The sequence below is a fragment of the Ursus maritimus genome, unplaced genomic scaffold, assembly GCF_017311325.1.
Source record: "Ursus maritimus isolate PB19 unplaced genomic scaffold, ASM1731132v1 scaffold_26, whole genome shotgun sequence".
Taxonomy (NCBI): Eukaryota; Metazoa; Chordata; class Mammalia; order Carnivora; family Ursidae; genus Ursus; species Ursus maritimus.
In genome coordinates, this window is record NW_024425119.1 from 12,420,451 (window position 1) to 12,491,762 (window position 71,312).

The following is a 71,312-nucleotide window of genomic DNA, read 5'->3' on the forward strand; positions in this document are numbered from 1 at the left end:
GGCGCCCAGGCAGGGGGGCTCCCAGCCCCTCGGCGCAGGCCACCCTGCCTCCCCGCAGTGCCAGAGGTGGGGGCCACCGGCGAGAGCCCAGCTGGGGGCAGAACTCCCACCGCCTGCCTCCGCCCCCAGCGGCCCGTACCCCAGGCTCGGCGAGTGCCGGGAAAACAAGATCGCCACCGAGGCGTAAAAGCAGCCGCCAGCCACCTTGGTGATCATCTGATCCTGCCCCTCCGTTCCCCGGGCGAGGAGCGGGCGCGCCAGGCAACGCAGCGCCGGGACCTGAACCCGAGGCTCCGCCGCCCCCGCCCCTCCCCGGCTTCCCGGCCGTTTGGCGAGTTTGTTTGTCTTGTTTTTAATTTCTCCGAGGCCAGCCGGAGCAGGTTTGCTGGCAGCGGCACACCTCCGGCAGTCACGCGACCAGCCAATCTCCGGGCGGCGCTGTCGGAGTGGGCGCGCGCGGGCAGGCGGGGAGGCGCCGCAGCCGCCCGGGCCACCTTAAGGCCGCGCTCGCCAGCCTCGGCGGGGCGGCTCCCGGCGCCGCAACCAATGGATCTCCTCCTCTGTTTAAATAGACTTGCGGTGTCAATCATTTTCTTCGTCGTCAGCCTCCCTTCCACCGCCATATTGGGCAACTAAAAAAAGGGGGCTCGTCTTTTCGGGGTGTTTTTCTCCCCCTCCCCTCTCCCCACTGCCTCGCCGCTCCGCGACTCCGACGCCGGCAAGGTTTGGAGAGCCGCTCGGTTGGCGGGACCCGCGGGCTCGCAGCAGCCCGGACTTGGACTGGCTTTGCCACCCCCTCCTCTCTCCTCTCCCCTCCCCTCCCCGCCCTCCCGCTCGCCGGTACACTTGATCGGCGGCGGCTCTCGGCTGCCTGGCCGGGGCTTCCCCTCACCCCTCCCCCAGAGCCAGCGCGCCCCTGACGCTCGGGCAGTTACTTGTCCGGGTTTGTTTCTCTTGGCTGCGAGCGCGGTCGCAGGGCTTATAAGAGGGGTTCGGGCTGGGTCGGGGCGTTTTGTTTTGTTCAGTTTTGTTTTCGGAGCGCGCGCGCGAGGCGGTCGTGAAGACCGGGGAGGAAGATGTCAAACGTGCGAGTGTCCAACGGGAGCCCGAGCCTAGAGCGGATGGACGCCAGACAGGCGGAGTACCCCAAGCCCTCCGCCTGCAGAAACCTCTTCGGCCCGGTCAACCACGAAGAGTTGACCCGGGACTTGGAGAAGCACTGCAGAGACATGGAAGAGGCAAGCCAGCGCAAGTGGAATTTTGATTTCCAGAATCACAAGCCCCTGGAGGGCAAATACGAGTGGCAGGAGGTGGAGAAGGGCAGCTTGCCCGAGTTCTACTACAGACCCCCGCGGCCACCCAAAGGCGTCTGCAAGGTGCCGGCGCAGGAGAGCCAGGACGTCAGCGGGAACCGCCAGGCGGTGCCTTTAATTGGGTCTCAGGCAAACTCAGAGGACACACATTTGGTAGACCAAAAGACTGATACGCCGGACAACCAGACCGGGTTAGCGGAGCAGTGCACCGGGATAAGGAAGCGACCTGCCACGGACGGTAAGGACCCCTCCCCAAGCAGAAAATGTCTGTTGGTCCGGGGCACCGCTTTGGCCCGCTGGAGGGTCTTAACCTCCGCGCTCTTTTCACTGCATTCCGATTTAGCTCTGGGGGAGCCAACTGCCCTAACCTTAGGTTTTAAATGCTGTCCGGCCGCCTGCTTGTCTGTTGATGATTTTTAAGTCAGGAGCCCGAGGTGGTATTATCTGATAATTTCTCCAACCGAAAACATCGCAGTACCTCCCCGCTGGCCAGCGGTCAGGTCTTTGACTTGGGATGTTTATCAGCGGCCTCCCTCTTTGCAATGGAGAGAGAGCTTTGGGGCGTAGAATACACTTTCTGTTATGTGAAAACAACCTCATTTTGTGCCCTAAAGGCCACCGGGAATGACGGATTCAGGACTGTGGGTGGAGGTGTGGGTTTTTCATTCCCTGACTATTGTGCCAACTTCTGTCAGCCATTGTTTTTTTAATAAAGGTTGTGTGTGTTCTTTTTAAAATTCCCTCTTGCCCTTAGATTCCTCTCCTCAAAACAAAAGAGCCAACAGAACAGAAGAAAATGTCTCAGACGGTTCCCCGAACGCGAACGCGGGTTCAGTGGAGCAGACGCCCAAGAAGCCGGGCCTCAGAAGACGTCAAACGTAAACTGCTCGGTGGGTTGATTACTAGGAGCAAGTAACTGACACCCCGAATTGGGCTTTCAAACCCCGAGATACCCGATCTTAGTGGTTGCTGGCAGACTAGAGCTTGTGGGTTTTTGTTTTGTTTATATTTTCTGAGGTCAAAAAGTAGGAATGGGAAGGCTGGGAATCACTGGTGGGGATACTGTAACTTTTTCACAGTTTCTACGTCCTGCGATCATTTTTTCCTTGAAACACGGAATAACCAGAGCAAGTGTCCTAGCCAAGTACTTGTGACCGAGGCCCTGATGAGTAGGAAGGTCGGTTCCCAGTGAATCCCACCAAAACTTGTTGGGAACAATAGGTTCTTTCCCCCATCTGAACAAGAACTGGGATATGCCTCAGTCCCAGTTCATGAGAATTCATTTCCCAGAGGTTCAAGTCAAGTCAGTAACAGATTTTGAGCCATACATGGGAAAATGGCAAGTAAGTGATTAAATTTAAAATTTGAGGGAAAAGTTAGGTACAGATAGGTCATGTTTGGTTAATCCAGTTGTTAACAATGTGAATAGAGAGGTATGTTACATTCTTCTATCATTTTCACAAACTGCCACTTTCCCTATTTGCTTACAAATTTGGGGAACAGGAAAGGAACCCTGTGTATTTAAAAAAAAAACAAAATGGAAAGCTATAAAATGGAAAAATACTAAGGTTCCTACGGAATTTCTGGTAACACTGAAATTGCAAAGCAGAAGTTAAATTAACTTTGCTGGAGTAAGCAATCCTGGAACACGTCAGCATGTGTATGCTAATTGTCTAATTGTGCTATAACAGGATGATTGGGATATTTGTAGGGAAAACGGATAACAGATATAAGGGCTCGGGAGGGTAGCTCTACCCCATGCAAGAGAAGTGGAGATTTTTTTCCATTTACTAAAATCTGATCAATATGAATAGCTAATTTGAATAATTCAGCCCTCAACTTTCCGTGGATTGGCTATCCATAATGATCAAAGTGCATACGTTAATAGTTTGAAAACTTCTTATGGACAAGGACCATGACCTTTTTTCCCCCCCCCAAACACACTCATAGCTTCGCATATAAAGAGATCTTAGTAGATGTTGATATAAATATTTAAAATCCTCATTTATAAAAAAGTAAGAATAAAGAACATAAGAGAATAAGGTGAGATTCCAGTTTGTTGTGTTTTTAGATCATGGTGTCCTATATATGATTTCTTCACACATATCTGACATTTTTCAAAGCTTATACAAAAGACCACTGTAGAACGTCTATAGTACAGCTATATATGAAGTGGGAAAATTGGATGAAAAAATTTTTCTGAAGCAACCTGCAGCTTGGGACTTGTGGTTTCTGACCTGTAGCCTAGCTCATCAGAGGAACCACAGTGAATCACACCTACTGGATTTTGTTCTGACCCCATTCTGACATATAGAGAGGCATTTGTTAGTAAATATTGCCAGTTCAGAGACTACTAGAAATAGTAGTAAGGACCTATTCAGAAGCACTCACGTGTATATTTTGCATATGACTAAGAAACGAGAATGTTTTGAAATAAATATTGATAGAATTTTCTCTGGAGAGCGTTTATAAATAATATTTCCAGTTACTTCTCAAATTTAGAAGATTTTAAGTATTACAGTTTCTTCATTTTCCTGTCTTTTCTTACTGTCTTGGACCCCGATTCTCTAGACCAGGGTTTCTCAACCTCTGCACTATTGACATTTTGGGCTGAATAATTCTTTGTTGTGGGGGCTGTTCTGTGCATTAGTAGAATGTTTGGCAACATCCCTGGCCTTTCCCAGCAGATGCAAGTAGCATTCCCCCCCCACACACCGGGTGACAACCAAAAATGTCTCCAAACATTGCCAAATGTCCCCTGGGGGGCAAAACTGCCCACTGGTGAGACCCACTGCTCTAAACAAAACTCCACGACACAGAGGAGAGTAAAAATCCAGCGAAGGAAACAGTGGATGGAGAGGACTAGAGTCATCAACGTTTAGTACACACTTTCTGTTCCATCGCTCAGGTATTTCACAATTAAGACAGTGACAAAATGATTCCTGTGCTTTATTGGTAATGTTATTCTAGTGCTTTTCTCCTAATACTTTGTTCTTTTTATTCTTTTGCAGAATTAAGAGCACGTTTCCTTGTTTATCAGATACATCACTGCTTGATGAAGCAAGGAAGATATAAATTAAAATTTTTAAATACATATCGCTGACTCCATGGAATGGACATCCTGTATAAGCACTGAAAAGCAAAAACACAATAACACTAAAATTTTAGGCACTCTTAAATGATCTGCCTCTAAAAGCATTGGATGTAGCATTGTGCAATTAGGTTTTTCCTTATTTGCTTCATTGTACTACCTGTGTATATAGTTTTTACCTTTTATGTAGCACATAAACTTTGGGGGAAGGGAGGGTAGGGTGGGGCTGAGGAATTGGCATGGGGGGGTATGAAGAGCTTGCTTCCTTTTAGAGCAAGGAGAAAAATATTGGGACTTGCATGGAGAGAAGCAGTTTTGGGGAAGGGTTTGAATTGTTTTCTTTAAAGATGTAATGTCTCTTTCAGTGAAAACTGATACTTCATTTTTTAAAAATCATCCGAATTTGAACACTGGTTGCAAATAATGGCTAATTATTTTTACATGAAGCTTTTTCTCATTTGGGAGCTCCGATGATTCCGTTATATACTGGCAAATGGCTTCTTTTTTTTTTTTTTTTTTTTTGTTAAACAGCAAAAAACTATCCTCAGTCCTCACCCCCACCCCCAGTTCCTCTTAAAATTGGAATTTACCAGTTAATTATTCAGCAGTTAGGTAATCATTCCAGGTAATTCTGGGCAAAAATCTGGGGTGTATGGGGGGAGTTCTGAATGCTCAGAATCAACCATCTAATTTTTATCACGTTTGTTGAGAAATTTTCTTTGGATTTGGGGCTGTATAGACACAGTCAAAATAATTCTAAATCCTTGGATATTTTTTAAAGATCTGTAATGTCACATAAAAAATAATGAAATAATTTTTAATTTAAAGCTTCTCATTCTATTTGTTAATTTGTCCAAAGGAAATGGTATTTTTAAAGGAAATTGTGTAGAGCAAAAAGCACACGTGGAATTACTGAAATGGATACTACATCTTTAAACAGTATTTTTACATTGCCTGTGTATGTGTATGAAACAAAACCATTTGAAGTGTACCTGTGTACATAACTCTGTAAAGACACTGAAAAACTATACTAACTTATTTATGTTAAAAAGAGGTTTTTCGTTTTTTTTTTTTTTAATCTAGATCATATACAAGCCAAAGTGGCATGTTTGTGCATTTGTAAATGCTGTATTGGGTAGAATAGGTTTTTTCCCTTCTTCTGTTAAATAATATGGGTATGCTAAAAATGTTGCATACTGAGCCAAGTATAATTTTTTGTAATGTCGAAAAAGATGATGTATATTAAGTAATCAATAAAACTTCCCATAGCTACTCATTTGGTGAAATGTAATGTGCTTTATTAAGCTTGAGGTATTTGACCTGGCCTTCCAGTCTTACTTACACAAATATAACATGAAGTGGCAAATATCTTGATAATTTAGGCCCACGTCTGAGATGATGTTTATGAGGCTCTGAATGTAGTAGTCACTATTTCCCACTTAGTTTGTGTGAGTGAGCAAAGCTTTAGACATGTAAAGTGGGAAAGCCACATTTTCATATAAATAAGATGGTGGAATCTCCATTAGTTCAGATATTTAGGTCGTATAGGATATGTGTCAGAACCAAAAATTTTTACGTAAGTGTAGGCTGGCTGATCACACATTTGCAGGATTGAAAATGAAAGTAACATGGTGACTTCTCTAAATTCTGTATTTACACATGGAAGTGGTGTGAGAAATGAGAGCAATTGTTCAGAGTATCTAATCTATACTTCTTGTCCAAAATATTAGGGTATGTGTAGGTCCTCTAGAAATTGGCATGCGTTCCACACTAACTTAGATAGAACAGGTATTCTTCAAATTAAACTGATCATGACAAATTCCTCAATTTTGAAATTTCCTGGTTACAATCTACACAACCTAAAACTGGCTAATCTAAATACCAAATCTGAGGGTTTGGGGCCTCATATCCACATGGCAGAGAGAGATATTTTTTATTTAGATAAGAAAAATTAAAACAAGGCATTTTAAAGTCAAATTTACTAAGAAATGATTCCTGTTATTTCACATTCTCTTAAAAATGTAGGTAAGGTGTAAAAGTAAATTATTTTTTCTAGGCATCTGCAGATGGTTAGATTGCAAAAATCTGAATTTGGGTTAAACTGTTTCCCTCAAATACTTGCTTTTACATTACTGCACCCCAAAAGGGGCTCTAAACAAGATAGTTTCAGCTTATTTTGACCTGAAGTTGCTTTAAAAAAAAAAAAAGGCAAAAAAAAAAAAAAAAAAGGTGGACTCTTTTCGGCTGCGGGGAAGGGAAAATAAGGTCCTTTGGTGGCTGGGCTACATCTTCCAAGTAGGTATTATTTTAATTAAAGGCTAAAGGTGTTTTTGTGATTCTATTCAAAACACGCAGATGAGGTGTTTTTCAGGAAAACACTGAGAAAGCAAGAAAAACAATTCAAAACGGGGAGGAAGGAATGGAGAGTCAGGAAATAATGAAATAAAATTAGTTTCTCTGAGCCAAAAAGAGTACTTTAAAAAGTGTCTCTGACAGAGGAAAAACTCCTCTTAATTGCTGCCTGTACCCCGTTTTCCTCTCCTCGAGAGGCATCTTTAATGTGAATTTTTAGAGACTGCGTTTTAGGCGTGCTGGGCCAGAAAGAAGTGGATGCTCGCCGCGCCAGGCACGTTCACAGGAACGCAGCCCCCAAGTCACCGGATCGATCCTTTACACGTTCTGTGTCAGCTCTCCAAGTGCGTCCCCGAGATTCGGAGCGTCCTCTTCCCAGCCCCGGACGGCGGGGCTCGCCGCGGGCGTCCCTATGAGGGGATGCGGCCGCGGGCGCCAGCCACCCGCTACCCAGGCCAGTGCGCCGTCGTCTCCCCGAAGCGCCCCGAGGCCCCGCACCCTACCGCCCCGGCAGTTGCGGGGTCCGGCTGGCTGGCGCCCCAGGACGAAAAGCTCATCGAGTCTAGCTGCTCCTGTGCCACTTGCAGCGCCCGCGTCGCCCGGGTCACTGTGCGCAGTTCCCGCGCCCGGGGCGCCCGCAGGCCGTGGAGGGCGGCTGCGCCCCGGCCCGCGCAGTGGCGCGGGACGGTTTCTCACAAACTTTCCTCCCTCATCATCTCTCCTCTGGGCTGAGAAAGAAGCGGAAGCCCCCACTCCTTTCCACAGTCAACCTCTGCACCAGCACCTTGCCAATTCTAGAGCGGTGGGGGGATCTGAACGAAGGGGAGAACCTTTCAGAGTCCGTGGACCCTTCAGGGCAGCAGCCCGCTCCCACCCCCACGCTGGGCTCCAATGATCCGCAGCCCCGCGCATTTCGAAAGGCTTCTCGGCTCGCCGGCGGCCAAGGAGGACCGCAGCGACGCGCAGGAGGGGCCGAGCGCCACAGCCGATTGCGGGGTCGCTTCCAACCTTACAGCCACTTTGCAAAGTACCCCCCACCCCATTGCATCCCCCGCTGTCCAGCGCGGGGGACTGGGGCAGGGAAGAAATAGTAAAATGTGGGGCCAGGGGCATGACCGGGGGACGGAGGGGGCCGTGGAAATCCACAGGACTGGAGCGGGACTCGCGGCCTTTCAGGTTCAGTGCGCCCACCGCCCCGGCCGCGCCTAGCGACCTTTCCCGGCGGCCGCGGAACGCTGCCTTCGCCATTTCATCTTCATCATTGTGAGCGTAGACACTTGCTCTTCATAAGCTTTTTTGGATTGAAAAGGTGTTTTAAAAGCACGTGTGGGATCTCCAATCTGTTTTTCAGAGTGTGAATGTCTTTTTTTAAATTTGCCATCTCTTTCACCTGAGCCACACCCTACGCCCGCTCTTCTCCCTCCTCGCCAGCATTAAGGTAAAAATCGTGCAAACGAACTGGGGGGGGGACAGGGAAGGAGGGCCCACGGTCCTACTAGATCCCCTCCACCCACGGAGGGGGGAACCTCCCGGATCTCGGCTCGCGTGGGGGTGGGGCGGGGTGGGGTCAGCCTCAGACCCTGCAGAAGCGAAAGTGGAGTATTTGCACGGACACTCAAATCCCCGTGCAGCCGTTCGCGTCCCAAGCCTGTCTCGCGTGGGGACACACAGTAGGCAGTTATCAGAAAACACAAAATACAAAAAGAAATCGATGCGTGTTGGGCGCGAAACGTCGACGCGCCTCAAAGGAACGCGAAGAAAAGGCAGGGAGAGGGGCGCGCAGCCGGGACGCGGGGCCGGGGGATTGCATCATTGCAGCTCCCCCTCCAGAAAATGGGCTCCGAACCGCGGCGACCATCATGGCGCTCGGGTCGGGCCGCGCTTCCCGCGCGCCTTCCCCGAGCGCTCGGGCCGCGGGCACTGAGCCCCAAACGAGCGTTTTGCAAACATTTCCCCCCCTCACTCGGGCGCCTGTCCCCCCACCCCCTCCTTCCTTTTGTGTGCCTGTGTATGTGAGTGCGTACGTCCGTCTGAGTGTGTGTAGGACTAGAGAACTTTAAGATGATTTTTTTTTCCTCTTTTTTTCCCTCCCGTGCTGGTGGTTGTAAACTTGATTGGCATTGGCTGCGCCCACTGACCCCGGCGCCGAGTCCACTGAAGATTTAAGGTGGATCCGAAAGGCTGCAGCTTCAGGCGGAGTCTCGCGCTTCAGCTGGTTTGGGAGGAAAGGGAGGAAAGGGGAAAAAAAAAAAAAAAAGAGCCCTAAACCGTGCGCCCGGCGCGTTTTCACGAATCCCCTGCGGTACCAGCCCCCGCGCCCGCCCCGCCCGCCACGCTCTTCCTCCGCCCACCTCCCGCTCCTTCCCCATTGGCCGGCCGGTGCAGTTTGAATTTTTTTTTTTTTGGATGCTTGTTTTCTTGTAAAAAATACACTACCCCACCTCGTACAACGAAACCCACTTTGGTGACCCGAGGTGGGGTGTTTTAGCTGATTTTGGGGAGGCGGGTGGGCGGAGCATCTGTGCCAACATTTTGCCCCGAAGTACGGTTGATATTGGTGCAGGCGGGTGAGGGAGCGTGGGGCCGCGGTAAACAAACTGAGTAGCTTCGGCGGGGCAGAGATGTAGTATAAAACGTTAATGGATGTCCAGGGCGCGCCGTTCCGCCGGCTGCTGGCCAGAGGTGCTAGGGAGGCGCTGACAGGAGCCCGGGAGAGGATGCACCTTCCCCTGCCTTGGAAAGGTAGACATGGGGAGGGATGGGGCTGGGGGCGAAGGTGGCCCGGAAAAGAACACCTCCTCACGACCCAGGGCGGGGAGGGGGGTGGGGGAGAAGAAAGAAGCAGGGGAGATGTAAATACAGCGCAGGTCTATTATTTCAAGCGCCACTTAGCTACCATGCATAATTCAACCAGTTGCTGTCATTTTTATTGCATTTTTTAGAAGAAGTTTTCTCTCTTTGATGTCCAGAGCGCTTTTGAGTAAGGAAAATGTTAAAATAAAATTGAGAAAAAAAAATTGAGAAAGGGAATATGACTTTTAAAGTGCCTTTGGTTTCTGGGTCTGGAAATTCTTTTGATAAAGTCCTTTAAGATTTAGGACAATGTTATTTGTATTATAGGTCTAATAGAAAGGCTATCCCTTACTAATTATAACCCAATTATGTTTTACTTTGCTGTGAAAATTTCAAAAGTTTATAATAATTCAAAGTATTATTAAAAACACTCCATCTTCAGATTAGCGAAGCCAGCATATATACATACATTTTGGGGGTCTGTTACTCTTCTTGCAGTGTAGCTGATGATTTTAACCAGACGTCCAGCCCAGCCTTCAGCCCAGCGTTCAGTCTTAACAGTTCTTAACTTCCCCGGCCATTTTTTAGTTCTTAACTCACCCCTCCAATCCTTCCTAACCCAACTAAGCCTTTACTTACTCAACCTAACTAAGCTCCTTGGACCACCTATAAACCAATCTGCCTGTGCCCTTAGGAAGGAATTTGTTTGAGTTAAGAACGCCCCGGGATGGACGGGCTAGCCTCAGGAAGCAGTGAGCTCATCATTCCTGAAGTGTGAATCAGGTACCAGTCTGGATGACCCCTTGATGGGGACATTGTAGACAAGCGACATATATCAAGTGAGTGTGAGGACTAGATACCTCCAAAGTCTGTTCCAGACCCTTGAGATACTGTATTTCCAATCTTGAACTTTATGGATATCCAGTAAATTAAGCTATTTTCCTTAGTCTTTACCATCTTCTAGAGTTGTACTGTCCAATATGGTAGCCAGAAGTGGTATGTGGCTGTTGAGCATTTGAATGTGGCTAGTCCAAATTGAGATGTGCTGTAATTGTGAAATACACACCAGGTTTTCAAGAATTAGTATGAAAAAGAATGTTAAATACCTCATTAATAAGTTTTATGTTGATTACATATTGAAGTGATCACATTTTTGATATATTGGATTAAATAAAAATATTCAATTTCATCTGTTTCTTTTTACTTTTTTTAGCGTGGTTAAATGGACAATTTTAAGTTGCATATGTGACTCCCATTGTATTTCTATTAGACATTGCTATTCTAGACCAACACCTATGATAATCTGAAGCACTATCTTTGAGAGTGGAGACTGGTAATACTGAGAAGTACGTGACTTCCCTCTGCCATCCGAATTTCCCAACTGAAAGTGAGGCCCAAACAGCCTCTGGAAACTTTAAAAAGATTTCTGCCAACACCTAACACCTACTGTTTCATCTTTAACACCTAGTATTGGGTTTGAGCCCAGACTATGGAAATATGGTACAGATATGTCTGATGAAATCAGACTTGATAACAGCTTTCCACATTATGTAAATAGAGAGATTGAGGAGTCCAATATGTTAGGAATGACTCGGGAAAACGATTTAGACACAAAGTGTCCACAGGTAACTTTTTACGACCACTCTGTAGTGGACAGGAAGGCAGGGGGCAGATGGAGAAGTGTTCTCTCTCTGTGGATGTATCTCTAATGGAAAACTTGAACGAATAAAAAGGTGCACCATATTCTTGGATAGAAATAATGTGATAAAGATGGCAATTAAATTTATACTTTTACACTAAATTCTGATAAGTTCTGATTATCCTATTCCATTCCATTGTTCTATCAGTTTATGAACTCAGGACTATATTGTTTTAATTACTGCAAATTTAGAATTATGTCTTAATTTCTGGTAGCACTAATCTTCCATACCCAACCAGTCCCTTCACTCTTCTTCTTCTTCTTTTTTTTTTTTTCCGGAACTTTCCTGGCTGCTTTGGCTTGGCTTTTTTCCCATTTGGATTTAAAATGAATTTGTCTAGTTGGAAATATATTTCCTATAGGCATTAAAAAAATGGAGTGGGATCCTTATCTCATACTTTATGCCAGTATCAATTCCTGGAGGATTAAAGAGTGAAGTGTAAAAAAAAAAATGGAATTATAGCCATACCAGAAGAAACTTCAGAGGATTTTTAAAAAACGTAATCTGAGAGTTGGGAAGGTCTTTTTAGGGATGAAACAAAGCAGAATCTATCAAATATAATATTGTTAAATTCAATGACATAAAAACAATAATATTCTGCATGGCAAAAGCTATCAGCAAAGTCAGAGACAGTGACATAGGGGTGATAGTTGTACAACAATGTGAATATACTTTATGCCACTGATCTGTAATTTAAAAAATGGTCAGGGCACCTGGGTGGCTCAGTTGTTAAGCGTCTGCCTTTGGCTCAGGGCGTGATCCCAGGGTTCTGGGATCGAGCCCCGCATCGGGCTCCAGGCTCCACTGGGAGCCTGCTTCTTCCTCTCCCACTACCCCTGCTTGTGTTCCCTCTCTCTCTGGCTGTCTCTCTGTCTGTCAAATAAATAGATAAAATCTTTAAAAAAGATAAAAAAATTAAAAATGGTTAAAGTGGTAAACTATATGTGTTAAACCCTAATAATAAATACAGACCTACATGCATACATACTTATATATGTTCATACATACATACATACACATACACTACTGGAAAAATTTTAAAGTTGTCCATATTTGGTCTAAAAGAATCTCACACACAGTGTCGTGGGTCCCATCCTTTGTGAAACCCTGGTTGCATTTCAGGCTCAAATCAGACTGTTTGTGTTTGCATCCCAGTCATCTAATTCATTGCCTGTAAGAGCTTTTGCAAGTTACTTCACCTTTTAAAGTTTCTGTTTCTTTGGCTGTATAATGAAGATGCATTTAGCTCCCTCATAGGGTTATTAACCTATTCAGTGGGATATTGTATTGCAGTACTTAGCGCAGTACCTGTTATATAACAAATACTAATCATTATATTTAAAACAATATAACATCCAGTTCATTTTTTGGATTCTCGAATAACCAGATATTAACCTTGTAAATATGTTTCTCGGTTTTAATTACTGCTATTATTATCCTTAAGAACAATATTTACTGGGTATTTAATAAACACAATTAATATATTGCAAAAAATGGTTAAAATGGTAAATTTTATGTTATGTATATTTAACACAATTTTTAAAAAATATTTATTTGAGAGACAGAGAGAGCACAAGCAGAGGGAGTGGCAAAGGGAAAGGGAGAAGCAGGCTCCATGCTGAACTGGGGAGCCTGACACAGAACTCCATCCCAGGACCCTGAGATCATGACCTGAGCCGAAGGCAGACACTTCACTGACTGAGCCACCCAGGCACCCCTATTTAACACAATTTAAAAAAAAAAAACTTAAATAAGGCATTGGTTGAGTTTAGGGCCATTTCTAATTATCTCAGAAAGGACCTGGTATAGATTTGCTTGTGGTACTGAATCAATAACACACACAAACAAATAGAACAGCGAATTGGGAAAAACATCCACAGCCCATATATTGAAGGGCTAATTACCCTAATAAATACAGAATTTCTACAAATCGATGGGAAAAAAAAGCAAACCAACAGAAAAATAAGCAAAGGATATGAATGCACTTTTCAGAAAAGGAAATATGAAAGGCTCTTAAAATTTGAAACCATGCTCAACTGTAGTTTAAAACAACAGTAGTTTAAAAATATGAATTCTATTCAGAACACATAAGTCAAGACAAATACAGTCACAATTAGCGTCACTCAGCTACAAAGGTGGCCATTATCCTTTCTTGATAGTTTAACCTTTGATTCCCTCCTTTCTATCCAAGGCTCAGTGATCCCCCCCCCCCCATCACCGGTGACCAGAGAAGCAAAGAGTTTGCATGTGTGGAAGTCACGACCACCTTTCAAATTCAGGGTCAAATTCCTCTCATCCAAACTGGCTAGTCTTTAGCTTAGTGTCACCTTTTTGCCCATAGAAATTCCCCGAATCAGCCTCTTAAAGTGAGTCCAGCCACCTTTCTTGACACATCTCATCCATTCCCACTTTTAATTCCTGTATACCAGCTGATAATCTGAGCCTCTCCCAAATCACCACCCTATCCTGGCTTTTCCTTTAAGTTCTCTATTCTCTTAAAAGCTTGACGCAGAATTTATTATATGATAAGCACAACATATCAAATCAGTAGAGAGAGACTGTATTATGGAATAAATGGCATTAGGTTATAGGATTATAGCCAGCCATGTGGGAAAAATGGGAAATGTCTCCTACAAACACATATATGCACACATTGCATTCTACATTATGGACTATGGGTCTACTTTTAGATTTAACAATTCCTCTTCTACAAATTTACTTTTGGGAACTAATCAGATGTATGACTAAAGATATATTTATCAAAATGATCTTTGTGAAGTTATATATTTGATTATAAAAAGAAACAAAAAAGTAAACAACCAAACATCTTCTTAGACATGGGGATATGGGATTGATTATTTGAACCAACTATAATATATCCAAGAATGACACGGATTGCAGCCATTAAAACACCCCGGGTTGCTTTATCTACATTCATAGGAAAAGTTGTCAATAATATTAAAGCAGGCACAGAGCAATGTTTATGGTATGACCCCATTTTTGTAAAAAAAATTTTTTATTATTAATTTATTTTTTAAAAAGTTTTTTTTTTTTTTTATTTGACACAGAGAGAACGAGCACAAGCAGGGGGAGCGGGAGAGGGAGAAGTAGGCTCCCTGCTGAACAGGGAGCCTGATCCTAGGGGCTTGATCCCATGGCCCTGGGATCTGACCGGAGCCCAAGGCAGACACTAAACTGACGGAGCCACCCAGGCGCCCCCCCTCCTTTAAACAATTTTTAACAAGAAACAACCACAAAGATATTTCAAATTTGAAAAATTATTATCCTTAGAGTTCTCGAGTGCAGAATAAGTTTCTCTTCGTTTCTCACCTTCTCTTTTCTCAGACGTCAGCAGAGAACAACCATTTCTATAATTCGTTTCCCCTCTATTTTCCTGTCTATTTAGTTTCAGATATCATTAAATCCATATATGAATTACGAGAAGTGTGTGTTTGGGTATACGGTTTTGCTTCCAGAGCACATAAATGAGGTATAAATATCATTCCCATTAACTCAGGAATATCTTAACAAGCCATGAAAATTGAGCCTATTCCATCTTTTTGGCACAAGGGGTCCTGTGGGTAACATTATTCCAAACCTCACATTCCTTGATCTTGGCATTTGGCACACCCAGAGATTCTGCCCAGAATTCAACAGATTAACTCCCTGTCTTAGTTTTATTATTTAGGATATAGTGCTGGGGAGATTGTTTTAAATTTCTAGTTAGCAGACCAGTCTTGAGCTGTCACTCTCCATGGGACTGACTGGGGGCAAATCTTAGAATCTAAGAATACCAGGGGTGGGAGACCCCTGCATCCAGTGTCCATTTTATAGGCAAAAATATTCTAATCCTTGACTTCCTGGAAAGTGGGGAAGTTAAACAAGATGATTTATAGGTTCCTTCTGGCTTACAATTCCGTGATTTCTGTTTCCTACTCAGAATCACGTAGTCCATCCCTGTGGATCAGGTTATTTTCCAGGGAAGCTAGATTCCTGATTTTTTGGCTGAAAACTGCGTATTCACAGGCATCAAAGGGAGACGATCATACAATAATGCAGACTGAACAGCGAACATCTATTATCTTACTAGAAAAAAGCACGTGATAACTTAGCGGCTGTTTAGAGGTGCCAAACACGGCTTCGTTGTTGCACACGTACTCGTCAAGCCCCTGCTAAGGGCCAGGCTCTGTGTCTTCAGTGAGACAAACACGAGTATTGCCCTCTTCAGGCTGTTGGAGGAGATGGACAGGGAATCCCAGCTGTAATTATTAAAATGGATTTTACTTGCATGTTCGGAAGGATAAGAGTTATGAAGGGATCTCAAAGCTTCTGTTTTATGCTCTAGCAGTTTGGGCCCCATACAAAGGTGTCTAGCTGAGGGAGCAAAGCAGAGGCTGAAATCCAAACTCTTTCCCCAAGCCGGCCTGTGTTTGCCAAAGAGCCAAAGAGAAACAAGCCTTTAAAAATCCAGCTCTCCCCTTGGGGCCTTCCGTAGTTTGCTGAAAGTCCCCTGTGTTGTAGCACTGCCCTGTAGGGTGCTGTAAGAGTTTGAAACGGGGTGCCTAACCTAGTGGCGGCGAGGAAATCTCTCCGAAGGAAATGACCTGCAACTGAGATCTGGAGACTGAGCAGGACTTAATCAGTCTAAGGGAGGAGGGGAAGGAGAGTGACCCAGGCGGAGCCGGTCCAAGGCCCCAAGTCAGGGAAGGACTTTGAGGAAGTGAAAGAAGGGGCTTGTGGCTGGGATGCCGTGAACAAGGACAGCGGGAATGAGTACCCTGCTGGACCCATGGGGAGGTCCAGTCGTGACGGGCTTTTTAAGCCACGTTAGGAGTTCTGGACTTGACTTTAAGAGCAATGGGAAAGCTATTTCTTCTGAAGCCATTACTTTAGCGAGTGACTTGTACACGTTCAATTAGACTTGCTTATTTCCTCCTTTTATCTAATTCTAGTCAAAGCCCTTAGGCTTGGCCAGGATCATTCCCATAGGATGTGGGGAAGAATGTTCAGGCTGGCACCTTTATGTTTCTTTGTGATGCTGTTTAACATACACAACAGAAAACACGTTTTAAAACGCTGCTTTCAGGCGTGCCTGGGTGGCTCAGTTGGTTGGGCGTCTGCCTTTGGCTCCGGTCATGATCCCAGGGTGTTGGGATTGAGCCCTGCATCAGGCTCCCTGCTCAGTGGGGAGCCTGCTTCTCCCTCTCTCTCGGCTTGCCTCTCTCTCTGCTTGTGCTCTGTCTCTCTCTGTCAAATAAATAAATAAAAATCTTAAAAAAAAAACAAACCCAAACCCCAACCCCCCCTGGTTTCAGTAAATGAAGGAGATCTGCAGTTTTTGGACCATCAGGGCAGATACTGGCCACAACTGATAAATTGCAGGTTCGATGGGGGAGCCCTCCCTGCCCCCCCCCCCCCCCCCCCCCCCCCCCCCCCCACGCCCCCCCGCCCCCGCAAGTCCCATCCCTGGTGTCCTGTGTTGCGATGGAAGCTGAAGACCTTAATCTCCCTACTTGGGCTCCACCCACTACCAGTTGCTTTCTCTTTTCATTGCCATGATGAGCCGGTTGCCTGTCGTTTTAGGTGACAGCCCCTCTTGTGTCCTTTGCAGGGAGAGTGGGTGTGAATCTTCCAAGCAGGCAAATGGCTTAGGGGTGAATACTGAATCATTTTTCTTCAAATAGCTCAACTTTTTTTGTCTTCCATTTTTACTGGGCTACTGGCTGGAATGTTTACAAATACTTTGGCCAAAAGGATTCACTATTTATTTGGTTTTGGAAGGAGACTTCGGAGGAGGGATGAGAAAAATTGGCAACCCATGGAGTTCTGTTGTTGGTGGGTTTTTTTGTTTTTTTGGTTTTTTTTTTTAAACAAACCCTGAAGATTAGGAAACGAGAGACCTCTGCTGGCTAAACTGAGATAATGCCCTGCACTTGGTCTGTGACTTCAGGAGAAGCTGTCCCTTCAGTGGGGGCAGATGTCCGCAGATTCAGAGCTCATTGTTCATTTCCTCCATTATCAACTCAGGTACTTTAAGAGCGAATCCAAGTGACCTATAATTCCCAGGCCCCGTCCCGGTTGCTTCTGTTCCAGTCTCTAGGAAGAGTGTCAGTCTTTTCATAGTTCTCGAAAACAAAAGCTCTAAGTAGCAGCACCGGCGAAAACCCAGGCCTGAAACAGCTCCTACATCTTCTCTTTGTTTCCTTTCTCTTTTCTGCCCTTGGCCTCCCTGCCTCCCCTCTGCCAGGAAAACAAAATCAAACAAATCTTCCCTCAAAAGGGAGCTAGTGCTGATGGAAAGGGAGAGGGAGGAACCAACCTCTGATCTGTAGCCTAGCCTCCACTGCATATGGCGCCTGGGGGCCCAGGGTTGGGGTGCTACGGCCTTGTGAGCAGAGCTGTGAGCCTTGTGGATGGCGCCGTGGGACTCCATCAGTGGGAGACCCACTGCTCCTCTGGAGAAGGTGGAGGCTGGTTATGTGGGAGGAGGGAGGAGGCCGTCTCCTTGAGCCCTTTTGTTTGTCGGCAATGAGGACAAGGATGAGTGCCCAGGGCCAAGCCCTTTACGTACCTTAATTCTGTTTCTTGCTTTGCCTCTCCCTTTACAATCTTTCTCCAGAAAAGAAATTAAAAACAAGTAAACAATTTAGAACAAACCCTGCATAAAAATAATAGCTATGTGTATGTTCACTATTTTATTAGGGTTTTTTTGTTTGTTTTTTGTTTTTGTTTTTTGTTTTGTCTCTGGACTATGCCTGGCCCACCCCGCATATGAGAAGAGGCTTTCCCTGGGCTCCGTGCTCGCTGGAGTTAAGTCCTAAGCTCACTTTCACGTCCTAAGATGACACCTCGGGCCTGTGGTGGAGAGCAGCAGAGGGGTCTCTTCTGTCTTTTTGCTTCCGCACGATGGTTCCACGTCCCGTCTTCCCGTGTCTAACCTGCTCTCACTCTTTCTCCTGGGTTTCAGCAAACTTTTCCCCATCGGCTAACGCAAGAGCTATTAGTATCAAGTAATGGTCATTTTAATGCTGGCAAGGGACCTTAAATCATCTAGTCCAAGCCTCTCTCTTGAGACAACGGAGGCCCAGAGGGGTTGTCAGCTGCCCAAATTTACCCAGCTGGCGGCTGGCTGAGGGGCTGAAACCCAGAGCCCCTGCATTCTTGATGAGGTGCTCCCTTTAGGGCGCCCACGCTGTCCTGGCTCTGCTTGTGCAAAGATGGTTTGTGCTTTTACTTTCTGCTCTTCCTCTCTGGCTGCCTGTCCATCACCCCCTCTGTTAAGGCCTCCACTCCTTCATACTGCACACAGGCAACGCCAGGCCAATGAGTGCAGCCACCAGGCAGCCCCCCGCTTTCCCTTCCTGCCCTACACACTTACCTCTTCCGTTTGCACCTCGTTAGCGCAGTAACGAATCACTTGGCTCGCAGGTTTACCAAACAATGTTCCCAGACCTTCTACCCTTCTCTGAAACGCCTATTGATTTTGGCGTTCCCGGGCTGCTAGGTACTCTTGAGTATTTTTCACGTATGCTTGAAGTTTGTGCAGGTCGGAAGTTGCCTTGTCCTTATTTTAACTCTCTCTGATTCCTTGGCATCGTACAGCGCCTTGGACTGGAAACACAGTCCCTTAACCCAACACAATGAATCTCTAACTCCGGGAATGCCAGGTACTGTGGAAAGCCAATTATACAGCTATTTTAAACAAGGTGTCCTTCTCAGAGTTTCAGATTAGACCGTATAGTTTCTAATATGGCGCCCTGGGTACCCTGTTAACACCTGCTAGTTTTGTGGATGATGAATCGTCCAACGGCAGAACTTACTCATTCATGGATCTGGTGGTTCTTGAAGGAGTGCCCATAAAGTACGGTGCACGGCGTTAGGCCCCCGAAGGCATTTGAAAAAAAGCTTGACATCTGCCTGTCTGTCCCCTTCTGGCTGCCTGGAAGGTGGGGAAGACGGATGCAACCTGAGGAGGTGTCCTTTGTTTCTGCGGATAGAAGGTGCTTTGTAGAGCACACAGATGCAGGAGCCATAGGCGATGCCACACCGGCTCTGCACCGCTTATCTCCAAAATTCCTTTAAAGAAAAGAAAAATACACTTTTATCTTCTTTAAGCCGCTATTATTTCTGGTCTCTGTTACTAGCTGCCAAATGCAAATCTTAACTGATATAGAGAAGTCCTTGAGGATTTTTGAGCAAAGGACTGATTCTGATGGGGGGCTATGCAAGAGATAGATTCCGGGAGGGGGGTGTTCCGGGCCATAGAGAGATAAAGTGGGCTTAGCAGGTGGGAACGGATAGTGGGGCAAGGGTTTAAATGAAGAGAATACACATCTCCCAAGGGCTCATTGATTTTGTTTCTTTTCCCCCAGGACACCTCTACTAAACTTCTATTATTCAGTGGTCACTTAAATATGTAGTTACTGAGTGATTTGTATTGTGCTATTGTCAGGTGGCCTGAAAGCTAGGGAGATTGAGAAGATGGGTATTCTTTGTGTCTTAAAAAGGAGCAGGCAAAAGCTGGCACAGGAAAAGAGTATCTGAGTTACAGTCAAGGGAAGTTACTCTGTTTGCTGAATTCCTGCAGACATTTTCAAGGAAAGGAACTTTTGTTACACGGGACTGTCTAATCAAGATACATTTGAAATGTATCCTCTACTGGAGAGCAACTGTAAATAATATTTAAAAACTGTATCTTGGAGTCACTTGCGGGGTAAAGATACATTTCATATGCTAAAAAATTTCTAAAAGGGGGAAATCTACTTTATTAATTTACTCTAAGCTTTACATCTTCCTAGTGAACTTTTCGTCTTGAGGTTGGGCGGGTAATTTCACACCTCTTAGATTAGAAGACATTTCATTCCCGTTTAAAGGGGCTAGAAACATACCCTAGTGTAGCTATGATCTAGCATAGTTTTCCTGTGAACCGGACATGCTAACTTAATAGCTCAGTCTCTCTGTTTCCTTACAAATCAGTTGACAATTCCAAAGGTCCTGCCAAGCCTGGCTCAAACAGGTAATTGGAAGCCTACTACAAATTTCAAGGTCCCTTAAGGCATTGGCCTTGAGCCTTTCTCCCCCTGCACATAGAAAGGCAGATGTGCCCATTATGACCTGAAAATTCTTGCTCATTAGTTATGTCTCCCCACTCTTTCCCTCATTTGGAAAAAATACATTTGAGTGCAAGCAACTGGGGGCACCTGGGTGGCTCAGTCAGTTAAGCATCCCACTCTTGATCTCAGCTCAGTTCTTGATCTCAGGGCTGTGAGTTCTAGCCCCACACTGGTTTCCATGCTGGGTGTGGAACCTACTTAAAAAAAAAAAAAAAAGAATGCAAGCAACTGAATATGAGTTGTACCTGGACTCCCTGTTGCAAACTTCTGTACCTTTCTACCAGCTCAATTTTAATAGCATATATGATTGTCCCTCATTTACAGTGGGAAGAAACAGAAAAAAAATGATTCCAAATATTAGGTTTTGATTTACACCTCCCTGAAGTGCCTGGGTTGACTCCCCAGTACTCTGATAAGCAGATGTTCTCTCCCTACAGTTAAATAGATAATAACATGAACCAACATTTCCGGGATGCTCAGTGTGTGCTGAGCCACATATTTACATTATTTCTTTTAATCTTGATGTGAAAATTCTGAGCAATAGCTGTATTGATGAGGAAGCTGAGCCTTGGAATGATTGCTCTCAGTCACATTAAGCAGCCAAACAAGGGCCCAAACTTAGGTCTCGCTGACTCTTCGCATGGGTTTAGAGGCCGTCCTGTTATTCTTGTAAATAATCTCGATGAGAACAGGGCCAACTGGCTCAGTGTGACACTCTATCCCAAATCATTCTCTTTTACTTTCTGCCAGATTGGAAGACTGTCTAGTGATTAAATATTTCTGGCCAACAATATCTTGCCATTTATGGAAAAACGATACCCCCTAATCTTTAATAATTGTTTCATTAAGAACAAAAACAAAGTGCCTACTAAACCTTGGAATGACTGCAGGAAAATCTCAGTACTTCTTGCACCTTCTGTCTGTCTCTCCTGGGGCAAGATGGAAAGAACAGTATGGCTTTCCAAAGTTGCTTTAGGAAGAAGACAAACAGAGGATGCTACTGAGTTTTGATTAGTAGACACTTTCTGCGGCAGGCTACAACCAGCACAGGACTTTTTAAGGTCAGGAAACCCCTTCTTAAGGGATAAGGCCATTTTATGTTACCATAAGCTTGGAGAGCCTATGGAAGGAGTTTTTAAAAAATACGACCTTGTCTTGAGGAGTTAAACAGAGAGGCACCATGGGGATCCTGAATATTATCCCTGTTCTTTGAGTAAAGGCTTCATGGTACAGCTTCTTTATTTACTTTTAATTAAACTCCAAGAAGATAGCACTTTTCCATATCCAAAAAAAAAAAAAAATAAAATAAAAAATACGACCTTGTCTCAGAACCTCCTTTTGCTTTTAACTCCATATAGATTCTGGTGTTTCCCCAAGGCTGCTTTGCAAGTTAGGTAAAAAAATCATATCCTCCTTTTGCTAAACTTGTTCGTGTTAGGTTTCCTATCTCCTACTTCATTGGCCCGGGAGGGGGAACCCAGCTTGTTTTGGGGGAAGAGTAGCAAGGTAAGAGTGAAGGGATGTTTGCTAATTGATTTATTTAGTGAGGGGGGCTCACTAAAAAGGTCATTTTGTTTGTGTGGCTAAAGAGATCCTTGGGATGTTTTCTCATTTATCTGGGTTTTCGGTCCTGTTTTGAAAGTAGTTTTGTAAAGAACAGTGAAGCCTCAGATCTTTTCAACTGGGCAGAGCCTGGAAAGGCCAGTTGCTTTTTGGATGGGAATAGACCCACAGCTGGGGGTAGGAGTGGGGTGGATGGAGGCAGAGCTGATTCCTTGAAATCTAAGGTAGTTTTCCTCAGTGGGCCATGGCAACGTCTCTGTGACCCGGGCCACGGCTGACTTGTAGGTGGGGTCATTATCTTCGTGTAGGATGTCTAGCGTATAAGGGACACTGATAACCTCCCTATAACGTGGTTGTCATGAGCCACTGAAATAATGTGTCTGAAAGAGCTTTATAAATACATTATTATCACGTGTGAAAATGGTGGCGAACGCGAGTGCCACAAAATGTCAGCTGTGATTAATAGTAGTGCAAGTCAACGTTAGGCCTACTTGGAGAAGCTGATTTGTCCACACATGTGGCAGCTTTTCAAAACACATCCTCTCCCTGCCTGTTCACTGATATTCCTCAGCATCCATTCCCATCACTCCCCATTCTGTCCAATTGTCATCGTAGAGTCACATAAATGCCTCCTTCCTTTCAGTTTTAGCAGCCAGAGAATGGGTCTGGTTTCCGTAGTTGTTCTGTTCTGTGTGAAGCGAGCATTGACTACGCATTATTCTTTACTTCAGGAACACCGAGGACAATTCAAAGCCAAAGGCGTGTGGTAACACGAGATAATCTGATGTCACATGTTTTCTTTAGGGCTGGTGGCTTAGACCTGCTTCCTAGGGCCAGTGCCTCATTACTAAGCACAGGATTTCTTAATTAATCAAATGAGAGCCAGGCCATGTTGGTATGATGTAACTGCATTAGTGCTTGGCAGAATTTCTTCTCTGGTCATCTGACTGAATCATCGAGATAGCTGAAATAACCGTATGAACCATGGCTCTCACACCTGGTGTGAGGGAGAATTACCTTATGTAGCTTTGAGGATGCTCATTTGCATGAAGTTCAGGAAAATATCTACCTGGGAAGGAGTTCTGTATCAGTTTTCTTTTCTTTCTTCTGTATCAGTTCTCTTTTTTCCTTCTCTCCTTTTTTTCCATAAAAATGTATTGAGCACCTACTGTATGCTAAGCTATATGTATTAAAAAAATCATCCCTGCTTTCAAGCCCTTAAGAAGCTCAGAGGTGCGTCTGTGTGTGTATGTGAGATCACAATACAGTGAATTATGTATTAACAATGAGATAGGTTTGAACAAACTTCTGTGAGTGTACACGTGGGAGAGGCTTTGTGGAGCAGATGTTATGTTAACTATTGAAGAATACATAGGAATTTGCTGGGCCCAAACCCAACAAACGAGAGTAGAACAAGAGCCATTCATTTGGCTGAACAGAATCTACAAAGGCACTGAGGCGTGGAGGAACATGATGGGGACATATGATGTCTGGTCTGGTATTGCTAAGCTTGGGGAATTAGGATGTTGGAGTCTGGTGTTAGTAATGCATGGATGCATGGTTGACAGAATCAGCCATTCTGTGGATCTGCTCCTGAGGTTGCCCCGTGGCTACGGTAATCATCTGCTACAATCTGCTTTTTGTAGGCCAAAATTATTTTCCCTCTACTTCATGGTGTGGAGTTCGGAAGGATCAGTGGAACTCTTCTTAATCAGTTCTCTGTGTGGAGATAGACATGAGAGAAACTCTGAACCCTGAGTTGACTACCAATTGCCTATTGCCACTAAAAGGGAAGTACTCAGAGAGCAGGCGCCATGATAAAATTACCTTGAATCATATGAATTACCTCTTCTGGTAAATAATGCTGGATTTTTTTTTTTAAGATTTTATTTATTTATCTGACAGAGAGAGAGTGAGAGCACAAGCCGGGAGACAGTGTGAGGGGAGAAGCAGACTCCCCACTGAGCAGGAAGCCTGGGCGGAATCATGACCCCAGCCAAAGGCGCCACTTAACTGACTGAGCCACCCAGGCGCCCCAATAATGCTGGATTTCAAGAGCCACACCAGTTCCTTTTACCTAGACTAGGATCAAGCTTAGGTGGTTTCCTCTGTCTCTTTTCTCCTGTGCTTCGGTCTATTTCCTACCAACTGCCTAAAACAGAGCCTTCCCCCTAAGTGAAAGCAGCTCCTGGACCATCTTACTCTGGGTTTGAAAGAATGCATGGGGGGCGCCTGGGTGGCACAGCGGTTAAGCGTCTGCCTTCGGCTCAGGGCGTGATCCCGGCGTTATGGGATTGAGCCCCACGTCAGGCTCCTCCGCTATGAGCCTGCTTCTTCCTACCCACTCCCCCTGCTTGTGTTCCCTCTCTCGCTGGCTGTCTCTATCTCTGTCGAATAAATGAATAAAATAAAAAAAAAAAAAAGAAAGAATGCATGGAAGGGACGTGTGAGAAGTGACAGGTCTAAGATAGGCAAAGCCATGATGGGTTGAGTCATCTGGACATAACAGCCAGAGGAGTCTCACGGCTCCCAGGTGTGGTCTTACTTCAGTATCGCCATTGTGTTCAGTTATTGGCTGGATGCAGCCTGGGGAAGCCTGGCCTCAGCACAGAGTCAGGCGTGGGTTTCAGGTGACTGGGTTGCAGACTCCCGGTGGCCTTGCTGAACTTTCTTGAGAACCCCACTGGGATCCAAGACACTTTCACTCAGCCTTCCTTCCTTCCCGCTCTCCTTCACTCAAGGTCAGAGACACATCATGGTTTGACAGCTTCCCCAACTTCTCTTGGCTCCTCCTCACTTCCTCCACAGATGTTTCCCCTCGTAAATTTCTTGCGCGTCTAATTCCATCTTGGTGGCCGCCTCCTGGAGGACCTGGAATAATACTGCACGGAAAGGGCAAAGGAATGCTGTTTTCAGTTCTATATTCTTTACTACTGAGATTTGCCAGTAGGAAAATGTTGTACTTGGATCAAAAGAAACATTTAAAAAGAAAAGAAAGAAAAAGTGTGTCAATAAGTCAAGAGAAAGCTGTTGAAAAGGATTAAGGTTAGATAAAATAGAGAGAGTAGGGAATGAGATACAAGAAGATGTAATGATTTAAAAATATTTGAACAAGCATGACGTGGAGGAGGGTAGAATCAAAATGCCATGTCATGTGGTGACTCGCCACCTCCCTGGCCTGTTTCGTGGGCGGAGCCTTCACTTGTCTCTGGTTGAGTCTCCGTCGTGGGCTTCCCCTTTAGCTTACTAACTCACTCCTGTATAATAAAAATCCTCTTTCACAGTGTCAATTCAGTAACTAAAACTGTCCAGTTCGATGTTGAATCAAAACTCCATCTTCATTCAAGTGAAAACCTTTTCTTCTTCTTACCTATTGGCAGGGACAAGAAGGATCCGATGGCCTCTTAAATTCTAGACAAAACGGGTACTCTTGTCTCTTCTGCTTCGTTCTATTTGCCAAAGCAAGTCACGTGGCCAACTCCCAAGGTAAAATTCAAGGAAATAGCCTTATTCCTGAGTGGCAAAGCCTGTAAATTACATGGTAGAGTGTGTGGGTAGAGGGAGCAGCGAAAGTTAGGGCCAGTAATTCAATCTTCCATAGTACAGAGGGGAGAAATTAACTAGCTAGCTATGTTTGGCTCCTGTGCCCATCCCTTGACCATTCCCTGAGGCCAGGGTGGGGACATGGTAGTATGACTGGCAACTACAATAGGACCATGTGATTGAAGTGAGGAAGAAGAGCTTTTTTCCCCCAGAAAAGGAGATGCTGATCTGGGAAGAAAGGAGGCGTACTGGGAACAAAATAGACGACATCCGCTACCACGCCTTGGCTCATTACCCTTATAATTGCGCTTTCACACAGGTACTACTAACATCCTCTTTTTTTTTTTTTTAAGATTTTATTAATTTATTTGACAGAGAGAGATAGAGACAGGCAGCGAGAGAGGGAACACAAGCAGGGGGAGTGGGAGAGGAAGAAGCAGGCTCCCAGCAGAGGAGCCCGATGTGGGGCTCGATCCTAGGACCCTGGGATCACGCCCTGAGCTGAAGGCAGACGCTTAACGACTGAGCCACCCAGGCGCCCCTAGTATCCTCTTTTTACAGCTGAGAAAATTGACGTTAAGAGAGGTTATATAACTTGCTCAGAATGACACATCTTGAGTGATGGAACTTTTTGGATTAAAAAAATAGAGGTACCGAGGCGTGGCTGGCTGGCTCAGTCAGTAGAGCATGTGACTCTTGATCTTGGGGTTGTGAGTTCACACCCCACATTGAGTGTAGAGGTTACTAAAAAAAAAACAAAACAAAACAAAACATAGATTTATCTATTCACCAAAGCTACAGTAATCAAGAGAGTGGCGGTGTTTATTGAAAGGATAGACACAAAGAGCAATGGAACAGAATACAGAGTCCAGAAATAGACACATCCGTTTATTTGTTGACCAATATTTGATAAAAGCACAAAACCAATTCAGTGTAGGAATGATAAACTTTTCAGTAAATGGTATTGAAACAAATAACAACCATATGCCATAAAAAAGAAAAAAAAGCAGAAAGAAAAAAGAAAAAGAATCTCGACCTATACCTTTCACCTTATGCAAAAATGGATATGCAAAAACCTCACAAAGGATCATAGACCTAAATGAAAAATGTAAAACTATAAAGTTTCTAGAAGAAAACATGGAAGAGAATTTTTGTGAACTTGGATGAGGGAAAGATTTCTTAGATATGACACTGAAAGCATGATCCGTGAAAGAAAAAAATTGTAAATTGGTCTTATCAAAATTAACAACTTTTGCTGTGTGAAAGTCACCATTAAGAGAATGAACAGACAAACCATAGACTAGGAGAAATAGTTTTGAATCACGCATCTGACAAAGGACTTGTATACAGAATATATAAGAATTCAAAACTTATCAATGAGAAAATCATTCAATTAAAAATGGGCAAAAAATTCTTTTTATTATTCTATATATGAATTATATATATATCCTTTATTTTTTAAAAAATATTTTATTTATTTATTTTAGAGAGAGAGCAAGCAAGCAGGGGAGGGGACAGAGGGAGAGGACAAGCAGACTCTGTGCTGAGCACAGAGCCCAACGTGGGGGCTCCATAGCATTCATTACCACGTGGCGGGCCAAGTAATGGAACCGCAAAGATATACACACCCTAATTCCCAGAATCTGTGAATGTATGTTACATGGCTAAAGGGGACTGAAGCTTGCTGATGGAATTACGTTTGCTAATTTGCTGACCTTCAAATAGGGAGATTATTTTGGATTATCTAAATGAACCCAATGTCACAAGGGTCCTGCAAAGTGGAAGATGAGGGCAGAAGACATCAGAGTGACAGGAAGAGGGGACTCAGCCTGCCCTTGCTGGCCTTGAAGAAGGAGGAAGGGACCGAGAGCCTAGGAAGACGCAGCCTCTAGAAGCTGGCAGACGCAAGGAAGAGACTTCTCCCCTAGAGGCTCCAGAAAGGAATGCAGACCCGCCAACACTCTGCAGCCTTGCGAGAACCCCGTCAGACTTCTAGCCCGTAGTACCGTAAGGTACTAAGTTTGTGTCGTTTCAAGACACTGAATGTGTGGTAATGTGTAATAGCAGCAATAGAAACCAATACATGAGGAGAATGTACTATCGTCAAGTGTGAGCGGAACATATTAATATTAACCAGGTTTCCTGGTTCTTCATCCCTCGACTGTAGGCAGGTGATCTATTTGTCTACTTTCAGAATCAGTCTCATTGCCACTGGGATCAGTTCTCATCCCGGCAGTAACTTATGGGCTATTTATTGAGTGTAAGATTGAGTATTAAACTGTATTCCTGGGACACCTGGGTGGCTCAGTCGGTTAAGCGTCTGCTTCGGCTCAGGTCATGATCCCAGGGTCCTGGGATCGAGCCCCGCATCGGGCTCCCTGCTCAGTGGGGAGCCTGCTTCTCGCTCTGCCCCTCCTCCCTGCTCGTGATCTCTCTTTCTCACTCACTCTCTTTCTCTCTCAAATAAATAAATAAAATGTTTAAAAAGACATTAGAATTCCGGATTGTAACCTTGGCACCACAGTCCTACCTGGGGGAGCTTCTACCATTTTGGTGTTAAAAAAAATCAAGTTGTTGAATTACTCAAGTAATATATATAGTATTTTTACTAGAAAAAAAAAATTCAAGGAAAAATCACCCTTCCAGGTGAAGGCCACGCTGCTTTAGGCTTTTCTCTGCCCTTTCTTAACTCAGCCCTGAACTGAGAAAGGGCATGATTTAATTGGCAAATTTGGGGAAAATAAAGTGGGTGTGCCCAGTTCATTCACATGCACTCTCCTCCTTGGCACGGAGCGAGCGCGAGGCCTGCTCTAGGGGCAGCCTGCCGCTCCCACCCACAGGGAGGCAGGTCCTCTTTGGACCAGAACTGCAGGCTCTCACTCTGCAGCTTGGTGTTGGGAAGCTCTTCTGACTCAACCCAGCTCTAGCAGGAACTAAGTAATACTTTGGCCTTCTTCGTCCGCTCCTTTATCTTAATTCCTCATTTGTTTTGAACTCAGAAAAGGAGGCCGGGTGGTATTTACTGGGTTCTGCTCCAGTGTTCCAACGCTTCGTATCTTGGCCAGAAAATGGATGTGTAAGAAATAAGGTGCACAATTAGGGAGAAGCCAGTGAATACCCGTGGAGTGACGGAGGCTTCTGGAGTGGCAGGAGCTTGGCCTTGGCCCTGGGGTCTTGTTCCTCAGTGTGTGTGCTGGACATTTCGATCTTGGCAGTGTGTATAAGCTTCTCTTGAGCCAGGTGGGTTTTTATGGTGGTGCAGTTAGCTCTTAACAGTGGGGGCCTGGGAAAAAAGGCCTTGGAAAAGCCACTCAGAAGCTGTAAGAGGGCCTTGGCAAGGGCACCGGGGCCATAGAGAAGGACTTAGCAGGGGCCAGCAAGCTGAAGAGACCTTAATAAGCAGTTCAAGCCGAGGCAAGGGCTCAATTATAGGGAGAGAGAAAGTCTTTTCATATACTGCCCTTTTAGGTATTAAAGGAGTAGAAAAGTATTTGCTGTTTTTAAGCTGTTGGGGGCAGCTGCGTTCTCTTTGGACCACAGAGCTCTAGTGAGAGACGGGTTTTCAATGTGCTAGTACTAGGTCTGGGTGGGTAATGTGAACAAACAGCCCCAATTTTAATTCCTTTTTGATGTTGCTTTGAACTATCTTCAAGGGCAAAAGTGGATGGACTAAGTTTGCATTTATGTGGCTCAAGAATTCCTCCCTCTACGTGTCCTCAAGGTTGCTAGGCGCTGGTTATTTACATATGATGGAGAAATCCTCCCCAGATGACGGTTTTCTTAGGCCTAAGGAATTCCACAGAAAACGATGGTAGAAAAAGGCGATGCAGCACAGGAATAAAAATGCTTCCTGGTTGTCGGGGGAGCTCTGTTAGTGGAGGTAATTCACCTTCATTGCAACACTACCCTACAGGCACCTACAGGTCAAAAGGGCCGTGGAAATGGAAAGGTTTTAACTCGCTGGGTGGGAAAGAACAGCTCTGCAAATAGGGTCTAATGACTGAAGGGGTTGCCACTGCACATTTCTGGCTTTGGAAGAAGGCATCACCCCCTCAAATGCCTTGCTTCCTGGATATGGTAAATGCAAGGCGCCATTGTGCAGAAATGAACCCGTAGCTAGTAGATTTCACCTAAGTGGATTTTAATCCCCCGTGCATGGATTCTGGATTCTTGGTCTCAATCAACTGGCTTCTTGGTGAGGCTGCTATCTCCGCAACAGTCTTTAGTAACCCAAAATCCTGGTTCTGGGTATTTTGCTTGATATACCTGCTAAAAAATCAGCTTTTCTCACTATGGTATGTGAAGAGCTGGTGCTATGATCATTTTGCATCTTCTGCTAAGTCTATAGACTCTAGGAAAAGCACATTAGAGACTTGCTGGTGTAACTATTGTTTTCTAACTTGGGGTTCTTGTAGGAGCTGCCCCCGTTCCAGTGAGATCCAGCTTAATCTGTAGTTGCTAAAGATCCCTCACTCTACCCAGACATTGAAATCCCCTCCAGCTGAGACAGAGCAGAATAAAAAGTTGGGGGAGATGAATTTTGGACCTGAATTTCTTTGAATTTTACCCCACAAAACAAGATAACTTTATTTTGAACCTTACTCTCTTTGAACTTTCATGTCTCAGGATTTGAATTTCATTCCTTGGACCTTAATTTCTCCCTAGACATTTGATCAAGGGAAGAGGTTCATGTTAAAAAATTTTCCCCTCAACATTATTGGTATTTTGTTATTGAGGTTTTGTTGTGCATATTAATATTGGAATAGTGTAGTTTTTGTCATTTAATCTCCATCCCGATCCTCTGATACGCTCTGCCGACAACATGGACAGGCATGATAAAAATGGGGGGATGGAAAAATGAATGTTTCAGCCTTGGATACAAAATGGCATTGAACTATTTAATTAATGGATTATAGGGACCTATTCTGGAACCTTTTGTGAGTGAAATCTCTTTCCTGTATTGTTCTTGGGAGGTGACAAAGTTGGTTGATATAAGAGGGAAGGATAGCCTCGTGAAGATGGGGCAGGACTGTTCTGATAGGCTGCTGGGATCCTCTCTCAAGGATGTCAGATCAACTGCTGGTTGACAGAGATTTAATGTCTACACCAGTGGTTTAAGAGAACAAAAATCAAGGGAATATTAATGGGAAATAATTCTTAACCACTTTTGATATTACCTTCTGTCTTAGGCTGATTGGTTCCCCAAACATGTCCATGTCCTAATCCATGTAACCCATGAATATGGTACCTTATATCAAGGACTTCACAGATATGAGTCAGTTAAGGTCCTGAGGTGGGGAAGTTATCCTGGATTATCTGGTTGGCCTGATGTGATCACAAGGGTCACACAGGGACACAAGGGTCACAAGAGGGACACAGGAGGAGTAAGAGTCAGAGAGGAAGGTGATGTGATGACAAAACTGAGATGGGAATGGTGAGCTTTGGAGACGGAGGAAGGAGACACAAGCCAAGAAGCACAGGCAGCCACAAATGACAAAAAAACAAACAACAACAACAACAACAACAACAAAAAACCTTCCAGCACCTTGACTTTACCTCAGTGAAATGGATTTTGGACTTCTGACCTCCAGAACTTCTAGAGAATATATTTGTGTTGTTTTAAGTAACCAGGTTGTTATAAGTTATGGTGGCAACAGGAAATGAATACACCTTCCATACATGAAGGAACCTGACTTAGTAGATCTCCTGTGTCCTTGGAGAGGGTGATGTAATCTGATCGGTAAATTCTAGAATAATAAACTGAGCATGATCAGCTTGGTTTCATTCTTCTTCCTCTCTGGGAGCCAGTCAGCCCCACGACTGCACAGCTCTGCCTCTTGCAGGGCAGGGCTAGCCCAGGTACACTTGGGGCTGCTGGGCCTGGCTGGTTAAACCTGTATAATTCTGTGGTTCAGTATTAGGAAGCTCGTTTGCCTTTCATGCTAAGCTATATTCTCCAGTGTTTTTTTTTTTTTATCAGAAAATGTGATATTTTGGTTCCTATCGACCACTTCTTGGAGGATTTCTCTCTTGTGTATAATTCAAGCATGGTTAAAGGATGAACTTGAAGATAATGGATTGAAAAAAATGATGCAACCTTCTCTTCCGGCTCCAGATTTCCGTAAGGAACGGAAAGATAGATGACGAAGATCACAGCTGCATGGAAAACGAGAGGGGAAACTTTCCAGCGACCAGCAACTACGACAAAAATGCCTGCATGACATAGAACCAGGTGAAGAAGATCTACCATAGCTAAAACCAGAACAGTGGTTTTTTGCTGCAAAATATAGGAAAGACACCCTGAATGCTCATTGCCCCAAAGTGATAGATGCTAGCAGCAGGAAAATGTCCAAAGTTCAAATCAATTGCCTGATTCGGGTACCACAGCAGGAATGTCTCTGTGGTTTCATCCCTCCTCACCAGCCCTTCAGCCAGATGATAGTCATGGGGGTGTCCATCTCCCTTGGGAAGAAAAATGGCGAAGAGGGTGACGGTAAGAAGGATAAGGCAGGGCCCCACCTTTAGGGTCTGGCGATATCTGGGAAGAATGAGGAGCACCCGCATCAGAACACTAGCTACCAAGGTATGACCAGTGGTGCCTTCTATGCTTCCCCAAACAGGCTAAGCAAAGCGATAGAATGTAGGTCAAATGGGATGTCTTCTATAGAGATGAGCAAAAAATTGAGAATGCCAAACTTGAAAGAAGGCCACCATGAAAGAGAGAGAAGAAACACAACAGATGGTCAAACTTCCATCTGAGAAAATGGAGTTAGTAGAGCAAGAGGATAAGGCCTTTATAATAAGTTATGATTTGTGTTGGGAAAGAAATGTGAAGGCTTAATACACACAAGTATGAATAAACTAGAGATTATGGAATCTGATTGTCGAAATAATAAAAGGGCTAAATGAAGTTTGTTGAAAAACAAGTTTAAAAAACTGGAAAACAGGGGCGCCTGGGTGGCACAGCGGTTAAGCGTCTGCCTTCGGCTCAGGGTGTAATCCCAGCGTTATGGGATCGAGCCCCACATCAGGCTCCTCTGCTATGAGCCTGCTTCTTCCTCTCCCACTTCCCCTGCTTGTGTTCCCTCTCTCGCTGGCTGTCTCTATCTCTGTCAAATAAAAAAATTAAAAAAAAAAACTGGAAAACAGGGCTATTAAAGTCTCTATGTAATCAAGACAGGTGAAAGATCCAGAATTCTAATTTTTTTCTAATAAGGTCCAGGAGCACCTGGGTGGCTCAGTCGGTTAAGCGACCGACACCAAAAAGTTTGGGAAGCAGATGCTTGACCATAAAGAAAAGCTTAAGAAATTTCAGGCTGCATGCAGTGATTACGGTGTAATAAAATTAGAAACTGAGAATAAAAAGAACCCTCCTCAAATCTATATACTTAAAAATTAAGACTAAAAAGAGACATTTAGGGGCACCTGGGTGGCACAGCGGTTAAGCTTCGGCTCAGGGCCTGATCCCAGCGTTATGGGATTGAGCCCCACATCAGGCTCCTCCGCTATTAGCCTGCTTCTTCCTCTCGCACTCCCCCTGCCTGTGTTCCCTCTCTCGCTGGCTGTCTCTATCTCTGTCAAATAAATAAATAAAATCTTAAAAAAAAAAGAGAGACATTTAGATAACTATTGGATTGAAGGGAAAGTCTAAATAGAAGTAACAAATTATTCAGAATGGAACAAAAAAGAACCCCATATATTAAGACCCATGGAATGGGACCAAAGAGGGAAATCTGTAGTTTAATTTATTTATTTTAAATTTATTTATTTATTTTAAGTAATCTCTCCAACCAGTGTGGGGCTCGAACTCATGACCCCAAGATCAAGAGTCACATGCTCTACCACCAAACTCAGCCAGCCAGGTGCCCTGGAAATCCGTAGCTTTAAATGCACTCTTTGGAAAAACAAGAAAGACAGAAAATAAGTGCCTAGGCTTTTAACCCAAGGAGCTAGAAAAGCAACAAACCCAAAGAAAGTAAAAGAAAGGAAATAATAAAGATAAAATGGGAAACTAGGGAACATATATCTTACATTTTTTTTAAAAGTAATCTCTACACCCGACCTGGGACTTGAATTTACAGCCCTGACATCAAGTCACGTGCTCTGCAGACTGAGCCAGCCAGCAGCCTCCATCTTACATTTTTATTTGTTAACTCTGGCAGCCCTAAAATTAATGAAAATAAAAAATGAAAGTAGGTTTTTCAGGGGGAAAAACAAGCAATTAGATAAACTTTTAGAAAGTTTAATCAAAAAAAGAGAAGATAAACTTAACTTTGGGATAGAAAGATAACATATGGTAGATATAGAGGGGATTTTCAGAGTTATTAGAGAATACCACATGTAATTTGTGCCAAAATATTTAATGAGATGGACGATTATTGTAGATAACCTAAATGTCAAAAACTGGATCCACCATAAGGAAAACATCGGAATATACCAACAACCACAAAAGAAATTGAAATGGTTGTCAAAGGAATAACCACTGAAAACGTCCATGGTCCAAACATGGTCTGTGTTTTACAATGAATTCTCCCAAGCAGTCAAGAACAGATAATTCCCATCCTATCCAAGCCTTTTCAGAGCACAGAATCAAATGGAAAGCTATGTGATTCATTTTATAATCCTGACGACAAGGACAACACAAGAGAAGAAAGAGACCCAGTCCCATATTGGAGCACAGAAGAATCAATCAGTCATTCAACAAGCAAATCTAATTTAGATGTGTTTTGAAAGAATAATGCATCATGACTACTTAAAATTTACCTTAGAATGTAAGAATAATGTAAATTAAAATTGTTAACTAATTTACTATATTAACAGATTCATTTAACAAGTACTTAATAAGCTCCTATTACATACCAGGCACTGTACTGGGAACTGGGAAAACAACAGTAAACCAACAGCTTTAAAAAAAATGTTTAAGTCAACTTTACCCAAAACCCTATCATAAGAATCAGAATTCAGTAAATCTTTCATTTGAGTAAAAATGCATTCATTTCAGTAACAGTAATTTCCTAAACTAAAAATGAGCAACAATTCAAAATTAATTTTGAACAGAGATGTTTTTTAAAAGTCTCTAGGTCAGGGGCACCTAGGTGGGATAGGCGGTTAAGTGTCTGACTCTTGATTTTGGCTCAGGTCAGGATCTCAAGGTCGTGAGACTGAGCCCTGCATTGGGCTTCACGCTGGGCATGGAGCCTGCTTGAGATTCTCTCTCCCTCTCCCTCTGCCCCTCCCCCCTCTTTCTCTCTCTTAAAAAAATAAATAGAAATAAAAATAAAAAGTTCAGTAGTAGGTGTGATTGAAAGCCGAATCAACTCTGAAGAGAACTCACCACTTCAGGATACAGGGATGGTGGAGTGAAATAGTACACAAGAGCATAAAAGGAGGCAAACATTTTGGTGAACAGGTATTTCTCACTGCTTCTGAAGGATGTGGTAGGCTAGGGAGAAGGGATTGGTGGAAAGGATTCTGGGGTGGTCCATACGTGCTTTTGGAGATGCAGGAGGAAGAAGAGGTCCCCCTGGACACACCGGCCACAGAGGGCTGTGAATTAGAGAATGAGGCATGTGATACTTAATTCTATTTGTCAGTTTGCTAGGCTGTGGTGCCCAGTTGTTTAGTCAAACACCAGTCTAGATATTGCTACGAAGGTTGTTTTTTACATTTTTAAATTTTTTTATTTAAAAAAAAAGATTTTATTTATTCGAGAGAGAGCACAAACAGGGAGAGAGGCAGAGGGAGAGGGAGAAGCAGGCTCTCCGCTGAGCAGGGACCCCAATGTGGGGCTTGATCCCAGGACCCTCGGATCATGACCTGAGCTGAAGGCAGATGCTTAACTGATTGAGCCACGCAGGCGCCCTGAATATCATTTGTTTAGATGTGATTTACATTTATATCAACAGACTCTGAGTGAAGCAGATTACTCTCCATCATGTGGGTGGGCCTTGTCCAATCAGTTGAGGGCCTTAAAAGCAAAGACTGAGCTTTTTCACAGAGGCAAATCTGGCTCCAGATTGCACTGTCTTACTCCTGCCTGACTTTCCAGCCTGCCGATGTCACACTCAAAATTGCAACATCAACTTTTCCCTGAATTTCTCGCCTGCCAGCCTGCTCCACAAAGTTCAGACTTGCTTGCCCCACAATTGTGTGAGCCAATTCTTTCAAATAAATCTTTCTGTCTGTGTATATGCTATTGGTTTTGTTTCTCTAGAGAATCCTACTACGAGGCAGGAGAACAAAGTCTGTGAGCAAAGGAGAGACTGGAGAGGCATGAAAAGATCTATGAAGAACTGTATCGGAGAAGAACTGTATCGGAGAAGACTCTGGGCCCGATGGAAAAGTCCGAGTGATTGCAGGGAGTTTGATTTACGTTTTGGTGTTTTTATCCTCCTTGTGATGCCAGCAACCAATTTTCCAGGTTTCTCTTTATCACTTCTTTTCCATCAAATCTGCTTCACCACAGAACCCAGAACTGGGCCTGTGTGGCTCTTTGTAAGTAGCCTCTGGACTTGCTGCTCCCCATGACTCTTTACAAAGGCTGGCCTGTGGTCAGGATAACTCCACACCATCTGAATTTCTTCATATGGCTAAGCTCTTCAACAATTTTCCCTTTTCCGCCAATGAGTTTGTGAAGTTGCAGGGTGAGCTGCCCTCCTGCCTCTACAATTGCTTTCTGTGTCATTTTTCGGTCTTTGTTTTCAATTGTGAAATACACCTACAATTTACCATTTGAATTATTTTTAAGCGTGCAGTTCAGTGGCATGAAGTACCTTCGCAATGCTGTGCAGCCATCACCACCATGCGTTTCCAGAACTTCTGCATCATCCCAAACAGAAGCCCTGCCTCTGTGAAGCAAAAGCGCCCTATTTCCCTCTCCTCCCAAACCCTGGTAGCCACTATTCTACTTTCTTCTTCTGCAAATTTGCCTCGTCTGCATACCTGCTATAAGTGGAATAATACACTTTGTCCTTTTTTAAAGTTTATTATTATTATTATTATTATTATTATTTTTAGTCATCTCTACACTCAACGTGGGGCTTGAACTCACAACCTTGAGATCAAGAGTCATGCACTCTTCTGACTGAGCCAGCCAGGTGCCCCCAATACTTACCCTTTCTACAGTTGCTTTTTAGCTGAATAAAAACTTCCCCCAACGGAGAAAATTATGAAATCTTCCAATAATTGTTGCCCACACCACCATCTCCAAAAAAACCTTCAGAGACTGGAACCTAGGCTCATGCTTTCAGGCAACGAGACCACCGTTGGAAGCTTCTCCAGGAGAAGCCTGGGAGCTCAGTTCTGAGGCAATCCATAGCCCCTCTGAGGAGCACACATTCGCAGGCCAGCTTGTGGGGGTTGTTGGCCCACTGAACCACAGCAGATGCTTAACTCCTTCCCAGAACACCCCACAACCTTCAACTGAAGCCAAATCTGCTTTGATATCCGTCAAGGGAGCAGGCCCAGGGTTTAGAGAGGGATGCTGAGAAATCACTCTACATGCCCTCTTCTCATCCGCACTTGAAACATGAATGATTTGTTTTACTTAACTTTTTACTGAAAAACAAAACAGATTAGACAACGACACAAAACAAACCATTATAAAGAGAACATCTCTGTAACCACCACCCGAGTCAAGAAATAGAACCTTGTCAGCCACCCCAGAAATTCTTGTATGTGTCCCATCCCCATCTCAACCCCCTGCCTTCCCCTACAAATAACCATTCTTTCCATTTTTTGAACTACTTTATTGAGATATAATTCACATACCATGCAGTTCATATATTTGAAGGGTGGGATTAAATGGTTTTTAGTATATTCACAGAGTTGTGCAACCATCTCCTGACTTTTCTAGAACTTCCATATACCCAGTACATACAGGGAAGGCAGGATGTTTGTTCCGTCCCTTAATTTATCAGCTTTCAAGGTATTGAATTGATTTTCTTCTATACTTCAGAGGTGACCGGTTGTTAAGGGTTTTTTGTTTTTTAGGGTTTCTTTGGTTGTTTTGTTTGTTTAAAGTAGGCTCCATGCTCAACGTGGGGCTTGAACTCAGGACCCTGGGATTAAGAGTTGTGTGCTCTACTGACTGAGCTAGCCATGTGCCCCTGTTTTGGGGCTTTTTAAACAATTGTATACTCACAGTTTTTTGTCGTTGTTGTTGTTAAATATTATTTATTTATTTGACAGAGAGAGACAGCCAGCGAGAGAGGGAACACAAGCAGGGGGAGTGGGAGAGGAAGAAGCAGGCTCCCAGCGGAGGAGCCTGATGTGGGGCTCAATCCCAGGACCCCGGGGTCACGCCCTGAGCCGAAGGTAGACACTTAATGACGAGCCACCCACCCAGGCGCCCCTGTATACTCACAGTTTTAAATATATTTGATGAGTTTCAATCTATTGCAAATTATTAGTGAAGCCCAAATTGTCTCATCTTGGCCAACATTGCCTCCTGTGTCCCTCTGACACAACTCTAATTGTCTTTGATAGCTTTCTTGCTACCTGGTACGATGAGCTGCTATCAAGCATGTCAGAGACTTTGGTAATTTAAGCCATGTGATATGGATGTAGAAATAAGCAAATAAATTGATGGAAATATGGAGACTTAGTAAGTTGTAAGGTTGTGTGGTGGACATCTGTTTTTGGCTGCCAGCACTTATTGCATTTTCTACCTGGAACAGTTTCCCAACGTGTATTTTGGACATCACTCCTCATTCATTAGGCCTCACTGAAGGGCGTTCAGAGGGACTGAGGGCATCGTCAGCTCTAGCTGTTACCTTGATGGACTTAAGCCAATCAGCCTATCCTATCACCTTGTTCAAGTGACTGTTCTAGAGATGGGCATGACCAGAGTCCACGAAAGGCAAGAAGACATTCGCTGGGTCTTCTAGGAAAGATGTTGGGATAATTTGCCTTCCTTTTGGAAGGAGATATTAAATTTCTACTTCTTACCTTTCATACATATTAATGGAAGGGGCACTAAAAGCCTAGAAGAGTCTATTATTAGAAGACACAGAAAGGTAAAAAGCCATATTGCTAGAGTGATAATTGGGTTACCTGATGTCAGGACTACAAAACACCATGAGCATAATTAAAAGGCAAGCAACCGAATGGAAGTAAACATTTCCTACATACATATCGAGAATCAGTACCCATATTGTAAACCTACACGGGGAGAAGAAAAGAAGGCAACCAATAGAAACATGGGCAAAGGATATGAGCAGATAATTCACATAAGAGGATCCAGAAGGGGGAAAAACCCCAAACATATGAAAGGTGTGCCATTTCCTCATAATCAAGAAGGTGCATTTTAAAACTACAGCCTAGGGGGGCGCCTGGGTGGCACAGTCGTTAAGCGTCTGCCTTCGGCTCAGGGCGTGATCCCGGCGTTATGGGATCGAGCCCCACATCAGGCTCCTCTGCTGGGAGCCTGCTTCTTCCTCTCCCACTCCCCCTGCTTGTGTTCCCTCTCTCACTGGCTGTCTCTAATAAATAAATAAAATCTTAAAAAAAAAAAACAAAAAAACTACAGCCTAGGGTTCCAAAGCATGGATGTATCACAGTTTAACTAACCATTTCCCTACATGATGGGAATTTAGATTATTTGTAATTTATTACATATAATGCTCAATGAACATCTGTCTTGCCTCCTTGAATCTATCTCTGCTTTTGAGATATCAAAGCTCGTAGCTTTAACCTAGAACATGATAGACATCTTGGGGTCTGGGCCCCAAAGAGAAGTTGTGTAGAATGTGAATGTCCTTTGCAACTTACCATCAGAATGTTCTTTGGATTTTATTCTTAATCATGTGCTTGATCTAATACACTTAGGGACTACTGGAACTTTTTTTGGTCAGATTAGTTCAAACAGTCAGAAATTGTTCTCTTTCCTTGAAATAAAGCTGATTGAGGGATTACATTGTCTGAATCGCTGTAGGATTCAGAAACTCCTTTATAAAGACTTACTTTATTTTTAGGTTTAAAAATATCCATGATTTCTTTTGGATTAATGGTCTAAACGGGTGTTTTATTAGGGTCTTTTTTATTTATCGTCGCTATAGCTTGTTTGTTGCTCATTGTACGTATGTTCCAGGGAGAGGAAAATGTTGACTCTCTGCTCAGGAGGGAGAGAAAATATTTATCAAATTCAAAATATGTATGCCTTTTGTTCCAGCAATTCCACATTTAGGAATCCCTCCTACAGAAATACTCACCTGGAATATATACAAACATACACAGGACCACACCTAAGAATATTCACTGTACCATCATTTGTAATAAACAATTCAATTGAAAATATGATAAATGCCCACCAATAAAGGAATGGGTAAATCAATCATGACCTGCCCATAAATTGAGTGACAGCTACTTGTATCACCTTGGACAAAAATATCTGTATACAAGAGGGTCCTGGGAGGAAAAAGAAGTCACCCCAGATGGTTCAAATGAAGCGATTTTTTTTAAAGATTTTATTTATTTATTCGACAGAGATAGAGACAGCCAGCTAGAGAGGGAACACAAGCAGGGGGAGTGGGAGAGGAAGAAACAGGCTCATAATGGAGGAGCCTGATGTGGGGCTCGATCCCATAACGCTGGGATCACGCCCTGAGCCGAAGGCAGACGCTTAACCGCTGTGTCACCCAGGCGCCCCAAATGAAGCGATTTTTTAAGAAAGATTGTAATTGCTTATTTATTTCAGAGAGAGAGAGAGGCAGAGGCAGACTCCCTGCTGAGCAGTGAGCTTGATTCGGGGCTCGAACCCAGGACCATCAGGACTTGAGCTGAAGGCAGACCCTTAACCAACTAAGCCACCCAAACATCCCTCAAATGAAGAGATTTTTAGGAAGGGTCTACCTCCAGGGGTTGAGCAGTGTTAGGCCAACAAAGAAGAGATGGGAAAGTACCTGCAGATTAGCGATAGTGCAAAGCTATTACCATCCCTAGGGCTTAAGATACAAGGGAGGGGACATAACAGGAGCCCAGGGACATTTGGAACCATAGAGGCAGGGCCACAAGCGTAACTGTAGCCAACAGGGATAATTCTACTGCAAAAGACAGAGCTGCAGCGGGTGAAAGCAGGGAAGGAACACTCTGACTTCTTCCCTCCTATGCTCTGATCTCCTGCTGGTCCCTCCCACTGGCTGGACCCAATCAGAAGCATCTGGCAAGGGAGCCTGAGTGAAACCATCCATAGGGGTCAGCCTGCTGGGACACTGAGCAGGGCAGAGAGAAAGGCTAAAAAATGACCTATGGGGATATGGAAATGACTAGCACAATGTTTGTTATATTTTTTAAGTGGAAAAAAAAGTTGCACAGCAATATATACAATATGCTATTTTTGTAAAAGAAAATCACAACACATATTTGTATGAACATTAGGTAAGAACACGTAGCAAACTATGAACCTCAGTGTTACTTCTAGAAGGTGGAAACAGATGGAGAGGGAAAACCTTCTAACTTTCTACATTTTTGTATTATATAAACATGTTACAAAAAGTACTTTTTTGGTGGTTAGGGAAATCAAGATAAACTATATTTTCCATGAAAAGAGAGCATTTTTACACCCAATGTGAAGACAAAGTAGGAGAACCCCTAAATGATTATTAAATAGTTGATTCACTCATGGGCACTGCAGAGAGAAACACCCCCAAAGTCCATGTGAAGTATTATTATTATTATTATTTTTAAAGATTTTATTTATGTACTTGAGAGAGACAGTGAGCGAGAGAGAGTGATCGAGAGAGAAAGAGAGAGAGAGAGAGAACACGAGCACAGGGACAGTGGGGGGAGGGGCAGAGGGAGAGGGAGAAGCAGACTCCCCCATGAGCAGGGAGCCCCATGTGGGGCTCCATCCCGGGACACAGGGATCATGAGCCTAGTGAAAGGAAGATGCTTAACTGACTGAGCCACCCAGGTGCCCCTATTATTATTATTTTTTAAAGATTTATTTGTTTATTTTTAGCAAGGGGGGAAAGGGGAGAGGGAGAGAGGGAATCTCCAGGAGACTCCCTGCTGAGCACAAAGCCTGATGAGGGGCTTAATCTCACGACCCTGAGATCACCACCTGAGCAGAAACCAAGAGTCAGCTGCTCAACCGACTGAGCCACCTAGGTGCCCTACGTGTTAATTATTTTAATGTTAAAGTCAGAGAGTATGTATGCTGCAGCGTTGGTTAGGGTTCTCTGTTGCAAAGACGAGAACTCCAAGATCACTCAAGGAATAAAAGGGGAGTTACAGAAAACTAAGGATATACAGATGGCTCATGGAACATAGTGATGGAGAGAAAGAAAAAGTGGGACTCTTTCTGTTTGCCTCCAGGTTCTTGTCTCTCTATTGTTCCCAGCAAACACACCTTCTCTGTTCTTTGGGGCACATAATAGGCAAAATGTAGCTGCCCTGAGATCTGGATTTCCATACTTCAGTTGCAGTGCCGAGAAGCTTAACTCAACTCTCTTTAGGTTCATATTCTAAACTCCCAGGAGAAAGAAATGGATGGGCCAAGTTTGGTTTAGCTGGCCACCTCCGGTCCAGTTGGCTATGGTCAGTGGAGCAGGATCATGCAATGTAGTGCCAACACAGATCCTGGAACCCTCTGGAAGGAGATGAAGAGATATTGTTAGATCAAGGGTGGGGATAGGTTCCTAAGCTACCTACGACAGTCACAGATTAGGCAGAGAGCATTATAAATTGATAAGTTAAAAATCACTTTTGGATTATTCCATAGCTGAAAAGTAAAAAAAGATATTCTGGGGGAGCCAGGACTCAAGCTCGGTGTTCTCACTCAACATGCAGGGCTTTACCTTATAGAATATGCTCTCCCTCTTTTTCAAAGGTAATTAAAAAAAATTTTTAGCATAGAAAGTAAAGGGCAGAAATAACAATTAAAGTGCTAAATTTTAGGAAAAGTGTATTAAAAAGTTATTTTCTGACCTAATTCAAAAACAAATAGAGTTGAAACCCTACTATAGAAACCATTTATTAATTTTTTTTGAAAGCAAATAACCAGAACGATAACAATCAACTTTCAGTGTATTGGAAGATACATCCTTGCTTCATCATAATGTTTAATGTGAAATGACTAAATTCTCCTATACAAAACAGGCTTTGAGCAAAGTCAAAAAAACCCAATATCCAACATTCTCTTGCCTATAAGACACGCTAAAAATTCAACTCTTCAGGGAATCTAAAAGTGGAGGGAGAGCTTAAGATTTATTATGCCTCTGTACATACAAAGCCAGCAGGTGTTCTAACCCAGGTTGCAATGATAACTGTATATGTGTGAGAACTTTAGAGATAATGACTAAGCTTGGGAAAGGGAGAGACAAAGGTAATAGTTGCCTGGTGTCCTGTCCTGGGAGATAAGAGAATCTTTCTGGCTACTGGCGGGGTGTGGACTCAGCTGCAGTCTTTCTGGCACCAGAGAGGAAAAGGCATGTGGTAAAGAAGATATGCTGTAATGGAGCCCATGGGGCAGATGCTTCTATGTTAATGAGGTAATGTATGTTTCACCCACGTGCTCCCAGGTGTGCTGTGCAGGTGTGCACACCTGGGGAGGAGGAAGTGGGACAAAATTAAACTGGCTTCAGTTGATCATGTTAGGGAGACTGGGGCAATTAAGAGCTCTCGGTGTCAGATTTGTCCAGAAGAATAAGGAAGATATTTTTTCCCAGAAGAAGAAAATGATGATAGATTTTCACTTTAAAAATAAAAATCTTTTTTTTGAAGCAGTGATTTTCAAAATTATATTATATTGAATCAAAAACAGAACCTGATCAGTGAAAGAGAATAGTGTTTCTAGAAATAGATGTAGACAATAGTAACAAATCAATATAAGGCAAATTAGCCCATTTATAGAACACATTCTGAGGAAGGCATACCATTGTTTTATAAAAGTTATCAAACTTATTATATTGATCTGGAGAAGAATTAGCTTAACTTCCACCATGCACTATTATAAACTCCAGGTAGGTCAAAATAGATAAAAAAGCTGATAGTGGATGCTTTCTTTTTCTTACTTCTTTTATTCCTTAGGCATCGGTTTCTCTCTCCCCTAATACCCCACCCTCATTTCCTACTGTAAAATTTCTTCTCCCTGACTATAGGTAGTGTTAGTGGGAGGGTAAAGTTCTGTTACCATCTTACATTTGGAAGCTGAAATGATTCACTCTCCCTCTCTCTACCCAGTACAGACAGGGGATGGGCATTTGACCTAAGTTCAGCCAACCCAGTGGTCATTCCTAGAATTTTGATGTTTCAGCTGATGCCAGTACAAGAAAAAACAATGGTTGGTCAGTGGCGTCCAAACAGGCCATTCCAGCTATAAAACAGCTGCTAACCTTCCAGCTTTGGTTTGGCAGAGCTCCTTGGTTCATTCTCAAGCATGTTCCTGCAGACTCATACCAATAGTTTCCAATACTTGGATTATACTAGCCGGAGTGAGACTCTTTCTTTATTCATATAGAGACTGTAATTCCAAAGAAATAACCGAGGAGAAAGAGAGTGTATGAGATGGTTGGTAGTGTCACAGTTTTCTTGTAGTAAGTATCTCCTCCACAAGAAAAGCCGTCTGGTAGATGTCCCGATGGTTTGCATTTCTTCCTCCTGCCTCGCCTGTGGCAGGAGTAGACATCTTTATCCCATCTTTGTTGCCCACGTGACTTGACTGACCAATAGAATGTAAGTGGCTATGATGAGTACCATGTGTGAGCAGAAGCTTTAAGTATGATTTGCCAATTTTGTTTCAAAAAATATATTTTCTTGGGCGCCTGGGTGGTTCAGTCAGTTAAGCGTCTGCCTTCAGCTCAGGTCATGATTCTGGGGTCCTGGGATCCAGCCCCATGAGGGGCTCCCGGCTCAGCGGGGAGTCTGCTTCTCCCTCTGCCCCCAGCCCCGCTCGTGCGTGCTTGCTCTCTCTCTCTCTCTCTCAATCTTGCAAAAATAAATAAATATCTTTTTTTTAAAAATGCCAACCCCCCCAAATATATGTTTTCATTTATCTACTCCATTCCATCTTACCAATACTGTCCAAATCCATGATAATCTCATTCATTTATTTTAACAGCCTTCTAACTCACCTCCGGCCTTTTAGCTGTGTACCTCTGGGAACTATCCTTCATACAACTGTCAGTGATGTCAGATCGAACCCTGTAGAGCCACAGATTAAAGCCTTCAGTGGCTCCCTCTCCCCCACATGGCATTAGAGAGCCATCGTGATCTACCTCTGCATACCCTCTCAGCCGCATCCCTGGACATTCCTAGCTTCCCACTTTACGCTCAGCGAGGTGAAACTTCCTGAAGCATCCTGAACACTCCTCTGTGCCTTTGTCCCTTCTGTTCCCTTCTTTTGTCCTCCTCTCCCTCCTAATTTTGCGCAAATAACATCCGTTCAACTCTCAAGTCGTTATCAGTGCTTCCAGCAAGCCTTCCCTGGCACTTCTAGCATGCACTTTCCCTGTGTTTCCTAGTGCACACACACGTCTGGCACTCTCCACGTTGAATTGAAATGACTTGTTCTGTATCTTTCTCTCTCATAGACTGCCGTTTCCTGGAAGGGCAGGACTGGTATCTTATTCAGATTTTTCTCTTCAAAAGCTAGCATGACGTCTGACACACAGTAGGTATTCAATACACATTCACAGGGCTGAAATAAACCACGCAAATGAACCATTAGTCTAAGAACCCTGAGTGGTCTTAAATCCTGCAGCTGGGATTCCTAACAGCTAATGGCATTATAAAGTGGTTCTTCTGGAAGCAGGATAGCCACATGTAACAAAAACTATGAAAATGTTCTTCTTCCTTCACTTGGTATTTTCCCATTTGTGAACACTCCCCAATGAAATAATCCAAATGGGTAAAATGTACACAGATGTTCCCTGCAACTCTCGTTACAATAGTGGAAAAAAACCGTGGAAGCTATCCAAGTGTCTAATAGGGAAATGACTAAGCAAACAATGGGATTATTACATAGCTATTAAAAATGACAGAGGTGAGGACTATGTCAACATAGAGAAGTGTGTATCTGCAGGAACGCTAAGTGGGAAAAAGAGCACAGACCAGTGTTTAAACAATAGTGGTTAACGAGGAGTGTGTACATTAACAAAGATCAGAGGCCAGGTTGGAGAAATGAAGATGGTAGGAGTTCGCTGGGTTTTTTTTCCCCTGTGCATTCCCTGAGTTGATGACAATAATAGTTGAGATATCATTGCAACATAGATATCCTGAAAGTCCTCTGGAGTATAAATACTCTAAGTAACCTACCAGCTTGTATATTCCAAGAGAGTTTCATACTAAATTCTCATAAAATTATTATGAAAATAATGACATTTCTTTGAGAGAACAAAATACTTTTCTTCAGTTTAATTCTTTTTTTTTTAAGAGTGTATTTATTTATTTGAGAGAGAGAGAGATGGGGGTGGGCAGAAAGAGAAGGAGAGGCAGATTCCTTGCTCGGCAGAGAGCCCGATGCAGGGCTCGATCCCAGAACCCGGGGCTCATGACCTGAGCTGAAGGCAGATGTTCAACCAACTGAGCCACTCAGACACCCCTCTTCAGTTTAATTCAACAAGCAATTCTGAGAGCTCCACTATGGTCTAAAGCATTTATATTCTCATGACATTTACAAAACACATGGGTAAAAATCCTCAGATGGATAAGTGTTATTCTTTTCACTTACTTTTATTTATTTGAGTGACTGTACATATTAGGACCTATTAACAAAGGAAAGTTTTTGAGAGACCTTTGGCCTATACCTCACATTCACAAATTGTCTCAGTCTTACACATTTGAAGTGGTCTCCAAAAGAGGTTCTATGTATAGTCACTGAGATATACTGGTAAAGATTAAAAGGAAAAAGTCACCATCATATAATTCTAAACTTGTGTTGCTTTACCCCTGTAATGCACCGTGAATTACTATCTTATAAATCCTATGCTTGTCTTATGAATAGCAAAATATCGACATTGCAAGATACATTAAATTGCAATTAAAGAAACCACAACTTTTTATATCTTGTTTGAGAAATGTTTCATTTTTATTTTAGGTTTTTTTTTTAAGATTTTATTTATTTATTTGAAAGAGAGAGAAAGAGTGTGTACAAGCAGGGGGAGCAGCAGGCAGAGGGAGAAGGAGAAGCAGGATCCCTGCTGAACAAGGAGCCAGATGCTGGGCTCAATGTGGGGCTCAATCCCAGGGTCCTGGGATCATGACCTGAGCTGAAGGCAGACACTTAACCGACTGAACCACCCAGGTGCCCCGAGAAATGTTTCATTTTTTTTTTAATTCACTGGGATCCTCAAAAAATGGAGGTGGTCCAGGCATCTCTGGATCTCTGGGAGACCCTGGTCACAATTGTCACTTTATCTTTAAAATGTGATCATTTTAACAATGGCCCCAAAACTAATGGGTTGTTAATAACTGTATAAACACCTAACTCACCCACCGCTGTCAACTAGCCCTACAGTTGCTGCTGCCATGTAACCAGCAGCCAGAAAAGTCACAGCTTCTAGAGCAGGGGTTCACTGCTGCAGCTCAGAATCCCCTACATTTTCCCAGACCCAACTCTGGACCTCCTGCTTTAGACTCTCCGGGACTGGAGTTTGGAGATGCCTATGCTTTAAAGGATCTCTTTCTTCTTTCCTCCTCTTATTTCCTTATGGTTCCAGGACTCAGAATTCAAGCTAGTACTGTTCAGCTTCATCATGGGTTTAACAGATCTGAAGGCTAATCTGAGGGTCAACCACCATTTTCAATGTAGTCTCTCTGGGGCGATGTGTTACAAGTGCCCCAAGCATAATTTAGAATAGAAGTTTGAGAATGTAGTCCACAGATTTTGGGGGGGAGATGCCCACATAAAACACGCATGCAAAAGAGAACGAGCAGGGGGAGGGGCAGAGGGAGAAGCAAACTTCCACTGAGCAGGGAGCCCGACATGGGGCTTGATCCTAGGACCCTGGGACCAGGACCTGAGCCGAAGGCAGATGCTTAACCAACTGAGCCACCCAGGTGCCCATCACGTTTCCATTCTTATAAATAATTCAGACTTTATGCTGACCATTCTCCTACGGCTTCTAGTTCTTCATTATAGGTCTGTACTATGATTACTGATGCTCCTAAGACACTGGTCCTCCTGTATCCCAGTAAAATTCCTCATCCCAGAGATAAACATTTAACCGTGGTCATCTAAACCCCAAACACACAAGAAAATATCTAGGGAAGTTGGGAACTGAAGAACAGGGTACGGGGCACCTGGGTGGCTCAGTTGGTTAAGCGTCTGCCTTTGGCTCAGGTCATGATCTCAGGGTCTTGGGATCGAGGCCCCCACTGGGCTCCCTGCTCAATGGGGAGTCTGCTTCTCCCTCTGCCCCTCCTCCTGTTCATGCTCGCTCTCTCCCTCAAATAAATAAATAAAATCTTAAAAAAAAAACAACAAAAAAAGAACAGGGTACAGTTCCACATTGCTCCCTGCCCCAATTCACTCTGGCTCACATTCCATTTAGAATGATTATGTCTACGGGCACAGAGGAAGGAAGGTATGTTCCCACTTCTTACCTGAAAAGTTCAGGTACATAGCGAAGACATCTTGACTAAGGTTATATTTATCCTTTGAGGAGCTGTAATCAGAATATCTGGACGTGGACCAAACTCAAAAAAATCAAGTTCCAAAGGACTATGGTTGTGAGTAGTAGCAAATAGTGTTGTGTTGATAAATACCAAGCATTGTTATAAAGGTGGGGAATTGAATTGTGTTCCAGAAAGATATGGCTGTTAAGACTTTCTAGATGAGTCTTATTGGAAGAGGCAAGAACGAGAAGGATGATGTATTGGGGGCTTCCCGACGGAGCTCCAGCCACCTATCTGAATGCCCCAGAAAGCATCCACAGATGCCACACATATTTTTCCCTCCTGAATTATCCAGATAATTGTCCTTCAGCCCATGCTCCACTAACCTGGGAGTGGAATCCGTTCATTTAACTATTGTATGGGCCACAATTGCCGCTTCAGATGAAAACCCAGGAAGCCAAATCCCAGCTGCAGTTGCAAGTGTATAATTAGCTCCTTGTGCAGCCTGACCCCACTGATTTTTCTGACGCATTTGGCCTGCAGTGTGCCCTTTCTGAGACCTCCAGCATCTTCTCCACAGCTGGAGATGCCCTAAACTGCACGGAGCCCTTCCTGTGGGTGTGGCCTTACATTCTTAAGACTGCGCGGGATAGATCGCGTTTCAACCATGCCTCTTCACAGTGCTTTTTAAAATATGAGAGTGCACTATGAGTGGCTACATCAGACATAAAGAGGGTTCCCTCCTTTCTTTTTCTTTTACAAAAATGAGTTTGTAATGATGTCCTCTCAAGAAACACTATAATTGGTCAGCCTGGGGTACATTTTTGTCCTCCCGTATAACGTCATGAGCTATTCTCAGGAGAGGAAAGGCAGGGTATGCCCCCTGGGAGAATGACAACACTTGTTTCAAGTTGGGGAAGAGCCTGTGGTTCTTTTCCTGCGTTTGGGGGAAAGCGAACACACAATGTTCATTTCCTAAATACGGGATGTGCTGTGTGGCTGGTCATTTTCCATTTTCCACCATGTCACATCCTTCTGGTTGAAGGCAGCTAGGGGCCAGGACAGGAAATGGCAAATATTCAGAATGAGACAAGGCTTTCCCAGGGCAGTCATTGGTTCTCTGGAACTATAAAACATGCTCATCCAGAAACAGCCTCAGATTTTTCTTTCCTGGAGATAGCCAGAAGTGAATGGTAAGTGGGGGAGCTGAGAGGGATTCTGTCTAAAACACAGCCATTGGAATTGTAATACCGGGGTTATAGCCTTGGTCCACTACATATTTTGTGTGACGTTTCCTCATTTTGCTAAGAGGTGTCTTTGCCTGGGAATTTATCACTGGTGGATGGGATAACGGGGGCATGCAAATAAAATTAAGATCGAGGAGTCAGGAGACCAAGATTCTAGACGGTTCTGTGAAGAATCGGCTGCATCTGAACGTGTATTTCGATTTTTCTCATCTTTCAGAGGAGAATAATTATTCTGCTCTGATATCACAGTATTGAAATGCTCTATTTCTATGGCTCATTTGCCACTTTCAAGAAGTTCCTAATAATAATTAGTACAGTGGAGATGAAGGTGGGACTCTCTGGCAACCAGGAAGGATGTTCTTTTACCCCAGAGGTACAGTTCTCTTCCTTAGTCATCTTCAACTGACTTCAATTCAACTTGGTACAAGGTAGCCCTCGGTGAATTGCTAAACAAAAATGTTGGACACTATTTTATTCAGCCGTTACTCATTTTTTAAGGAAGATTTCATCATGAAACAGAGTGGTATTAATTTAATGCGATTTAGTTTTAATTGTGCACCAACCAAAGAGTGAGAGTTAGAAAAAATAGCCCAAAGGGCATCTTAGGCTTGATTCTAAGGAAAGAGCCAGGAAAACTAACAAGCAGAAGAGTTGCTTCAGGGAATCATCTAACTTAGATTAGTTTCTTACATTTGACAGACAATATGATTTTTGAGTTTTTTGGTGACTTGTCTTTTTCACTCATCAGAGGGGAAAAATGTATTGAAAAACTCTTAGGATCCAAGTCTTCATGTGAGTAAAGGGCTTTGCGAACTGGTACAACCTACCACCTGCAAAGCGCGATCTTTCAAGCAGAGCAGAGGTCTCAGTATTGCGCTAGGCTTCTAATGCCACCACTCCCTCCTCGCTGAGTTCCGTCTTACGGAACAGTTCGTAAAATGCACCCTTAGTATTCCCCGGGAGAGAAGCGGACGAGAGCCTCACTCCCGCTTCCATATGCGTTTTAAGATCCCGAGGGACTTGTGTGGCTCCTTCCAGACTCCAGAACCGGTCTTTGCGAACTTGACACCCAGGCCTCGCTGGAAAATGACCTGTTTGTCTCCCCCCTACCCCGTCCCCCGGCGTGGCCGTGGCCGTCGTGTCTAACTCGGGCGTGCGGGAGCCGCGAGCCGGGCGCGGGGCGGCACCGAGGCTCGGCGCTAACCGCGTGTCTGTGTCCCCGCAGGGCATGGAGAGGCCGGCGGCCCGGGAGCTGCAGGGCGCCGACGCGCTGCGCCGCTTCCAGGGGCTGCTGCTGGACCGCCGCGGCCGGCTGCACGGCCAGGTGCTGCGCCTGCGCGAGGTGGCCCGGCGCCTCGAGCGCCTCCGCCGGCGCTCCCTGGCGGCCAACGTGGCGGGCAGCTCGCTGAGCGCCGCGGGCGCCGTGGCCGCCATCGTGGGGCTCTCGCTCAGCCCCGTCACCCTGGGGGTCTCGCTGGTGGCGTCGGCCGTGGGGCTGGGGGTGGCCACCGCCGGAGGGGCCGTCACCATCACGTCCGACCTCTCCCTGATCTTCTGCAATTCCCGGGAGCTGCGCAGGGTGCAGGAGATCGCCGCCGCCTGCCAGGACCAGATGCGTGAGATCCTGAGCTGCCTCGAGTTCTTCTGCTGCTGCCAGGGCCGCGGGGACCGCCAGCTGCTGCAGTGCGGGCGGAACGCCTCCATCGCCCTCTACAACTCCGTCTACTGCGTCGTTTTCTTCGGCTCACGTGGATTCCTCATCCCCAGGCGGGCCGAAGGGGCCACCAGGGTGAGCCAGGCCGTGCTGAAGGCCAAGGTTCAGAAACTGGCGGAGAGCCTGGAGTCCTGCACCGGGGCCCTGGACGAACTCAGTGAGCAGCTGGAGTCCAGAGTCCAGCTCTGCACGAAGGGCGGCCGTGGCCACGACCTCAAGATCTCCGCTGACCAGGCCGCAGCGCTGTTTTTCTGAGAACATCCTTTCCCCTCATGACCGAGGCCAGAAACCATCCCCATGGGATGCTCCAGATTTGTAGCTCCCTCAGGAAAACCACACCAAGTTGGATTAGGAGTGGAACGCAAAGGATGAGAAAAACTGTTCTTGAAACTGGGGGAAGGAGGGAGTCCTCAGAGCCCTTCTCTTCCCATCACTGTGACATCCTGCCTGGGGTTGCGTGCTAGGGACTTTTTACTTGCCTAATCTTATGGGCTATGTGAACTGAAAGCCATTTTTCCTTTATCAAAACCGTTCAGTCTCCACACCGGTGGGCACCATGGTATTAAAATTGTATCAAGGTCCTTGCCCCAGCCCCGGTGGTTTGAGCAGAGGCTGGGGAGGCTGCGGGTGGGGCCACCCTCTGGGGCCTCTTCAAACCCCAGTAGGCTTTGGGGTCCTCGGAATGCCTGTAAGAGGAGCCACTAGCTTTAAAAACCTCTCTTCCAGAGTTTCTGAGTATAGAAAACTCCACAGTCCAGAGCAAATCAGATCCCCTCTGGACTATGTAGCCGGGTTCAGGACCCTAGAGGGGCCTCTCCCATTGACAAGCCCTTCCCACCACCCTCAGAGTGCCCACTCTCGAATTCAGCCTGGGGCAGAATGGATCTTCCTGAGGGGTTTCATATCCAGACCTCCAGATATTCTGGGAGGGAAACCAAGTAAATGGTCGTCTGATTCCCATCCCCTTACAGCAAGAAGCTGAAGTGACTCACAACTTAACTTACCGACACCCTAGTGTACAGAAGGGAGCAGTGGCTTTGAGTTAGACAGTCCTGCGTTTATTATATAGGCTCTGTCACTGCTGTGGGACCTTGGCCACTTAATGTCTCTGAGACTTGGCTTCCTGCTCTTCAAACCGGAGGCTAAAACGTCACCCTGTTGTAAGGTATTGAGATAAAGTGCCAAGGATAGTGTCTGGCTCCCCAAGTGCCTGGACTGGCAACATTAGCATCACCTAGGAACTTGTCAGAAAGGCAAATTCTTGGACGGAACTGTCGACTTAAGGAATCAGAAACTCTGGAGGTGGGGCCCAGGATCCTGTGTTTAAACAAGCCCACAGGGTGATTCTGGTATCTACTAAAAACTTAGGTTTTGAAGAGCACTGCAACAGATGTTCATTTCTGATCCCCTCGTGAGGCTTCATGAAGTCTCATGGCCTCTCCAAGGGCTCCATGGTCTTCAGAGTCATTCACAGAAGGTCAAGGACGGACAGGGCCCCAAAAGTAAAAGAAAGAATGTGCGTGGGATATGTCAGCGCGACCTGGGGCAATTTCCCACCATGTGAAGTAAAGGATATAACACAATAACCCCTCTAGAGGGCAGTGTTGCCCACTCATTGCAGGAACTGGTACACAAAGGAATGTGAACTTAATGCAAATTGACCTTTGTTACCTTCTCTGAAAACTGCCAGACCATGTATTTTTTAATTTATTTTAAGTTTGTTATTTAATTGTTGTTTACTATGTGCATTTAATTGTATTTAATCACCACACTACATTTAGAAAATAATAGGAATAGCAAGTTTCTGAATGGGAGACTGGGGAGGCTCTTTTCAGGAGATGAGGTTGAATTTTTGCCTTCCTACGGTGGGGCATGAGCTGGAAATAGCATCGCTCTCCTGGAGTCAGTCTCGCTCCAGGCGAGGGGAATTTTATCCCCTAGTGATTTAAGTGAGCCTTTTAGGTAAATGTGGGAAGTTCTGAATAGAGGGCCACGGGGACTTAGGCTTATCAGTGGAGGTTTGACTTGCAGGCTATAGAAAGGGTGCAAACATTTTATCCTGAAGGTACTTTGCCAGCAAATAACACTTGACCTGAAAAGTCAAGTTCAGGGGAAAAAACCCCCAATTAGAGGCATGTGAAGGAGGCACTCAGACCATGGCAGCCTGATGTCTTGCGAAATGGTGTCTTGTGGGTGATAGACAAAAAGCTGTGTCATGGTGGTGATGTGTTGTATTTTCTCTCTGGGAGCTGTAAGCAATCTGTGAGCTGTCTTAAGAAAATACTTAAAATTACTTAAATACTTAAATATTTCTTCAATTTCCATTCCTACAACCGTAATGTTGAAAACTACATTGAAAAGTCTTTGGGACCACATACACGCAAAACCTGGCTGTGTTATTTAGTTGTTGAACGTGCTTTGAATTTACCCAGTCTACCCCCGTGTTTCCCAATGATGGCAGAGTATCTGAGGAATTATAACTTCAGCACTGCGGCAGGGGTGGTTAGTGGTTCTATGTTTTTATTTTTCCTATACATTGCAATTGATCTGTATCCGGGTTTCTTTTGAAGTTGGTACTAGTGTCTTTTTAAACTGGTGTCATTTCTTAGACCATGTCGCACGAATGCTAGCAGTTTAGATCACCAGAGTGTACTTCACGTTGTCGTCCAGGTTATGTCTCAAAGGTACAACTGCTCCCTAACTCCATCTTTTATTAATGCTTCAATTTGAGGTACAGTCTTCCAATGGGTGGGTTGTTCCCTAGAAATAAACTGGACATTTCAGGAAGCAGCAGGAGCAGCAGCAGCAAACTTTTCCTATCATTAGGGTATTTTGGAGATATCAAAGTCATAAACTCCCAAAGTTATCATTTTGGTGGCCCCCTTTACATCTAAGGAAGAGTGTCTACTTTGGAACAATACTTTGCACATGATAGGAGCTCAATACACGCATTTGAATAATTTAATGAACTGCTTAGCTCTTTTACTAGGAATTTGTTGGTAATGAAATGTTATCCATCCTTTTCTGTGTCTGATATAAAAAGTGGAGCCTCTACCAGGATTTAGTCAAGTTCAGTTAAATGGATCCTAGAGACAAATATTTATTTATTTCTTTGGGGGGAATGCAAATAAGGCTTTTCCTTAAGGCTTTCATTCTATAAACAAACAGATTGAAATGGTATGTTGCAAAAGGAAGAAGGGAGGGGGTGTTTAGATTATAAACGTACTTCAGAAAAATGTGCAAGTTTGAAAAATAAAGATTTTGTACTAAGATTTAAGTGCTTCTGTTAGCTTCTTGGGCTTATAATTGTTTGGATGGCTTTTTTCCCCCCAGAAAAGGAGGTTTATTTGGTTCTGCATTTCAAGGATTCAGTAAAGCCACATTCTGCTCTATGAAAAAAACGATCCTTAGCAAACACTCTGATCTTCATCGCTTTGACGTATTTACCCTCAGGCACCTGTCATTTCCAAGTTGGCAAATGTCAAAGTGGAAAGTAGTTACTGGGAGAGAAAAAGAGAAGAGTGGTGTAGAAACCACCCTAGATCAGATAAGGCAAACAATCAGTCAACTTGATATATTTCTCATTCAAAACCTTAGTGTGAAAAGGAAGTAGAGGGAAGTGAGACATCGCCATAAAACATTGTGCAGAGATAAATGGGGATACAGTTAAATGCGGTAATTTCTGAACTCCACATTTTTTCCCACTGTAGCAAAATAAGTCCTTTCCTTTCATTGAAAAAAAAAAGTGCCCATTCCTCAAACTTTTTGACCTTTCTGTAGTTAATTACCTAATCTCACGTCTGCCTGTGTCTGAATTAATAACTTGGAAAAGGGGCAGATGTGTAATTATGTTCACTTAGAATATTCAGTGTTGAGCTCTAAAATCAATTTTTAAAAAAGTAATCAACTCCTATTACAGGAATTCTCTTATTATCTGGAAGTCTCAGCAGTTTCAAAACCTTTGGACATAATTGCAACCTAGAAAGTAATTGAAAGGAAACCTAGAATCAGCCAAATCAGCCTTCACAAAACCTAAACACTAGAGAGAGGCAGAAAGGAAGAGTGAAGGCAAAACTCTCCCAGAAATTTCCAGGAGACTTCACCTTGCAAGTAACTGATCTTGACCATGCAAGGCCTCTGGGGAAATGCAGTATTTTTAGCTATAATTTGCTGCTTCCAATATACCTAGGATTCTGCTTGTAAGGAAGAAAAAGAGGGTGGACATTGAGTGGGAGGTCCAGCAACCCAAACTAAGTCTGTAGTGGTTGCCGCAGTCTTTTGAGAACTTCTGCCCTGGAGGTGATCTCACTGAGTGCCAGCCTCTGAGTCTCCACCTTGGAAACTCCCCTGGGTCCTCTGACTGTTGCACTATTAATGACTATGCAGGCAAAAAAAAAAAAAAAAAAAAAAAAAAAAAAAGTGCTGCGTTGGTAGGACAGTTTGCAAAGGCCAGCCACAAGCTGGGATCCTGTCTTTGCCGAAGCATATGGTATTCCTGTCATGACAAGTGTCCTTTTAGTTAATTGCAATAAATCTCTCCTTGTTGAGTTGACAGGACGTTGGGATGGTGCTTTTTGTTCCTGGCAAACTCCTATGAGAGAAGGTAAACCCTGCTGTGGTCTGGAAGAGGACAAAGAGTGAGCCCCAAGATCTGGAAATAATTCCTTAGCAACCGGAGAGTTGTTTGGAGAGGGGAAATCATGCTGATGAAGCAAGACCGCTGCAGGGGCTAAGAAGGAATTTAGGGCCCCTCCGCACCCACAGTCCTGACTGGCAGTAGCCTTAGGTTGTGGAGAGAAGGTCCTCCAATGTGCTCTTGACTGCACGGGTAAAGCTTGGCTGTGCCGAGCTACATCTGCAAAGAATGATGTTTAATCCCATTTTGTATTTCCAAATTTAATCCCGTTTTGTAACCCCAGGGCTGGCAGTGCCGGCAGGCGGGTGACCTGATTTGCCCCAGCACTTTAGCAATGAGTCACAGCTGAGTCCTCTGCTCCCAAATACACGGGGGTAGTCACGCTATGGTTTGTTCCAGCATTTGTGGATACAGTTGCCAAATTTACCAAAATTTTTGTAGATGGAGTCGGGGAGGGGTGATGATGTCTCACATCTTTCTTTTAGGTTACAATGTCTTTTTCCTTGGTTGGCATGCAGACATTTAGTCTGCCCTCCCCTTGTTCTGAGCATTGTCCTTGTGAAATGTTGAAGAGCAATACTCTTCTCGTGCTTAAATAAAATGACATGTGGATAATAAATATAAAAGATGTGGATATTTAATGATAATAGTAATAGCCAACATTGATTGAGAACTTACTCGTTCTAAGGGCAATTTGACATGTATTTTCACATTTGCATTACAAAAATCTTACGGGGTGGACGGTGAGATTACCCCATATTATTAGATAAAGAAAGTAAGGAAGTGAGAGGTCGTACAGCTAGCAAGAGGTGTCCCAGGATTTGAGTCCTGGCAGCCTGACTCCAGAATTATGCTCCTTAGCTCTTCTGAGAGTGCATATATTCATAATATAAAATAATAGTTCACAATATTGACAACACTGTGAACAACAAGCTGACAGATTCATTCATTCACTTATCCAGAAAATACTTATCGAGTACTAACCTCATACTAACTACTGTCATTTGTGAGCAATGTAGACGGTGTTCTAGATCTTACAGTGCTAACAATCCAGTAAACCAGACAGGGTAATCTTTTTTTTTTTTAAGATTTTATTTATTTATTTGACAGAGAGAAAGAGACAGCCAGAGAGAAAGGGAACACAGGCAGGGGGAGTGGGAGAGGAAGAACAGGCTCCTAGCGGAGGAGCCTGATGTGGGGCTCGAACCCAGGACTCTGGGATCACGCCCTGAGCTGAAGGCAGACGCTTAACGACTGAGCCACCCAGGCGCCCCCCCCCCTTTTTTAAAGCAGACAGGGTAATCTTATGCCAGTAGGTTAATCAATAAGAAACGAAAATGCAGCTTTGCAAATGACTAGTATTTGCAAAAAACCAATGTGGGTGTGATTTGAAAATAATCAAACTTCAGCTTAGATCATAAAAACTTGTGCACATTTATTTTGTAATGCTGCCCCAGATGTCTCAATCACGGGAGATTCTTATGAACAAAATGTCTAGAATGGAAGGACATGCTTAATGAGAACTTTTCGCTAACCGCTGATGTCCTGGGAAGGCGTCGTCAGAGATCACACAGACATGCATTAAGAAACGACTGGTTCAACAGGCCTTTCCAGATCTTGTATAAAAACCTCTGAAAAAATGAAACTTCTGGGGGTCATTCCATCGAAACCACCACTGCCCCTGCTTGTGGTTTTTCTTCCCATTAGGGGTGTGTACTCAATTGCACTGTGGTGGTATGGCCTCGTACTGCTGAAGGCTGGTGGGATAGCTGACAGGTGCGAGCACAAGTAAGACCTTAGGTATCATGAAACTATTCAAAATAATAACACTGTGTGGATGATTTGTTGTCATTTTTTTAAAAAAAGATTTTGAAGTGGGAGGGGGAAGGCGTGAGAGCGAGCTCAAGAGGGGAAAGGAGGGAGGGGGTGGGGAGGAATTAAAAATAAAGATAAAAAAATTTTAAAAATATTTTATTTATGTATTTGAGAGAGAAAGCGAGCACGAGCGGGAGGAGGGGCAGAGGGAGAAGGACAAGCAGACTCCCCACTCAGTGGGGAGTCCAATATGGGGCTCAATTCTAGGACCCAGAGAGCATGACCTGAGCTGAACACAGATGCAGAACCAACTGAGCCACCCAGGTGCCCCCTTATTATTGTTTTTAAGACTTTAAGTATCTCCACACCCAAGATGGGGCTCAAACTCACAACCCCAAGACCAAGAGTCATGTGTTCTACCGACTGAGCCAGCCAGGCACCCCGGGATGAACTGGTTTTTTTTAGCATTGTTCTCTGAGCTTTTGCATAGTAATCACTATTACTTGTTGGACTTTCATTCTTTCTAACTTCTCTGCAGCATTTGACATTGTCGATTAGTCTTCAAACACGCTTCTCTCTTGAATTCTGTGACACTGGCCTTGTTTATTCGTCTTTCTGCTTAGCTTCTTGACAGCTTTCTCTCTCCTTCACTCCTAAGATTGGAGGGTTCCCTGAGACCTGCCTTGGTCACACAGGCTTCACTGAGTCCTTCGAGTCCATTCCTAGTGTCTCACAGTCCTGGAGCGGACGTTGCTATGGGTGAAACCAGTGGCAAAGAATTCTCTTAGGTCAACTGAAATTGGTGGGTATTAGATGAGATGCCAACAAAAGTCGAGGTCGTTGGCTGAATAAAGCAGATTTCAGGAACATGTGCAGAATAGAAACCCTAGCTCTTTCCTCCTCGCTGGGGTGCTGCACTTTGATTGCAGCTGGACATGGTCTTGCTCTTAACCGAATGTCTAAGAGCACTCTGTCTGTGTCTCTTACACAGACTTATCACATGATGCCTCTTATTAGAGAGATTTGAACGTACCCTGAGGCTTTTATGGACAGAAACAATATCTCAGATGGTATTAAGCCTCCCCACAGTGTCTTTCCAGCTCCCACCACAGGACAGGCTCCATAAGCATTTGTTGCGTGAACGAACAAATGAACAACTGTTCTTTATGCTCAGGGATACACTGGCATGGCTTCCTGGCACACCTAAAGCCAAACATACCCTCCTTCTCCTCGGCGAACTCGTGCAATTTCACAGCTCTTCTGTTCCTATCAAAGATAGCATTGGAATCCTTGGTGCCTACCTTGAAATCTCACAGTCATTTCCAAATCTTCCCCTTTCCTTATCTCTCCGATAAGCCTGGGCCAAGGTATTGCCTTTCCATTCGACGCCTCTCCCCTCCCTTTTGGTCCTTCCACTGCTACCACCACGCATCGAGGCTTTTTTCCCTAACACCTGCAACGATCTTCCATCTGGCTCTCCTGGTTTCAGGTTCTTTCTGCTCAAATTCCAGCTACCCTCCAATCCTTTGACCCTCCAGTTCCTTTCCATGAATTAGAGATTTCCTCATATTCCTGGCTAATGGAATGGAACCTTAACCTAAAACTTGGCTCTGAATTTGAGTACACAACTCTGATGGAGTGTGCTGAGTTCCTGCGGTATTTGTTATGTTTTAACAGGGTGTTAGGATTGGTAAGGCTGAGAGGGCCAAGATGAAGTTGCTTCTGTGGTTTTAATGAAAAAACAACGATGTGGTTTGGGGATTTTGCAAAAAGGGCTGAGTCAGGAAAAACAGGCCCAAGGGTGGTGGTGGGTGGAAGCCTTTTGAGGGGGAAGCAGGTGGAAAGCAGAGGGAGAGCAGCCAGAATGGGCAGGATCAGGCCATCACCAGGTGGCTATCCTCCATGAAACTGCAGGCCTGCTGGGGTTTTCTTTCTTGCAGTTTCATTGAGATATCATTGACACACAGCGCTGTTTAGGGACCTGACTTGCATATATTGCAAAATTATTACCACAATAAGTTTAGTTAACCTCCATCATGTCAGGGTGCCTGGGTGGCTCAGTCGGTTAAGCATCTGCCTTTGGCTCAGGTCATGATCCCAGTGTCCTGGGATCCAGGCCCACATCGGGCTCCCTGCTTGGCAGGGAGTCTGCTTCTCCCTCTCCTCCTTGCTCATGCTCTCTCTCGCTATCTCTGTTTGTCTGTGTCTCTCAGATAAATAGATAAATATAATCTTAAAAAAAAAAACAACCCTCCATCATCTCACATAGATGCAAAAAAAAAAAAAAGAGAGAAAAGATTTTTTCCTTGTGATGAGAACTTTTAGGATCTACTCTCTTAGCAGCTCTCTAATACACTCTACCTCAGCGTTAGCTCTAGCCGTCATGTTGTCCATTACATCCCTGCTACTTATTTATCGTATAACCGGAAGTTCATATCTTTTGATTACTTTAATCCAATCTCCTTTCTCCTGCCCTGCCTCCGGTGGTCACAAATCCGATCTTTTTTTTCTATGAATTTGGGGCTTTTTTGAGATTTCACCTAGAAGCAAGATCGCACAGTATCTGTGTTTCTCTGTTTGACTTATTTCACTTAGCGTCATGCCCTCAAGCTCCACCCACGTTGTCACGAATTGCCAGATTTCTCTCTTCTTTTATGGCTGAATAGTATTCTATTGTGTATATATACCACATTTTCTTTGTCCGTCAGGCCTGGTGGTTTTGAATGAGCTGGGGAGAAGAATCGGACCACCGTGCGTCACCAGAGCAAATGTTTGCGAGACCTTTAGTGATGAGAAGCAGGAGCAGAGAGGAAAGGCAGTTCTGTGTCGTACCTGATGCCTCCCCTCCACGGGCTCTCCAAAGTGTGGGGCTGGCATCAAACACCCAAACCCAGCCCTAGGTCAGCGCTGAGTCATAGATCTGTGATGCTGACAGTCAACTTCCTGATCTCTGAAAGCTTTCCTCCCCGGAGTGGCCTCCTTTATACGGGGTGTTCTCTAAAGAGAGGAAGACCTCGGAATGGTCTGGGGTATCATTTTCCACCTCTCTCACATGACCCTCTCTGTAAAGTTTCTCATGTAGCTGGTGATCACCATTTCCCTCCCAGGACAGGACAGGAAGACACCATTTCCTTTGGTGTGCAGGAGCTAGCAAGAGAGAGTTTTCCTTTGTGGACCATTTGTCAAGTTGGACCTTGTCCCCACACTCCTTCTTTATCCATGGACAGATGTTGGGCTTCTCCTCTTCTTGCCAGGGATGACCAATCTGGGCCCAGGGTAACAATCCCCTTCCAGAAGCTCAGTTTAGTTTACGATTTCTTTTACCTGTAAACATCTAACCTTTCCATGTGACAACCGCTGCATTGTCTTTCTTCTTCCTCGTTCCCTCCCAAACGCATCACACACCTACAGACACGTAGATATTCATTCAATCAACCAAGTATTTATGGGGTGCCCACTATCTGCTAGGTATCTTTCTAGGCAGGGAGCACAGAGTAGTGAAGGAAATCGACAAGTATCTTTACTGTCATGGAATGTGTGGTCTTGCGAGGATAGGGAATGCAGACTTAGGTGGAGAAGTAACATCTTGTTTGTGAGATAGTGTGTGTTTGTTTACAATTGCTGCTGTAACAAATTATTGCAAACGTAGTGGCTTAAAACAACACACATTTATTTTCTTATGGTTGGAAGTCTGACTCGGGCCATACTGGGCTCAGATAAAGTAGCTGGTGGGGCTATGATCTCAAAGGGAGAATTGTGTTCCTGCCTTTTCTGTCTTCTAGAGGCTGCTGTGTTCTTAAGCTGTGACCCTCTTCCTCCTTCTTCAAAGTTGGCAATGATGGGTTGAGTCCTTCTCCTGTTGCATCCTTCTGGCCTCCTCTTCCTCCTTTTCTTCCACTTTCCTGGACCCTTGTGATTACATTGGGCCACCTGGACAATCCAACATCATCTCCCTATTTTAAGGTCAGCTGATTAGCAACCATAATTCCATCTGCAACTTGATTCCCCTTCGCCAAGTAACAGGATGTGTTCACAGATTCTGGAGATCAGGAATGGGCACATCTGTGGGGGCCATTATTCTGCTTATGGTGATAAGTGCCACGGAGAAAAACAAAGCAGGGCCAGGGGAGAGAGTGCTGGGGGGGGAGGGGCTGCGAGGTCTCAATGACAAGGTGACATTTGAGTAAAGGCCTTGAAGCTGGTGTGTGGGAGCCATGTGGGCACCCAAGGAAAGAGCATGCCAAGCTAAGGGTCCAGGAAGGACAAAGCCTCTGAGGGAGAAGCATGCCAGATGTGATTTTGGGAGGGGGGAAGCTCAGCATGGCTGCAGGGGGGCACATGAGGGGAGCGGTGTGGAACGTGAGTTCAGGGGGCAGTGCAGCCCATGTGAGTAGGACTTTCTGGACTGTTGTGAGGATTTTGCCTTTTACTCTGAGATGGGAAGTCATTGGAAGGTTTCGAGCAGAGTCTGATCATAAGTCTGATCTGATCAGACCTATGTTCTAAAAGGATCCCTTTGCTGCTACATGGAGAATTCCTTGCGGAGGGGTGAGAACAGAGGCAAGAAGATCAATTAGGAGGCAACTGCAATATTGCAGGGGAGAGATGCTGGTAGCCGGCAGGAGAGAAAAGTAGTGAGACTCCAGATATATTATGAAGGTAGACCGACAGGATTTGTTGACGGGTTGGCTGGGGGAGGTGGGAGAAAGAGAGGACTTTTGGACTGAGTGGTTGAGATGGATGACGTTGCCATTTCCTCAGCTGAGGACAGCTGTGAGTGGCACGAGCTGGGGAGGAGTGGAATCAGGAGAGGTCCATTTTAGAGACACACCGGAGACATTCAAGAGGAAAGACGAGTCGATGGTTGAATAAATGAGTCTGGAGCTTGAGGAAGAGTTAGAGAAGAGTTATGAATGTGAGGATTCTTAGCAAATGGGTGGTATTTGGGCCGTGAGACTGGGTATGACACTTCGGGAGTGAGCAGACATAGACAATGCAGGGAATAGCTCTAACGACTCAGCCCTGCGTCTGCCAACATTTAGGGCGAGACGTGGGTGGGGATAAGGAGGAGCTAACTAGGAAGACAGCAGGAGTAGCCAGCAGGGCAGGAGAGAAACCAGGCGCCTGCAGTGTCTTGGAAGCCAATGAACAGGATTTCTCAAGGAGAGGGAGCCAAAGGCTGCCGGAGAATCAAGTAAAATGAAGAATGAGAATTGGCCCTTGTGTTTGCAGCATGGAGGTCACTCATGACCTTGACAAGAGAAATATCTGTGGAAACAATGGGGCCAAAAGCCTTACTGAAGCGGGTTAAGGGGCAGGATTAGAGACAGCATGTATAGACAACTCTCTTGAAGGGTTTTGCTGTCAAGGGGAACAGAGAAGTGGGCACTAGCTGGAAGGGGATATGGGGTCATGAGAAATATTCTGTAAGATGGAGAGAAATCATAGTGCTGTGGGAATGATCCAGGAGAGAGGGGAAAAGGTGATGGTGAGGGAGAGGACCTGGAGGCTTTAGAGGAGTGTTCTTGAGAAAGTAGAGATCGGGGGTTGCCCTTCACTCGCAGGGACACTGAGAGCACATCCTCGAACAAGAGAGAGGGTGGGGCAGGCAAGTGTTAAGTTTGGCGTGGGAACTTGTGGAAGTTCTCTTCATTTTCCCCTGAAATAGGAAGCAGGGTCACCGGGTGAGAATGACAATGGGAGAGGGGGCACTGGATGGCTGAGAGGATGTTTAGGACAGGGGGACAGACAGGGGGTAGACACAGGAAGTGTGCTGGGCTCACCAGGCTGCGAGCAGCGCCACTTCCAGAGGGGTCGCTGACAAGGGTGCTTTAATTATGTCTATGTGGCTCTTCTCCTTAACAGCTCTGCTACTTACAGTTCCTAGATGCAAACAACAGAAGCTCTGCCAGCTAATTTAGCAGAAAAGAACTTTATGAGAGCGTATCAGGAAGCTCCCAGAATCTCCAAGAAGTTGCAAGTAAGGCTTGGGGGTAATGCAGCTGGGAACAATCCCCCAACCCCGTGACATCACTACTCAAGCAGAAACTCCACTGGTTCTGTCACTAAGCTAGGACACCTCCGACGGCCTCTACACGTCCAACGCAGCATCTGGCCACCAGAACCTTTGCCACTGCTGCCCCGTAGCTGGGCACCTCGGCCAATGCCAGGATCTACTTCCTTGCATCGCTCTGTTCTGAACTAAGCCCTGGCACAGGTGTCTCTGTTCGGTAGAGACTCGTGTCCTAGATGGAAGGGAGGGTGGGCGAGTAAGGTTCTGGTTTTTACTTAAGGAGAAGGAGTTGTACCGGGGGAACTTTGCGAGTCATTGGACAGCTGTTGAAAAGATGCTGGACTATCGCTGAGGATGAGAAATGTCCAGGATAGCAGCTGATGTTTTATTTTATGTTTATCTCAAACATTTAGACACCAAACTCATTTTACTTAAATTCACATGCTTCTATTTGAAAGTGCAGCTGGAAGCTGCTGTGTATTATTTCATTGTGGCAAGGGTAACTGGATTGCCAAGGAATTACAAAAACACCTCCATTTCTAGCAATTTTTTTAAATTGTGTATGCAGGGGCGCCTGGCTGGCTCAGTCAATAGGGCATGCAACTCTTGAGCTCAGGGACGTGAGTTCAAGCCCCCCATTAGGTGTGGAGCCTACTTTAAAAAAATTGTAAAATTGTACATGCATTAAAAATAAAACACATATAAAAAGCATAGGAAACAACCAAGAAACCAGGAAATGAGACATAGCTCCCTTTCCTTTATCACCCACCCCATGGTGTGAATGAACTGACCTTGAAACTTCAGCCTTTGTGATTCTCTCCATAAGGATTCTAACATAACGTTTGAATTTCCTGCTTGTTGTTGACTTCGGGTTAATTCCATTCTTTATACATTTTATTTATATCTTAGAATATTGTCCTCTGCACTGTAATTCTCAGTCTGAGACACCAGATTTTTTCAGATCGCAGACATAGGAATCTCTTATCAGAAAGACCCGAGGCTAGTAGCAGACCAGACCGAGGGGTTCTGGCTAATGTTCAAGGGGCCAAACGGCAGGGCTGGCAGAGCAGCTGGCTTTCCTGCCGCACTGAGCCGGCTGCTCCCAGCCACTGTTTGGGCGGGGGGGAGTGCCCCTCATGGGAGCGGCTGCCTGCAGTCTTATTAAATTGGATTCAGAAACTCCCGTGATCCATATAATTAGTAAATAAGGAGGCTTTGGGGATTTATTCATGCTAAGCTCACTCATAGGAGACTAATCTACAAACCAGTCTCATTTATTCATTGGGCAACTATTTGCTGAATGCTTGTTCTCTCCCTGGCACTGGGTACTGTATCGGGACAGAGCACGGTGTGGGCACTGCCCTTGTAGTGAATATAGTCAGGTGGGAAATCACACAACGAGAAAGTCCTTGTGGACTATGGTGGTAGCAATGGAAAGGGAGAAGCAGGGGAACTCAAGGTCCATTTTGGCACGGAGTCTGTAGGACTTGCTGACGTGGAGCCTGGAGGAAAGGAAGAGGTGGGACAGGGAGGATGGAGGGGGAAGCTGGTGTGAAAGAGATACCCAGATGCCAATGTTTTAATGCTTATTGGGAGATTCAAAACTAATTATCCACAGAAGAGATGCCCTTGGGGTATGTAGACTACCCAGGAGACAAAACAATTTGGCTTCAGCTAATTGAAAATTTTAAGGGCCTATTACTTATATTTCTGTCTCCCTTAGCCGTTCTGGGGATAACACATACATAATACAGTGTGGTGGTAAGAGTAGGAGCTCTGGAGCCAGACTGCTTGGGTTCAAGGCTCAGTTCCTACAATAACCATTCTCTTCTGAACATGACCTCACTCCCTTTATCTGCCCACATATTTGTCTATCTTCCAGAGCCTCTTAGCTATGTAAAGTTTCCAGTTCGTTTCTTCTTGCTCAAGCCAGACACTGGGAATCATCAGCCCATCCCTGGCCTTCGTCTTCCGCATTAAATCATTCATGAGGATTTAGCTAGCCTCTCCACACCCTTTGATTTTGTCCATTTCTCTCCACCCCCACTGCCTCTCTCTGGTCCAAAATACCATCATCTTTGGCTCGAACACCTGGTAACTGATGTTCCTTCACTCCACCCCCCAACCCAGTCTGTTCTCCACTGCAGCCTACTGAGTGATCTTTTCAAATACATCTCTGCCCAAATCTCTTCAAAGGCTTCCTGTTGCCCTTGGAATAAAGTCTCAAATCCTCAGATCCTTTATATGGCCTATAGGGTCCTAGATAGTCAGGTCCCTATCTACACTGCCAGCTCCATCCTAGATTATCATCTTATAATCACTGTAAGCTTCATTTGATTGTTTCCACTGCAGGGCCTAACCTAGGAGATTCTGGCTTTAAGCCATTCTCTATTCCCACACAGCTAGTCAATTCCAGGTCTCAGCTTAAAAGGCACTTCCACAGAGAAAACATCCGTGATTCACAGATAAAGTTTAGGCCATCCCCTTGCTTTTCTCCTTAGTACCATTCTTACTTGTGATAACTTTTCTGTGTCTATCTGTCCCACTTGACTGAGGATTTCTCTTTCTTTCTTTTTCTCTCTTTCTCTCTCTCTTTCTTTCTTTCTTTCTTTCTTTCTTTCTTTCTTTCTTTCTTAAAGATTTATTTATTTGAGAGAGAGAGAATGCGTGAGCGCATGTGAGTGAGCAAAGGGGAGGGGCAGAGGGAGGGGCAGAGGAAGAGGGAGAGAGAAAGTCTCTAGCAGACTCCCCACTGAACAAGGAGCCTGACATGGGGCTCCATCCTAGGACACTGAGATCATGACCTGAGCCGAAATCAAGAGTCGGACACTTAGCTGACTGAGTCACCCAGGCGTCCCTCTTTCTTCTTATTTTTTTTTTTAAGATTTTATTTATTTATTTGACAGAGAGAGGGAACAAGCAGGGGGAGTGGGAGAGGAAGAAGCCTGCTCCCAGCAGAGGAGCCCAATGCGGGGCTCGATCCTAGGACTCTGGGATCACACCCTGAGCCAAAGGCAGACGCTTAATGACTGAGCCACCCAGGTGCCCCACTTTCTTCTTATTTTTTAAACAGGCTGGGGCACCTGGGTGGCACAGCGGTTGGGCGTCTGCCTTCGGCTCAGGGCGTGATCCCTGCGTTATGGGATCGAGCCCCACATCAGGCTCCTCTGCTGGGAGCCTGCTTCTTCCTCTCCCACTCCCCCTGCTTGTGTTCCCTCTCTCGCTGGCTGTCTCTATCTCTATCGAATAAATAAATAAAATCTTAAAAAAAGAAATAAATAAATAAACAGGCTGTCTCCCCAACTGGCGCACAAGTTTCGTGCTTACTTCTGGATCCTGATGTCTGGCCCGGGTTCTGACATAATGTTTGAGGCTATTTGTTGAACAACAAAAAAGAAACAAATACAGATTCCTCTGTATTTTAAGAAGCTTTTCAAACCAAAAGCAAAAAGAAGAAGGCACCAACAAACAACTGGGACCAGTTAATCTTTCTTCCTCTAGACATGGATTGGTTACCTCGCTAAGTAATTTGTATGTTAACTCTTTCTTCTGTCCTCTTCCGTTTTGCCCTCATTGTAACAATCATCTGTGTCCCTCTTCTCTTGAACGTACACACTCACAGTAGATTTTAATTCATAAGTTAAAGAGAATTTTCTTTTTCTTTCTTTCTTTTTTTTTTTTTAGATTTTATTTATTTATTTGACACAGAGAGAGACAGCACAAGCAGGGGGAGCAGCAGACAGAGGGAGAAGGAGAAGCAGGCTCCCCACTGAGCAGGGAGCCCAATGTGGGGCTCGATCCCAGGACCCTGGGATCACCACCTGAGCCGAAGGCAGACGCTTAACAACTGAGCCACCTTGGCGCCCCTAAAGAGAATTTTCCGACTGATTAAATCTGGTACTGATTCCTTCTTGATGAATACAGAACACGTTCAGAACAGAAAGGGAGCTTTCTCCACAAAGGACTACAGGGAATACAACCTCTGGGAGGATTTTCAGCAGAAACTGACTAACAACGGATTTTTGTTTGCATCTTCCACAGAAGTCTTGTCCCTAAGTTTGGGGGCTCACTCCACATTTGGTCCAGGAGCCACTGCTGTCCTGACTTGCTCATGCCCCACATCGGCCCAGGGTCGCGGACCTGCTAAAGGCTTCACCACAGTCCTTCCCTTACGTAGCCAAATGCAGGAGCCACAGTGCCTGGAGCCCACCATACTTTTAGTGGCCCACAAAAAAGGTTTCAACTTCTTTTAAAATCAAAAGGAAAAAAAAAAGAACTTTCATATCAAAGAAACTATTTTAATATGGGAATATTTATATATTTGTCCTTATACTAATGCACCCTTAAAATATAATTTTTAGGGTTTTTGTTTTGTTTTGTGGAGAAAGGGTCCTAGGAAGGCAGGAGTGCTTAGGGCCTGTGAAAACTTTTTTTTTTTTTTAAAGATTTTATTTTTTATTTATTTGAAGAGATAGAGACAGCCAGCGAGAGAGGGAACAGAAGCAGGGGGAGTGGGAGAGGAAGCAGGCTTCTAGCAGAGGAGCCTGACGTGGGACTCGATCCCAGAACGCCGGGATCACGCCCTGAGCCTTAACGACTGCGCCACCCAGGCGCCCCCTGTGAAAACTTTTCACAGTAAGGTGGGGTCCGTTACTTTGGCCTCTCCTTCTGGAGTGTATTGTTTCAGACTTGCTTTCCCCCCTCATCATTTTGGGTGTTTATTTGGATTTCCTTTTTAACCTTCCTCATTGTTCTGAAGTACAGGATATGACACCGCTCAGTTACTAGAATGACTTCTATTATATCCATGACTAGAATATAAATATCCAAACGACTCCAAATTGTCCAAAGCAGAGACAGTCCTCTCAGCCCGTGCAGGCTCCCCTCTGTGGAAGCCTCTCTGGTCCCCCTGCCGGTCTGACGTGAATCCTGTCACCGGGCTGGGTGCTGGGTGAGGCCCCGACCTTGCCGGCGCGCCCTAGGCCGAGGAACGGCGCCACCAGGCTGCTGCCACGGCCACTGTGGGCGTCCCTCTGCGCCTCGGGGACACTGGCACCAGAGGAAGTTTTAAAAATAGCTGAGGTCTGAATTATCCAAGAACAAACCGAAAGGATTTTTGCTTGGCCGAAAAGGGCAGTTTATATTATAAGAGCAGTGGAGTACTTTAAACCCGTTCCCCTTCAGAGCAGCACCAGACCCCCAGAAATCTGATTTTCTTTTTCTTTCCTGTCACACGTTTTAACAAAACCTGGGTCACTTTATTTTTTATTTTTTATTTTTTATTTTTTTTAAGATTTATTTATTTATTTATTCGACAGAGATAGAGACAGCCAGCGAGAGAGGGAACACAAGCAGGGGGAGTGGGAGAGGAAGAAGCAGGCTCATAGCGGAAGAGCCTGATGTGGGGCTCGATCCCGGATCGCCGGGATCACGCCCTGAGCCGAAGGCAGACGCTTAACCGCTGTGCCAAAAACCTGGGTCACTTTAGATCCCATATGATATGCAATTTTGTAGTCCTTCCAGTTGCTTCCATCCGGGTCCCTTTTCCAGGCCTCTAGCCTCCCTCCTTTCCCATCGGGGCTTCTGGGTTCCCTCAGCACTTTTCATTCCCCACTCCCCTCCTAAATGAAATCGGAAAACAAGTCTAAGGGAAGCTGAGTACATATTTTAGCCACTCTGTCGTTTTTTACAGAAAACTCTGTGTGGTGGAAGAATTGGCAGGGTGACCCCAAGGAGAAAGCTGCTGAGATCACGGAAGCTGATGTTCTTTGCAGGGAGAAGGGTAGGCCGGGCCCTGGAGGCGTGGGTTCTACTCTCCTTTCTTGTCACCTTGCCGTGTGACATGTGTCTTTACGCTCGGGACTCGAGTTTCTCATTTGTCAAATGAAGAGCACAGCATTTCCAGCAGGTGTACCAGGCACAGGACAGAAAGGAAGAGCCAGAGCTAGTCTGGGAGACTTTCTTCGGGAGAAGTCAACTTCTCCTTATCTCGAAGAGTATTATCCCCTTTGAAGCTCACCCAGAGTGGCCTAATTCCCAGCCCTGGGAAAACAGAGAGGATGAGGGTGTAGGGAGCTGAATGGGCAGCTGGAGGGCCTCAGACTGTGTTGGCACAAGCACGGGCTGATGGAACCAGTTTCAGGGTGACCTGTTGTCTTATACGGTGTGTGTCTTCTCTCCTTTCTTTAACTTGGAAAAACGATACAAGAAGACCGAAGGCCCTGGTGTATTGTGCAGGAGGTGCTCTCAAAGCTAGGAACAACTTCACTCCCTAAGGAAACAACCAGCAAAGTTCCTTCTGATCTGCCCTCATACCTGACCCCGATGTTTCGCTGAGCTGTCATTCATCCAGGTAACATTCCTGGAGAGCATCCGTTTTGTGTCAGGCAGTATGCTTAGAGCTGGGGGTAAGAAGATCATGTCTTCCTTCGTAGAAAGTTTCTCTTTCCATCCTTTCCTCTTTACAATCTGTCTCCATAAAGAGTTAGAGTGATATTTTAAATATGTAGATCCTATCCCTGCCCTGCTCAATACCCTCCAGGGGCTTCCTTTTGTATTCAGGATAACATCCAACACACACTTGTTTTACTGCAGGGCCCCGTGGGGTCTGACCTGAGTCTGCTTCTCTGACTACACCCTGCCTGTTTTTGTTGTTGGAGACACCAATGTGATTCCTAAATCAGGGCCTTTTTTCAGCCCTGATGGTGGTGGTGGGAAGGACCTCGGGCACACTAAGTTGAGCTGACAGTTCTCAGGTCGGCACATTGTCATCAGAAGTCCCTTCTTTTGCTTTGTATTCTTTGTATTCTCTTTTATTCCCAGTTCCCCAATTCCCAATTTTATCCCAATTCCTCTCACTCCACAGATAACCAATCTCAAATGTTTAACGTGTACCTTTCTGTGTGTATCTGCTCCAGCAGAAAGTGATATTTTGTGGGCATACATTTTAAATCTGCATGACATACTATCCACTTTTCTCACTCTGCACTAGGTTTTTGAGATCTAGCCATATTCTTATAGGCCCATTTGCTCACACTGTGAGCACATTTTAACTATCCACTCTCCCAAGGATGGATACCACTTGCTTCCAACCCCCTGCCTCCAAAATAACGATGTAGGGAACACCATGGTACCATGTGAGCACCTGTATGCTGGACCACAGGACTGTGCTTGCTGGGCACAGGGCATATAACATAAAATAACTTAATTTGCCTTAGTAGTGGCAGACTGCTTTCCAGAACAGCCTCATTGACTGCACTCCCTCAGGGCCTTTGCGCTTGCTATTCCTTTAGTCTGAAATAATTGTCCTCTGGGTTCTTGAAGGAACTTTCTTTCAGCTCAACTATCGCTGCCTCCCAGAGGCCTTGCCCAGTGTCCCAGTTATCCCCACAACCCACTCTCCCCGGGTTACTGTCCATCATGTTTATTTCCATTTGTTACATCGTAGCATTTTCCGCAACTTGACATTATCTGTGATCATTTATTTATTATCTGTCTTCTCCACGACAGCAGGGGATGCTGTCCTGTTCACTAGGCATTTAGCATAGCCCTAGCATATGGTAGGCTCTAAACAAATATTATTGAATAAATGAATGAAACAGTTAAAACAAATAAATAGCATTATTATACCAACCTGTTCAAAGCTCTATGGTTAGAAAAGCAAGGGACATAATATGTGCGAGAGGTGAGGAAACTTCTTTTTTTTTTAAAGATTTTATTTATTTGACAGAGAGACAGCCAGCGAGAGAGGGAACACAGCAGGGGAGTGGGAGAGGAAGAAGCAGGCTCCCAGCGGAGGATCCTGATGTGGGACTCAATTCCAGAACGCCGGGATCACGCCCTGTGCCAAAGGCAGACGCTTAACG

The 71,312-nt window shown here is 44.7% G+C and overlaps 2 protein-coding genes and 1 long non-coding RNA gene across 3 annotated transcripts; all 3 read left to right on the forward strand.

Moving 5' to 3' along the window:
* Nucleotides 1-936: 936 nt before the first annotated feature.
* CDKN1B (cyclin dependent kinase inhibitor 1B) lies at nt 937-5,680 on the forward strand. The gene is made up of 3 exons (XM_008707002.2): nt 937-1,551; nt 2,068-2,203; nt 4,325-5,680. Exons 1-2 carry the CDS (start codon nt 1,077-1,079, stop codon nt 2,193-2,195), a joined length of 603 nt encoding a protein of 200 aa, XP_008705224.2. The 5' UTR covers nt 937-1,076; the 3' UTR covers nt 2,196-2,203; nt 4,325-5,680.
* A 2,570-nt stretch (nt 5,681-8,250) lies between these two features.
* LOC103677761 lies at nt 8,251-36,450 on the forward strand. Its single transcript, XR_572516.2, has 3 exons — nt 8,251-9,498; nt 25,306-25,411; nt 35,682-36,450. It is a non-coding gene; the product is annotated as an uncharacterized LOC103677761 (long non-coding RNA).
* Nucleotides 36,451-49,654: 13,204 nt separating this feature from the next.
* On the forward strand, nt 49,655-54,255 carry APOLD1 (apolipoprotein L domain containing 1). Its single transcript, XM_008707086.2, has one exon. The coding sequence runs from the start codon at nt 50,498-50,500 to the stop codon at nt 51,236-51,238; it is 741 nt and encodes a 246-aa protein (XP_008705308.2). The 5' UTR covers nt 49,655-50,497; the 3' UTR covers nt 51,239-54,255.
* The last annotated feature ends 17,057 nt before the right edge of the window (nt 54,256-71,312 follow it).

What these genes read in the sequence shown, in the direction of transcription:
- CDKN1B (XM_008707002.2), top strand. Translation starts at nt 1,077, where the DNA reads ATGTCAAACGTGCGAGTGTCCAACGGGAGCCCGAGCCTAGAGCGGATG. An exon ending in GAAGCGACCTGCCACGGACG is followed by an intron (nt 1,552 to 2,067) that starts GTAAGGACCCCT and finishes TCTTGCCCTTAG; the next exon opens with ATTCCTCTCCTCAAAACAAA.
- APOLD1 (XM_008707086.2), top strand. Translation starts at nt 50,498, where the DNA reads ATGGAGAGGCCGGCGGCCCGGGAGCTGCAGGGCGCCGACGCGCTGCGC.